This window comes from Mustelus asterias, chromosome 7 (assembly GCF_964213995.1).
Source record: "Mustelus asterias chromosome 7, sMusAst1.hap1.1, whole genome shotgun sequence".
Classification (NCBI taxonomy): Eukaryota; Metazoa; Chordata; class Chondrichthyes; order Carcharhiniformes; family Triakidae; genus Mustelus; species Mustelus asterias.
In genome coordinates this window covers 135,298,218-135,366,132 of record NC_135807.1, presented here as the reverse complement: position 1 = coordinate 135,366,132, position 67,915 = coordinate 135,298,218, and the positions used below count along the sequence as shown (strand labels likewise).

The 67,915-nt window shown below is 44.0% G+C and overlaps 2 protein-coding genes across 5 annotated transcripts in view; both read left to right on the top strand.

Annotated features, from left to right (window-relative positions):
• The first annotated feature begins 8,503 nt into the window (after window positions 1–8,503).
• LOC144496170 (cytosolic non-specific dipeptidase-like) lies at window positions 8,504–36,359 on the top strand. 3 transcript variants are annotated; one of them, XM_078217157.1, is made up of 12 exons: window positions 8,504–8,634; window positions 11,061–11,168; window positions 13,831–13,974; window positions 16,591–16,753; window positions 18,411–18,499; window positions 19,968–20,165; window positions 22,720–22,804; window positions 25,350–25,510; window positions 26,984–27,148; window positions 28,993–29,134; window positions 31,497–31,644; window positions 33,101–36,359. In XM_078217157.1, the coding sequence occupies exons 1-12, from the start codon at window positions 8,632–8,634 to the stop codon at window positions 33,162–33,164; spliced, it is 1,470 nt and encodes a 489-aa protein (XP_078073283.1). In that variant the 5' UTR covers window positions 8,504–8,631; the 3' UTR covers window positions 33,165–36,359. The 3 variants fall into 3 exon arrangements, with proteins under 3 accessions (XP_078073283.1, XP_078073284.1, XP_078073285.1); XM_078217158.1 differs by lacking the exon at window positions 13,831–13,974 and having other exon boundaries at window positions 33,101–33,267; XM_078217159.1 differs by lacking the exon at window positions 26,984–27,148 and having other exon boundaries at window positions 33,101–33,267.
• Window positions 36,360–44,960: 8,601 nt separating this feature from the next.
• znf407 (zinc finger protein 407) overlaps window positions 44,961–67,915 on the top strand; it is a 470,846-nt gene continuing 447,891 nt past the window's right edge. For both annotated transcript variants that reach the window (XM_078216863.1, XM_078216862.1), the window contains exons 1-2: window positions 44,961–45,046; window positions 67,621–67,915. The exon at window positions 67,621–67,915 is cut by the window's right edge. In XM_078216863.1, the coding sequence (XP_078072989.1) occupies window positions 67,678–67,915 (238 nt within the window). In that variant the 5' untranslated portion in view covers window positions 44,961–45,046; window positions 67,621–67,677. The remainder of the gene's footprint in view (window positions 45,047–67,620) is intronic.

Here is a 67,915-nt window from a genome sequence, read left to right as displayed (position 1 = left end):
ATTGTGGGCGTTGTAGACTCGATGGACTGCCTCCTGTCGGGATTCTATCATTCTACCCTATCCAGTCCCTTCAGGATATTGTGTGTTTCAATAAGATCACCTCTTATTCTTCTAAATTCCAATGGGTATAGGCTCTAACTTGCTCAACATTTTTCATAAAACAAGCCCTTAATCCCAGGAATGAGCCTTGTTAACCTTATGTGCACTGTTTCTAACAATACAAGCTTGCATATTCCAAAAACCGATTAACAATCTATAATCTTTGCCGATACAAATAGAAGGGGAAAATGTATTAGTTTATCCCTGCATATATTTGAGTTCTTTTTCTCTACCCTAATTTCCTGATGGTTGGTGGCAAAATACAGATGTGAGACTGGGCCTACCATCAGCAATGCTGAGCTAGGTTGTGAGTGAGAATCAACACATAGGGAAGTCCTGACCTAAGGGGTTACCCTCATCCTACTAACCATATCCCTCTGTATGAATAGCCTTATGAGAGGCATCCGGAACCTCCAACTGAGAGGTTGAGACCCAGCGTATTGGGGTCCCATGGAATTTGTGAACATCCTAGTGGCCTCTTTACAAAACTACAGCAGGAGGCCTGTGGAATGGATAAAGAATTTTAACCCCAAGTGTCTTCTGTGCTATTCGTAGGATTGGGAGGAGGCCACTTAGCCCTTCTGGCCTGTTCCACCAGTCATTGTTGATCTGTAACCTAACTCCATATGCCCTCCCTTTTCCCCATATCCCTAATACCTTTGGTTAACAAACATCTATCGATCTCTGATTTAAAATTAACAATGCATCTGGTGTCAACTGCCTTTTGGAAAAGAGTTCTAAACTTCTACCACACTTTGCATGAATAAGTGTTTCCTAATTTCACCCTTAAAGGCTGACTCTAACTTTTAGACTGATGTCCCTGTAGACTTGCAACCAGCAGAAATTATTTCTCTCTCTCTACCCTCTTTGCACCCATTAATATTTCAAACTTCAATCAAATCATCCCTCGACTGTGTCTAAATGTATCTCTCCTTGCAGTTTATGAATTCCATAAAATAAAACAGTTTGACCATTTCATTTGATCATGGGGCAGCACGGTGGCACAGTGGTTAGCACTGCTGTCTCACAGCTCCGAAGACCCGGGTTCAATTCCCAGCTTGGGTCACTGTCTGTGTGGAGTTTGCACATTCTCCCCGTGTCTGCGTGGGTTTCCTCCGGGTGCTCTGGTTTCCTCCCACAGTCCAAAGATGTGCAGATTAAGTTGATTGGCCATGCTAAAATTGACAGAATTGTGGTTAGTACAAACTCGATGGGCCGAATGGCCTCCTTCTGTACTGTAGAGATTCTATGATTTCCATCTGGTGTTTTCATTGGAGTTTTCAGTTCGAAAGAACACGATGTTTACAATATCACCTGAGTTGAACACTTCACAAGGTGTAAAAATACTCATTCACCAGTTAAAGAAAACATATCTTGTTTATTTCCAGGTTAAAACTATACAGAGGCTTGCAGCCTTGTGGCTGCAATCAGCTCCGGAGAGGACTCTGGGGCCTGTGCTCACCGGGGTAATCCCCCACCCTGCTCCCCAATTGGTCCCCTGGGTCATGCGCCCCTGGGTCTGCCACTTGATCCTCAAAGGGACAATCACCATACAAGGTTAAGTCAGACTGGCCCCAAAGTGAATGAGGAACGCAGCAGGAGTCAAGATAACTTTGTTACAGAAACAAACAGTAAGGCCACTGTTTGGATCAAGTTGAAACGATTGTCATTTAGGTTGTATCGAAGTGGGAAATGGGGCAGGATTCCATTTCACCAGATCTTTGCCTATTGTCCAACTAATTTCTGTCAGATAACTAAAGCACTGACCCTACTATGGCACACATTTAAATTGCATTATAATGATCTGATGATGCCCTTGTATCCATTGTTACCAACAACAAAGACTTGCATTTCAGTAGCGCCTTTTAACATCTAATGGCACTTCACAGGAACATTTTGCTTCAAGCAATACGACACCAAGTCACCTAAAGAGAGATTGGGACAGATGGCCAAAATGTTGGTTGGAGAGATGGGTTTTAAGAAATGTCTTAAGGGAGGGGAGGTTTAGGCAGGGAATGCCAGAGCTTGGGGTCTATGCAACAGAGGGTGTGGGGTTGCCAGTGGTGGAGAGGTGAAAATTGGGGATGCATAAGAGGTCAGAACCGGACAAGAGGGTGTTACAAAGATCTGAAAGGAGGTTACACTTATTGGCAGTAATGCCCATGTGAAATAGGCAGTTACACTCTGATCATTTCTATAAGCTGTAGTGTATTTGAAGGGCCCTGCAACGACTTTCCAAATATCCATAGGAAGTTTATTTCCCAGCTCATTTGAGTTTCTCTTTTATCTTTATACTGCTAATACCTTTGCCAGCTACCTTTGTGTCTTTAGCTGTAGGTTTCCACCTGCCCTTCTGCTCCCAGTTGGACTCCATCATAGAATGGTCACAGCACAGGAGGGGACTATTTGGACCATTAAGCTCATGCCAACTCACCGCAAGGGCAATTTAGCTGGTCCTACTTCCACATCTTGTCCCTGTGGTCCTGCATTTATCTTCCCCTTCAGCTGCCATCCAAATCCGTCTTGGAGGCTACAATTGAATCTGCCTCCCCCAGACTCTCAGCTCGTGCATTCTAGATCCTAGCCACCAGATGATGAGCATGAGAATTATCAGTTAGCACACAATTAGATTGTTCCAAAAGTGTGCCTTACAATATAATCCAGCTAAAGTCCCAAGGGTTGTGGGTTCCTCCTGCTGGACAACTTTACAGAGAGGTCTCGTAGAATCACTGCAGTGCAGAAGGAGGCCATTTGACCCATCGAGTCTGCACTGACCGTCTAACAGAGTATCTTACCCAGCCCCTTTCCCTCACCCTATCCCTGTGACCCCAAGCATTTACCATGTCTAATCCATCTAATCTATACAATTTGAGGCACTAAGAGGCAATTTAGCATAGCCAATTGACTTAACCTACACATCTTTGGACTGTGGGAGGAAATCCACACAGACACTGGGAGAGCGTGCAGACTCCATACTGACAGTGACCCAAGGCTGGAATTTAATGCGGGTTCCTGGCGCTGTGAGGTAGCAATGCCAAACACTGTGCTACTGTGAATTCTGGGGAAGATGGTACGCCAAGGGCAGGAGGGGGATTAGTTCCCCTCCAAGCCACTCACCATCTTGACTTGGAAATATATCACTGTTCTTTTGAAATCTTGGGATCAAAATCCTGGAACTCCCTCCCTAACAGCATGTGGGTGCACCTACACCACATGGAGTGCAGCGTTTCAAAAAAGGCAGCTCACCACCACCTTCTCAAGGGCAACTAGGGATGGGCAATAAATGCTGGCCAGTCAGTGGCGCCCATGTTCCACGAATGAATAAAAAAAAGTTGAGGGGCATCTTGGAGGCTCTTTTCAAGAAACATTGATGCTACTTTCATACAGGAAATCAATTTAACCTCTGGCCATTAGACTACTAATGGCACATCCTTCTCATGCATTGATCAAGTTCCCATTCAAAACACCCAATGAAAGCCACTTCCATAGTATCTGCATGTGTCTCCTGCCTCCTAGCTGTAGGCTTCCCCTTTGGGCCAGATGTGCAAACCCATTCTCTTTCTTGGTGCTACTCGGGTTCCAGGAGGTCATGTGATGTCTGCCTGCTGTGAGCAGCTTGGGACAGAGGTGGCCGTCCTGAGATGGACTCACTGTAGTCTGCAGCGCCTCCACTGCAGCGCAGGCATCCAAACAGTGGCACAGTGGTTAGCACTGCTGCCTCATAGTGCCAGGGACCCGGGTTTGATTCCTGGCTTGGGTCACTGTCTGTGTGGAGTCTGCATGTTCTCCCCGTGTCTGCGTGGGTTTCCTCCGGGTGCTCCGGCTTCCTCCCACAGTCTAAAAGACGTGCTGGTTAGGCGCATTGGCCGTGCTAAATTCTCCCTCAGTGTACCGGAGTGTGGCGACTAGGGGATTTTCACAGTAACTTCATTGCAGTGTTAATATAAGCCTACTTGTGACACTAATAAATAAACTTTAAAAAAAACCATACTGAAGCTTGGGTCATGGGATGTGAATGTTACTGCACATGTTGAATACTACTCCATTAAATACCGAATGTATGGCCAACACAAGGCAAACAGCTCGGGATCCATTAAAGTTTAACTGCAGATCAGGATGGAGAAGGTATTTCCAATCACGACATCTGAATCTCCAAATTCCTCTCTTGTACTTTTTACCATTCACTTTTCCAGTAATTCTTTCCTTCACTCAGTTGTCCCTCTCCTCAGTGCATATCTCAATATCTCCACCGAACTGGAGAATGCTGGGAAACCCCAAAAAACCCTGAGGCAACGTAAGAGAGAGACTAAGACTGGACAAAATGTATCTCTGACCTTGCTTTGCTGACCTGCTGGCCCCAAATTCCCCAGAGGGAAAGGTCAGGAAAAAAATCCTAAAATAGGGTGGTACTGTGGCACAAGGACCGGCATTGTGGCACAGTGGTTAGCACTGCTGCCTCACAGCACCAGAGACCCGGGTTCAATTCCCGGCTTGGGTCACTGTCTGTGCACAGTCTGCACGTTCTCCCCGTGACTGTGTCGGTTTCCTCCGGGTGCTCCGGTTTCCTCCCACACTTCAAAGATGCGCAGGTTAAGTGGATTAGCCATGATAAATTGACCCTAGTGTCAGGGGGACTAGCTCGGGTAAATGCATGGGGTTATGGGGATAGGGTCTGGGTGGGACTGTGGTCAGTGCAGACTTGAAGGGCCGAATGGCCTCCTTCTGCACTGTAGGATTCTATGATTCTAGATGCACAACTTAAGAATTATAAACTTAAATTTCCGCTGTCACCTTTTATCTCAAATAATGGACTGGTCAGGTTGGTGCTTATTATTAGTTATCCCATCCTTGGAGATGCAAAACCGATAATATAATAATTTCAGTAGTATGCAAACTTATATCCAGTTTAAAATTTCAATAATGTACAATCCCATTCCTTGGTAATACAGAACTTGAGTATTTCTCAAAAAAGAGGCATGTTGTTGGAGTTTGTTGACTAGCACTCATCAGAATAGAACATAGAACAGTACAGCACAGAACAGGCCCTTCGGCCCACAATGTTGTGCCGAGCTTTATCTGAAACCAAGATCAAGCTATCCCACTCCCTATCATCCTGGTGTGCTCCATGTGCCTATCCAATAACCGCTTAAATGTTCCTAAAGTGTCTGACTCCAAAATGCTAAATTTAAAAGGGAGCAACAATTTATGCTGCATCAGAAAAGGGTGCTGATTGGCTGGCTAGTCAACTATGATTTGTTGAGGTATTGCCGTTGCCATGGTATTGTTCCCCATTCTTTTGTCTTTTCTGTGGCCAAATTCCCCTCCAACTCAATTTTCAAGTTTGCTGACGACACCACCGTAGTGAGTCAGACCTCAAACAATGATGCGACAGAGTACAGGAATGAGATAGAGAATCTGGTGAACTGTTGCGGCAACAATAATCTCTCCCTCCATGTCAACAAAACAAAGGAGATTGTCATCGACTTCAGGAAGCGTAAAGGAGAACATGCCCCTGTCTACATAAATGGGGACAAAGTAGAAATGGTCGAGAGCTTCAAGTTTTTAGGTGTCCAGATCACCAACAACCTGCCCTGGTCCCCCCATGCCGACACTATAGTTAAGAAAGCCCACCAATGTCTCTACTTTCTCAGAAGACTAAGGAAATTTGGCATGTCAGCTACGACTCTCACCAACCTTAACAGATGCACCATAGAAAGCATTCTTTCTGGTTGTATCACAGCTTGGTATGGCTCCTGCTCTGCCCAAGACTGCAAGAATCTACAAAAGTTCGTGAATGTAGCCCAATCCATCACGCAAGCCAGCCTCTCATCCATTGACTCTGTCTACACTTCCCACTGCCTCGGAAAAGCAGCCAGCATAATCAAGGACCATAAGCACCCCAGACATTCTCTCTTCCACCTTCTTCCATCGGGAAAAAGATACAAACATCTGAGGTCACGTACCAACCGACTCAAGAACAGCTTCTTCCCTGCTGCCATCAGACTTTTGAATGGACCTATCTCACATGAAGTTGATCTTTCTCTACACCCTAGCTATGACTGTAACACTACAATCTGCACTCTCTCCTTTCCTTTTCTATGACCGGTATGCTTTGTCTGTATAGCGCACAAGAAACCACACTTTTCACTGTATGTTAATACATGTGACAATAATAAATCAAATCAAAATAAAAAAAGATGCAATACTTGTGTACATGTTTACAGCAATCCTATTCCCCTTCCTGTCAAGAGTTATTAAGAATTTAATATGTTGTGAGGAAAACATTGGAACAGGAAAAGGAGCTGCAAAAATAATTGTATCCGTAATTAGCTACACAGCAAACTGTTGCAGTTTGAAAGGGAGGAGTAGCCAAGAGAGCTGGATGTAAGATGTCTCCCAGATTCCTAACACGAGTACCTAACTTGCTGGAAGTGACTGTTTGAGCACATCTCTATAATGCGGGGCATCCCAGACACACTGTCCTGAGAAGGATAAAGAATGTGCCCTGATTAAAACAGAATGTGCAAATCATTCCACAACATGACAAGAAGGTCGGAACCTATTGGGACAACATCAGCTCTGCTTAACTGGGAGATAGCATCAGCAAATTAGAATCATAAAATCTCTACAGTGCAGAAGAGGCCATTCGGCCCATTAAGTCTGCACCGCCTCTCTGACAGAGTATCTTACCCAGGCCCACCCACCACCCTATTCCCGCAGCCCCACACATTTACCAAACCTAATCCATCTTTGGACACTAAGGGGGAATTTAGCAGCATAGCCAATTCAACTAATCTGCACATCTTTGGACCAAGGGAGGAAACCAGAGAAAACCCACGCAGACACAGGGAGAATGTGCAAACTCCACACAGACAGTGACTCGAGGCCGGAATTGAACCCGGGTCCTGGTGCTGCAAGGCAGCAGTGCTAACCACTGTGCCACCGTGCTGTGGGAAATGACAACTTGTATTAATGTGATGCCTTTAACATAAATTGTCTCAAAGTTTGTTACAGGAGCTTTACAAAAAGCAAAAATGGATACCAAATGACTTCAAGTGATATTAGGGCAGATAGCAAAAGTTTGGTCAAGAATTTGAGGATTCTTGAAGCAAGAGCAGTGGGGAAATTTAGGGAGGGAATTGCTTAGGACTGGAGCAGCTGAAAGCATCTATCCAATGGTGGGACAATTAAAATCGGGCATGTACAAGGCTGTTAGATCTCAGAGGGCCCTGACGATGGCTCTGTTCTCTCTCCGTAGACATTGTCAGACCTGCTGAGATTTTCCAGCATTTTGTCTGGGAGGGTTGCTGCGCTGGAGGTGATTACATAGATAGGGAGAGGTGAGGCTGTGGAGGGATTTGAAAACAAGGGTGCGAATTTTAGAATCTAGACGTGGCTTGATCGGGAGATGATGTAGGTCGGCCAGCACAGGAAAATAAAATTAGAAAATATATTGTTGAATAATAGTTGAATATAATGTAAGTTAACAGCACAAAGTAGTTTGACAATTTTCAGTCACACTGTTGTGTTTTAATCCTTGTTTTATTAAAAAGAAACCTGTGGTTCTTTACAAACAAAGAACAAAGAGCAGTACAGCACAGGAACAGGCCCTTCGGCCCTCCAGGCCGGTGCCGATCATGATGCCTGCCTAAACTAAAACCCTATGCACTTATGGAGTCTGTATCCTTCCATTCCCATCCTATTCATGTATTCATCTAGTTGCCCCTTAAACGCCGCTATCGTACCTGCTCCCACCACCTCCCCGGGCAGCGCGTTCCAGAGATTCACCACCCTCTGTGAAAAAAACTTGTCTCTCACATCTCCTCTAAACTTTTCCCCACACACCTTAAACCTATGTCCCCTAGTACTTGACTTTTCTACCCTAGGAAAGAGTATTGGACTATCCACTCTGTCCTTGCCGCTCACCATCTTGTAGATAGATCTCTATCACTCCTCAACCTTTGTGAAAACTATTTTCCACGCAACTCTGGTGACACCAGCTGGAAATCATTTGTAACTTCACGCTATGTGAAATAACATTAATTGGTGGATAGAGGGGCAGGAACAAAATGAATTTGGCAAACCGGTTCACCAGCAGCATGTGATGCTTTAAATCACATTAAAGCATGAGAACTCCATCACTCTCACTCGAGAAAATAGGACAGAATGACTGCCCCCACCCCCCCCGCTTTCTCTCATTCTCCCTCTCTCTTTACAAATAAAATTGCTTTTTTTTTGCAAAACCCTCCTCCAGGCCACTTTGAATGCACAAAGCTTCCTTTCTCTGTGTTTTTTTTTAACTTGGCAATGTCCTCCTGACTGTTTAGTATGAGCTCCCCTCGGGAGGGAAAAAAAGCAGTTGAAACAAATTGGCAGCAAAAGTTTGTACACTCATTATCCAGGAAGTCTGTCCTCACTGGCTTCAAGTGTTGGATACATAGAGCAAAAGAGGGTTCCAAATGTGTCTGAGAGGCAGATTGTGTTAAAGACGGTTAAGTTCGATTGACTCTGGTAACAAAACAGCCTCTGATCATGGTAAGTCTGTTTCCAATATTCCACCTTTAGTACATTTAAAAAAACATCAGTCAACATTCATAGAACTTGCTTTTCAATTGCATTCAGTTTTCATGGAACATTCTGTGTACCTTTGAGCAGCAAGAGAAATGTGAACCCAATATGTAACAAAGTAACTTGTGCTATTTCGCTAAGAAATGTTAAAGCTTTTCATGAATTGTGCAGTTATTGAACTGGGGAGCCAGTGCAGATACGACGGGCCAAATGGCCTGCTTCTGTGCTATCACAGTTCTGTGAGAACTTACCGAACGACAGACTAATGTAAGATCAGCTCCTTGGCTGTTATGTCTGTAAGTCTGCAAGTTGCCAGAATAATGTTTAGTCGACTGTGTTAAATCAGTCTGGCAAATATTTTGCATCCTTCTTGCTTTCTGGCTGATTATCAGCAGAATAAAGTTTAACCGATTGCATTTTGAATGCAAGATATGTCTTCATCGCTGTCTTTACTGGAAGATTACATCAAATTTTATTTACATCACAATAGTTTCTTTTATTTTTGAAGGAATTGCATTTTTTTAATGGGGTTGCATTTCGTAAAATCTTCCAGCAAATTAGTTAAGAATTGTTCTTAAATTAAATTCTATTAACAGTGCAAAATAAGCCAAAGGTAATAAACAGTTGTTGACTTGCGTTGATTTGGCAGTGTAACCTTTTCCAAGGAGCCTCATCCTAGATAAAGTAGTTTGTAAATGATTAGAAAAAGCATTGACAATGAGAGATTGGGCAGTAACAAATCTGCAATACGCAAGGGATTTATTGTATAGAATTTTACAGCACAGAAACAAGGCCATTCAGCCCCACTAGGTGGCACTGCTGATATAAAAGCAAAATAGTGCGGATGCTGAAAACCTGAAATGAAGACAGAAAGTGCTGGAGAAACTCAGCAGGTCTGTCAGCGTCTGTGGAGAAACAGGGTTAACGGGCAGGATTTTACGGTCTTTTCGTGGGTTGGTGGGGGATGGTCAGGGGGGGCAGGAAAAGCCGCCAGCTGTTCAAACATTTATCGATGAAAGCAAATTACTGCGGATGCCGGAATCTGAAACCAAAAGAGAAAATGCTGGAAGATCTCAGCAGGTCGGGCAGCATCTGTAAGGAGAGAAAAGAGCGGATGTTTTGAGTCCAGATGAACAGCTTTGACAAAGGGTCACCCCTGGCCTCGAAACGTCAGCTCTTTTCTCTCCTTACAGATGCTGCCAGACCTGCTGAGATCTTCCAGCATTTTCTCTTTTGGTCTCAAACATCTATCAACTTTGGCAGGACTAAAAAATCCAGCCAGCTGGAGGGGCCGCAAGATCCCACCCAATGTTTCCAGTCTGTATCCTCTCTCTAGAGCTCTAGAGCAGAACCATACGGACGTGAAACCTTAACTCTGTTCCTCTCTCCACAGATGCTGCCAGACCTGCTGAGTTTCTCCAGCACTTTCTCTTTTTTGGCCCATGCTGGTGTTTATGCTCCACACGGGCCTCCTCCAACTCCTTCATTTCATCTTAGCAGCAGATCCTTCTATTCCTTTCTCCGTTACCTATTTATCCAGTCTCACCTCATTGAATGCCATTTCTGGCGCTACTAAAGCCCAATGTTGTTGGATCTGCTAGGGGATTTTCACAGTAACTTCATTGCAGTGTTAATGTAAGCCTGCTTGTGACACCAATAAATCAACAAATGCAGTTCCAGCACTTTCTGTCTTCATTTCAGGTTGTCAGCATCCGCAGTATTTTGCTTTTGTATCAGTAATGCCACCTGGTGGGGCTGAATGGCCTTGTTTCTGTGCTGTAAAATTCTATACAATAAATCCCTTGCGTATTGCAGATTTGTTACTGCCCAATCTCTCATTGTCAATGCTTTTTCTCATCATCTGAAAACTACTTTGCCTAGGATGAGACTCCTTGGAAAATATTATAAAACAATTATTTCACAGGATATTTTTAATTCCTTTCATTCACACCCCCTTCTAATTGATATTATTAACCATGTTGAAATCTGTATTAATTCTGAAAATGGAGGCAAGAAAAGTATTGTGCATAGTAGTCATTGCAGTCCCACCCAAGCATCCTGGGTGGCACAGTGGTTAGCACTGCTGCCTCACCGTGCCAGGGACCTGGGTTCGATTCCCAGCTTGGGTCACTGTCTGTGCGGAATCTGCACATTCTCCCCGTGTCTGTGTGGGTTTCCTCCGGGTGCTCCGGTTTCCTCCCACAGTCTGAAAGACGTGCTGGTTATGTGCATTGGGCGTGCTAAATTCTCTCTCAGTGTACCCGAACAGATGCCGGAGTGTGGTGACTCGGGGATTTTCACAGTAACTTCATTGCAGTGTTAATGTAAGCCTGCTTGTGACAATAATAATAAATAAATAATAAAATAATTCACCAGTGCAATCTCCTTTACAGCTTACACTTGCTGTTTTCAGTTTGCTTTTGCACTTTGCAATACAAGCGTCATCTCCTCTGGACCAGGTGTTCCACTATATTGATGAACATCAGGATGACTATGTCCAGGTAAGATCTGCACATATAAATAGTTGTCAGAATTGGAATAGTATAGGTTACATTACTGATCTTTCGGTGCTTGGTACTTGGTAAGGTTCCCTTCTGTAGTCTTCTGCTGGGGAATTTTAACAGGAGGTGCACATTGAGTGTGGCTAATGGACGCATTGATTGAAAAAGTTTCACACATTCTCCTTAACTGAGTCCTTAGAGGGAATTTGAAAAAAAATGCATACAAAATGGCAAAGATTAGTGGGAAACTAGAGGATTGGGAAATCTTTAAAGGTCAACAGAAGGCTGTGGAGGCCAGGTCATTGAGTGCCTTTAAGGCAGAAATAGATCGGTTCTTGATTTATAAGGGGATCAGGGGTTATGGGGAAAAGGCAGGAGAATGGGGATGAGAAAAATATCAGCCATGATTGAATGGCAGAGCAGACTCGATGGGCCGAGTGGCCTAATTCTGCTCCTATGTCTTATGGTCCTTCATCATGTGAGATGAAGGAACAGTGCTCCGAAAGCTTGTGATTCCAAATAAACCTGTTGGACTTTAGCCTGGTGTTGTGCGACTTCTTACTGTGCCCACTCCAGTCCAATGCCGGCATCTCCACATCATAAGAACATAAGAACTAGGAGTAGGAGTAGACCATCTCGCCCCTCGAGCCTGCACTGCCATTCAATAAGATCATGGCTGATCTTTTCGTGGACTCAGTTCCACTTACCCGCCCACTCACCATAGCCCTTAATTCTTTTACAATTCAAAAATTTATCTATCCTTGCCTTAAAAACATTCAATGAGGTAGCCTCAACTGCTTCACTGGGCAGGGAATTCCACAGATTCACAACCCTTTGTGTGAAGAAGTTCCTCTTCAACTCAGTCCTAAATCTGCTCCCCCTTACTTTGAGGTCATGCACCCTAGTTCTAGTTTCACCTGCCAGTGGAAACAACCTCCCTGCTTCTATCTTATCTATTCCCTTCATAATCATATATGTTTCTACAAGATCTCCCCTCATTCTTCTGAATTCCAATGAGTATAGCCCCAGTCTACTCAGTCTCTCCTCATAAGCCAACCCTCTCAACTCCAAAGGAAGAAGGTAGAAGAGAGAATGTCCGGAATGCATGGAGTCCTTAATTATGCTGGCTGTTTTGCTGAGGCAGCGGGAAGTGTAGACTGAGTCAATGGATGGGAAGCTGGTTTGCAGGATGGATTGGGCTACATTCACAACCTTTTGTAGTTCCTTGCGGGTCTTGGGCAGAGCAGGAGCCATACCAAGCTGTGAAAGAATGCTTTCTATGGTGCATCTGTAAAAGTTGGTGAGAGTCGTAGCTGACATGCCAAATTTCCTTACTCTTCTGGGAAAGTAGAGGCGTTGGTGGGCTTTCGTAACTATAGTGTTGGTATGGGGGGACCAGGACAGGTTGTTGGTGATCTGGACACTTAAAAATTTGAAGCTCTCAACCCTTTGTGATAATGTGATAATGACTTTGGCTGAGGAATACATATTGACCAGGACACCAGGGAGACCGGGTCCTTGCCCCTCTTCAAAACAGTGCCATGGGATCTTTAACATCCACCACAGAGGATAGACAGGGGCACGGTTTAATGTCGCATCTGAGATACAGTGTAGCACTCCATGGTCAGTTGTGCTCAAGTGTCTGGAGTGAGGCCTTGCTCAGATTCCATGTGGAGTGACTGCCTTCAGTCATGGGCACCGGATCTCAGACAGGATACATTGGTCTCAGTGTGCATGCAGCACCGACTCTGCAAAAGACATTGGGCTGAAGGAGCTAAATTACCAGGACAGTTTGCATCGATTGGGCTTGTACTCTCTCAAATGTAGAAGATTGAAGGGGGATCTGATCGAGGTGTTTAAAATATCAAAGGATCGATACAGAAATACTATTTCTCTCCGATGGGGGAAATCAAGAATGAGGGACTTGGTCTTTAAAGACTGATATTGATGGGTTTTTATTGGAAAAGGGTATCAAGGATATGAAGTGAAGGCAGGTAAAGTGGGGGTTGTGGTAATGGTCAGTCATGATCTAACTAAATAGCAGAGAAGGCTTGCGAGGCTGAATCATCTACAATTTAAGCAATGTTTAAAAGGCATCTTGACAGAGACATGAATAGGCATGGAACAGAGGGATACGGACCACGTAGAGGCAAAAGGTCTTTAGTTTCGAATGGCATCATGTGTTTGCGCAGGCTTGGTGGGCCGAAGGGCCTGTTCCTGTGCTGTACTGTTCTTTGTTAGTTGTGCCTATTGATCTAGACTTGTAAAGGAAAAATAATTGCAGGTTTATGGGAAAAGAGCGAGAGAATGGGATCAATCAAATAGCTCTTTCAAAGACCTGGCACAGGCATGATGGGCTGAATAGCCTCCCTCTTTGCTTTATCACACTATGATTTTATGAATATGTGTAAAGACAAAAAAAGCCACCCTTTTCCCATTAATTCTTTGTCATTGTTTACCAATTTTGGCTTAGGGGAAGTATCCCCTAAGCCAAGTTAATACTCTATGTCCACAAGACCCTTAACTGGGAGCATAGCACAATCCAGGCAATATCTACGTTCAGGAACATAGTAATTAACTGCTCATTTTACCTCTGGTCAAAGAGACACTTGTAAAGATTTAGTTGCGTTAAGTACATAACTGCAGCAATTTCAATTTACAGCGTCTGAAAGAATGGATAGCGATTCAGAGTGAATCAGGAAACCCGACAAAGAGGGAAGATGTGATTCGAATGATGCAGGTTGTGGGTGAAATGATCAAACACCTTGGAGGAACTGTCGAGCTTACAGATGTGGGCAATGAGGAGGTACAGTATAACTCAACCTGATGAATGGGAGGAGGTGATGGCCTAATGGTGTTATCGCTAGACTATGGGGTGGCATGGTGCATAGTGGTTAGCATTGCTGCCTCACAGCGCCAGGAACCTGGGTTCAATTCTGGTCTTGGGTCACTGTCTGTGTGGAGTTTGCACGTTCTCCCCATGTCTGCGTGAGTTTCCTCCGGGTGCTCTGGTTTCCTCCCACACTCCAAAGATGTGCAGGTTAATAGAAACATAGAAGATAGGAGCAGGAGGAGGCCATTTGGCCCTTCAAGTCTGCTCCGCCATTCATTGTGATCATGGCTGATCATCCAACTCAATAGCCTAATCCTGGATTAGGTGGATTAGCCATGCTAAATTGCCCCCTAGTGTCAGGGCGACTAGCTAGGGTAAATGCATGGGGTTATGGGATAGGGCCTGGGTGGGATTGTGGTCAGTGCAGACTCGATGGGCCAAATGGCCTCCTTCTGCACTGTAGGATTCTATAATTCCATTAATCCAGACGCTCAGCCAATGTTCTGGGGACCTGGGTTCAAATCCCTCCACGGCAGATGGTGGAATTTGAATTCAATAAAAAAAATTTGGAATTAAGAATCTACTGATGACCATGAAACCATTGTCGATTGTCGGAAAAACCCATCTGGTTCACTTATGTCCTTTAGAGAAGGAAATCTGCCGTCCTTACCAGGTCTGGCCTACATGTGACTCCAGAATTATGGAATTATGACAAACATGAAACAATTACACAAAAGATGAAAATTCCTAGAATAAGGAATTCTTTGGAACAGCATATAATCAGTAACATGTGCAATAGACATTTTAAAAAGAAATTCATATTACATCATTTTCTATTAATAAACAAATGCATAGTATTTACATGTGGTTGACTCTCAACTGCCCTTCCAGGGCAACTAGGGATGGGCAATAAATGCTGGCCCAGCCAGCGACACCCATGTCCCACAAATTAATTTCTAAAAAATCCTTTGCACTTAAACGTAATTCAAGGAAATGATTCCTGAGCTGTTTGGATATACTCCACATTTATAAAGATATGAAGCCACTACTTTCTCTTGTATCTCTCTGATCCCAATCATGAGTTTGGTGCTACTGTGGTTTTGTTACTGGACTAGTACAGAGGCTTGGAGTAATAATCCAGTGAGTTCAAATCCCACCACTGGAATTTGAGAATTTGGAAATTGTAAAACCGGTGTCGGGAAAAATTATCAACTTTGTTATAATGTGGTTGACCCTTGAGGTGGAGACATGGTGGCGTTATGGTAATGTCATTGGGCAGGCTAATGCTCTGGAGACATGGGTTCAAATCCCACCATGGCAGCTGGTAGAAGTTAAATTCAATGAATGCATCTGGAATTAGTCTCAGTAACTACTCAGTAACAGGGGTGGCACGGTGGCACAGTGGTTAGCACTGCTGCCTCATGGCGCCAGGGACCCGGATTCAATTCTGGCCTTGGTTGACTGTCTGTGTGGAGTTTGCACGTTCTTCCTGTGTCTGCGTGGGTTTCCTCCGGGTGCTCCGGTTTCCTCCAAAGATGTTCAGGTTAGGTGGATTGGTAATGGTAAATTGTCCTTTAGTGTCCCAGGGTGTGTGGGTTAGGGGGATGAGCAGGATAAATACATGAGGTTATGGGGAGAGGGCCTGGGTACAATGTTCTGTCGGAGAGTCAGTGCAGGCTCGATGGGATGAATGGCCTCCTTCACTTGAGGGATTCTATGATTCTAACAGTGACCATGAAGCCATTTGCGGTAATTCTACCATCTCATCCACCATGGAATCGGAGGGGGTGAGAGGCGGACAATGGAAAAGTCCATTGACCTCGGGTAGTCTGTGTGGAGTATCTTGTGGAGCATTTGTGTGGAGCATTTTCTGGTCTCAGGTGTACTGTAACAACAATACCAAACTTTTGCTACCAAATAAACTTGTTGGACTTTAACCTGATGTTGTGAGACTTCTTACACTAATACAGCACAGGGAACAATACCTTCGGCCCACCTAGAAGTAAGCAAAACTTTATTTATTAGTGTCACAAGTAGGTTTACATTAACACTGCAATGAAGTTACCGTCAAAATCGACTAGCTGCCACACTCCAGCGCCTGCTCGGGTACACTGAGGGAGAATTTAGCATGGCCAATGCACCTAACCAGCACGTCTTTCAGACTGTGGGAGGAAACCGGAGCACCCGGAGGAAACCCACGCAGACACGGGGAGAGCGTGCAAACTCCACACAGTGACCCAAGCTGGGAATTGAACCCGGGTCCCTGGCGCTGTGAGGCAGCAGTGCTAACCACTGTGCCACCGTGCCGCCCTATTACTCAGCGAGTGGTAATGACCTGGACCTAGCTGCCTAGGAGGGTGCTGGAAGCACAGATGGTCAATGATTTCAAAAGGGAATTTGACGGACCCTCGAGGATCTAAACTTGCAGGATGAGGGAATAGAGTGGGGGAGTGGAACTGATTGGATTGCCCTGCAGAGGGCCAGCACGGATTTGATGGGTTGAATGACCTCCCTCTGGCCCTTAATGACTCCATGACTAATGTATTGGTTACTGCTTTGCCTGATGTGATATACGCTTGCTCTCCATAGTTCGCTGATGGAAAAATCATTCCATTACCTCCAGTGGTTCTGGGTGAATTGGGAAAAGATCCGAATAAAACTACGGTTGGCATTTATGGACATGTCGATGTTCAACCTGCAAAAATCGAGGATGGATGGTCTACAGACCCATACCTGCTCACAGAAAAGGATGGTCAGTATTAAGACTGGGTGCTACATTTTTTATTACCTCAACTCACATTGGTTGTTGGGCCACCATGACTATTTTCATTTTCTTCCGGAGCAATATTCAATGCCTATTTCATTACCTTCTTGCTGTTCTCGGCTGAATTACCACTGTATTAGAATCATAGAATCCCTACAGTACAGACAGAGGCCATTCAACCCATCGAATCTGCACCAACTCTCTGACAGAACATCTTTACTCAGGACTATTCTCCGCCCTATCCCTGTAACCCTACATATTTACCCTGCAAATCCCTCTAACCTACACATCTTTGGACACTAAGGGACAATTTATCAAATCTCCTAGTTACCACACTCCAGCACCTGTTCGGGTATACTGAGGGAGAATTTAGCACGGCCAATGCACCTAACCAGCACGTCTTTGGACTGTGGGAGGAAACCGGAGCACCCAGAGGAGACGCATGCAGACACGGGGAGAACGTGCACAGTGACCCAAGCCGGGAATTGAACGCGGGTCCCTGGTGCCGTGAGGCAGCAGTGCTAACCACTGTGCCATCGTGCCGCCCTTTGTTCCTGTAGTAACACTAGAATCATAGAATTCTACAGTGCAGAAGGAGGCCATTTGGCCCATTGAGTCCGCACTGACCACAATCCCACCCAGACCTTATCCCCATAACCCCATGCATTTACCCTAGCTAGTCCCCCTGACACTAAGGGCAATTTAGCATGGCCAATCCATCTAACCAGCACATCTTTGGACTGTGGGAAGAAACTGGAGCATCCGGAGGAAACTCACGCAGACACGGGGAGAATGTGCAGACTCCACACAGACAGTGACCTAAGCCGGGAATCGAACCTGGGTCCCTGGAGGTGAGAGGCAACAGTGCTAACCACTGTGCCAGCGTGCCGCTCTTTATTCCTGTGGTAACACTAATTTGAACAGATGCTAGAAAACCATCATCAGTTATCTTATACAAGACTTTATTTATCCTGTAACAAGAACCCCCTTTAGGTGATGCAATCTTTAGCTTCTGTCTGCCAACACCTGATTATAAAATTCTCAACTGTGTTTACAATTCCCTCCATGGCCTCATGTCTCCCTATCACTGTAATCTCCTCCAAACCTACATTCCTCTTAGATCTCGGTGCTCTTCTAAATTTTGTCCTCTTCAGCCCCCTCAGTTTCCATCATTGGCGGCTGTGCCTTCAGCTACCTGTGTCTTAAGCTCTAGAACTCCCTCCCTAATACCTCTCCCATCTCTCCTTTTCCCTTTCAGATGCTCCTTAAAACCTACCTCTTTGACCAAGCTTTTGGCCACCAGTACTAATATCTCCTTCAACCATTTGGGATTGATTGGATAACTCTACCAAAGAGCAGGCAGAGAAGGGATGGGCCGAATGGCTCTCCTGCTGTGATTTTGTAATTCATTCCATCATGCTGTGGGGCTCGGTGTCAGATGTTTTGTTTTTGATAACACTCCTGTGAAGATCCTTGTGATCATTCATCGTATTGAAGTTGCTTTATAAATGTACATTGTTGTTGTTGGTTTATTGTATTCCGCTGGTGGTCCATATATTGGGTCACCAAGGGGAATTAATTCTCCTTGGTGACCCAATTAATTCTCCTGCCTTTAGTAACAATACTCCTCTTGATTCTCCTGAAGGTAATCTTTATGGCCGTGGATCCTCAGATGACAAAGGACCTGTTTTAGCTTGGCTCCACGCCATTGAAGCATTTCAAGCACTGAACCAAGTAGGTACCACTTACAACAACATCTTGCATTTATCTAGCACCTTTTAGTGGAGCACTTGCAGACAAAATTTGACATTGAACCTCGCAAGGTGCTGTTAGGACAGATAGTCAAAAGCTCAGTCAAAAGCTTATAGGTTTTAAGAAGAGTCCTGTTGTCACTGAATTAGTAATCCAGAGGCCCAGGCTAATGCTCTGGGGACACGGGTTCAAATCCCACCACGGCAGCTGGTGGAATTTATAAAACCTGGAATTGAAATTCTAGCGGCACGGTGGCACAGTGGTTAGCACTGCTGCTTCACAGCCCCAGGGACCCGGGTTCGATTCCCGGCTTTGGTCACTGTCTGTGTGGAGTTTGCGCGTTCTCCTCGTGTCTGCGTGGGTTTCCTCCGGGTGCTCCGGTTTCCTCCCACAGTCTGAAAGACGTGCTGGTTAGGGGCATTGACCCAAACAGGCGCCACAGTGTGGCGACTAGGGGAATTTCACAGTAACTTCATTGCAGTGTTAATGTAAGCCTTACTTGTGACTAATAAATTAACTTAAACTTAAATCTAGTCTCAGTAATGGTGACCATGAAACTATCACCAGTAATCATTAAACCCCATCTCATGTCCTTCAGGGGAGGATCATTACCTGGTCTGGCCTACATGTGACTCCACACCTACAGCAATGTGGTTGACTTTTAATTGCTCCACTGAAATATTTAAATTGAGTTTAGATTGTCAAATTGACAAAAGCGATATCTGCAGGCAGCCCTTGTGGTGTGTGTTCATGGGTTTTGGCCAAATTGTCACGTGTTAAATGTTGAGATCTACGCTTTCCCACTAATACATCCAGCTAAACCCCAGGAGAACTGTCCAAGGTGCTGTACCTGACTGTAAAGGGATAATAGGGAAGGATTTATTCTGATTCTTTCACAGGATGTGGGTGTCGCTGGCTGGACCAGCATTTTTGCCCATCCCTAATGCCCCTTGAGAAGGTGGGGATGAGCCGCCTTCTTGAACTGTTGAAGCCCATGTGGTGTAGGTACACCCACAGTGCTGTTAGGGAGGGAGCTTCAGGATTTTGACCCAGCGACGGTGAAGGAATGGCTGATATATTTCCAAGTCAGGATGCCACGTGGCTTAGAGGGGAACTTGCAGGTGGTGGTACTTCCATGCAACTGCGAAGCTTTTCCTACTAGGTGCCAGGGTTCATGGGTTTGGAAGGTGCTGTCTAAGGAGCCTTGGCGAGTTGTTGCAGTGCATTCTGTGGATGGTGTACACTGCTGCCACAGTGTGTCAGTGGTGGAGGGAGTGAATGTTTAGGGTGCTAGATGGGGTGTCAATCAAGTGGGCTGCTTTGTCCTGGGCAGTGTCAATGTTCTTGAAAGTTGTCGGAATTGTACTTGATCCATTGTTGAAGTAAATAAAAGTGCTGGGAAGCCTTGGAGTATTTACTATTCAACCATTTAATTCTGCTTTCATTTCAGGAGCTGCCAGTGAATCTAAAGTTTATTTTTGAAGGTATGGAGGAATCTGGATCTAAGGGACTGGATGAACTCTTAAAAGAGAAAAATGAGACCTTTTTATCCAACATTGACTACATTGTAATATCAGACAGCGCATGGCTAAGCAAGAAGCCGGCTCTGACTTACGGAACGCGGGGACTGTGCTATTTCCTTGTTGAGGTACGAAGATAAATCAATAATCATAGCCAGATCAGCTCGATAGTCAATATCTTTTCCCAAAGGTAGGGGAGTCTAAAACTAGAGGACATCGGTTTAAGGTGAGAGGGGAGAGGTACAAAAGGGTCCAGAGGGGCAATTTTTTCATTCAGAGGGTGGTGAGTATCTGGAATGAGCTACCAGAGGTAGTAGTAGAAGCAGCTACAATTTTGTCTTTTAAAAAACATGGGTAAGATGGGTAGAGGGATATGGACCAGATGTGGGCAATTGGGATTAGCTTAGTGGTAAAAACTGGGCAGCATGGACAAGCTGGGCCGAAGGGCCTGTTTCCCTACTGTAAACCTCTATGACTCGATGATGAATGAGTTGAGCAGTGACTAAAATCAATGGAACTTTGTTTGGGAAAATAAAAGAAAGCATTCTCATTTGATGCACAGAAAAACTCTGCTTCCATGACCCATAAAGACACCCAGAATGATGTATTTCATGATCTTACACGTACTAAAACCCACATCTCCATCACTGCTGTCCATGCCAAACTTCACTGATGCCCTGCCTTAAAGAATCAATTTCAAGATTCTCTTCATCACCTTCAACTGCCTTGCCAGCCTCACCCTCTCCACCTCCCTAATCTTCTCCCTCCTATATCCCTCCACTCTGTCTACACTTCCCGCTACCTTGGGAGAAGCAGCCAGATTATCAAGGACCCCACGCACCCCAGACACACACACCTTCTTCTGTCGGGAAAAAGATACAAAAGTCTGAGGTCATGTATCAACTGACTCAAGAACAGCTTCTTCCCTGCTGACATCAGACTTTTGAATGGACCTACCTCGCATTAAGTTGCTCTTTCTCTAGCAATGGCTGTAACATTACATTCTGCACCCTCTTCTTTCCTTTTCTATGATCGGTATGCTTTGTCTGTATAGCGCGCAAGAAACAATACTTTTCACTGTATACTAATACATGTGACAATAATAAATCAAATCAAATCAAAACTAATCTTTGTACCACCAGCTTGCTCCTCATTTCCACTCCACCTGCTCTACTGTCACCCATGTTCGTTTAGCTAAATTGTCCCCTCTCTCTCTCTCCCTCCGCCTTCATCTCTCCAAGTTGTTGCTGTCTATTATGTTGAGGTTTTACTGATCAGAAGAGGGCAAACAGGCTTGAGCTCTTTTCTCTTGAAGAGAGAAGGCTGAGACCTTGTAGAAGTCTTTAAGATTATGCAGTTTTTGATAAGGAGAGAAGGGCTGAAAATTTCCCGTCTTGTCTGCCGCCGGAATCGTAGCGAGCGAGACAGAAAATTCGACTGATTATGTAAGGGTCCGTTGAGCTCGGGTGGGAATTTCCGGTCTTGGGGAGAGCGCGGCCAGAGAATCCCGCCCAATATTTCCACTTCGTTGGGAATAGCAAAACCAGAGACCATCAATACAAGATAGTCACTTAAAAATCCAATAGGGAATTCAAAATAAACTTCTTTATCCAGAGAATGATGAGAATGTGGAACTCACTAACACAGGGAGAAGTTGAGGACAATAGTTCAGATGCATTTAGCAGAAGCCTGGAAAAGCACATGAGGGAGAAGGCAATAATGGGCTATGCTGATGGAGTCAGACAGAGAAAGATGGCAGGAGATTCGAGTGCAGCATAAATGGTTGGGCTGAATGGCCTGTTTCTGTGCTATGGACTCTGTATAATTCTATGTTCCCTTGGCAAAGAAACTGCTGTTTCTAACACAACAAAAACAAAAAAATGCTGGAAAATCTCAGCAGGTCTGACAGCATCAGTGGGGAGAGAATAGAGTCAACGTTTCGAGTCTGGATGACCCTTCGTCAGAGCTGAGAGCAAAGAGAATCAGCAGAGATTTATACTATAAGAGTAGGGAGCGGTGGTGGAATTGGACAAAGGGAATGTAAATGAGGATACAGAAGGCTGACAAGGTGTTGAAAGTATCCATGAAATGATCAGAATGCGTGAATGCCTGCTGAGATTTTCCAATATTTTTCTGCTTTTGTTTCAGATTCCAGCGTCCACAGTATTTTGCGTTCATCAAACTGCTGTTTCTGTTCTGGATGGTTGGTTTATAAGGAGAGAATGAGTAGACTGGGACTATACTCATTGGAATTCAGAAGAATAAGGGGGGATCTGAAAGAAACATATATAAAATTATGAAGGGAATAGATAAGATAGAAGTAGGGAGGTTGTTTCCACTGGCGGGTGAAACTAGAACTAGGGGGCATGGCCTCAAAATATGGGGGAAGTAGATTTAGGTCTGAGTTGAGGAGGAACTTCTTCACCCAAAGGATTGTGAATCTGTGGAATTCCCTGCCCAGTGAAGCAGTAGAGGCTACCTCATTGAATGTTTTTAAGGCAAAGATAGATAGATTTTGAACAGTAAAGGAATTAAGGATTATGGTGAGCGGGCGGGTAAGTGGAGCTGAGTCCACGAAAAGATCAGCCATGATCTTATTGAATGGCTCGGGGGACCAGATGGCCCACTCCTGATCCTAGTTCTTATGTTCTTATATGTAATCTGTGCATTTTCTGTCCCCAGGTCCAATGTGCCAATCAGGATTTGCACTCCGGTCTGTATGGGGGAACAGTACATGAAGCAATGACTGACCTGATAGCTCTCCTCGGTAGGAATTCATCTACACACGATGAAAATGAGGGTGTATTACTTTCAGAGACAGACACCCTGTCACCAGGTGGAACAGTAGCATAGCAATGTATTGGCCTTTAACTCAGGGTCATTGGATTACAAAGGGGTACAAAAATTATGCTAACGTTATATAAAAGTTAGACCCCCATCTGAATCATGTCCAGTTCTGAGCACTGCACCTCAGGAAATTTATATTGGCCTTCGATGTCCACAGAACGACACTTGCCTAGAAGAATTAAATTATGAGGGCGGGTTGCATAGACACAGCTTGTATTCTCTTAGGTATAGGAAGTTAAGAGATCTTTATATTTTAATTTATTTACTCTATCATGGGATGTGGGTGTTGCTGGCAAGGCTTTGAACTGAGTGTCTTGCTCAGTCATTTCAGAGGGCAGTTAAGAGTCAACCACATTGCTGTGGCTCTGGAGTCACATATAGACCAGGTCGGGCGAGGACGGCAGATTTCTTTCCCGAAAGGACATTCATGAAACCAGATGGGTTTTTGAACAATCGTTTCATAGTTACTGAGACTAACTTTGTATTCCAGATTTATTAATTGAATTTAAATTCCATCAGCTGCTGTGGTGGGAATTGAACCCCATGTCTCGAGATCATTAACCTGGAGCATTTAGGCCCAGGGACCGGGATGCTAGTCATTGGGTCACTAGACTTCCTTGTGCTCTGGCTAAGGAGGTGGAAAACAATCAACTCTGGTTCCTGCTGACCTTGTTGGCTGTCCATGTTGGAGTTGGAGCAGGGGGAATGGGATGAATTGTTTAGGTTACCAAAGATAGGCACAATGGGCTGAATGGCTTTCATCTGTGGTTTATCATTCTGTGGCTCCAGGTTGCCAGAACTGGCAAAGATGTTATTAATTTTGCACTCTACTTTTAATGCGCGTGCTTTCATGGTTGTTGAAGAGCAGTAAAAGGAAAATTGTATCTCTTTGCTGTACCTTAGTGAATCCTGCACGCTAAGTAACTGGTGGTTTTCCCACACTGCAACGACTCAAGAAGGCAGTGGCTCACCACCGCTTTCTCAAGGACAATTAGGGATGGACAATAAATGCCGGCCTAGCCAGCGATGCTCACGTCCCATGAATGAATAATAAAAATAACAAATACCTCACAAAAAGTATGAGTGTCGAGACTGTAGGGTAAGGAGTGGGTAAAATACTTCATAGGTGGGTTAAGAAGGTGGGAGGTGCAATTTATCTTGAAGAGAGATACAATTTGGGAGATTGAGCTTTGCGCTTAATGAGCAGAGGAATGAGGTTTGAAATGGGTAATTCTCTGAAAGTCAGCGTGCTGGTGGACAAAAGCATTCAAAAAAACATACCATTTTAGGATTTAAAAATACAAGAGATAACAGTGAATGATGATGAGACATTGTCCTGCTCACTGTTGGATCCTCTGTGTAGCTTTGGGAGCTGCAATGTAGGAAGCACATAAACAACAATAGAAAGTTGTTGTTTCTCTTCCCGTGCCTAGTGGCGCACAAGGCTGACTTTCATCTGTTTCCATAGCAACATTTTCCCTGGAACCGGTCGATAGTCTTGGAGGCAAAAGTCCCTTCACCAAAACCCCTTTATTTACAATTCCAACAGCAGTACACAGAGTGCGATCAGTCAGCGGTCTACCTTCGGGAGTGCCAGAGGAACCGACACTCCCGGTTAAATACAAGGAAAAGACTCCCTGATTGGCCCATCAATTGACTCCTTACTCAGGGAGGTCATACTCCAATAGGACAACCTCAATGGCCTGATTCAAGTGATTACAGTCAGCCTGTCATTGGAGGCCCATAGCTTGAGGGACGCCACTCCACATCAAGTGTGGCTGACCAGGAGTCTCTCTCCCACTCTTATTGCCAGTCATTGGCCTGTTTGGAAGGATTTGCAGGTTGACACTTAACCTGTTTGGCCATGTTATGAACGCATCTTCCTTGACCATCAAGTCTTGGGGTGGGAGCTTCTGGCTCAGAGGCAGGGACGCTACCCACTGCGCCACAAGACCTCCTAGCCATAGAGAGTGCTTAACCTCAATTCACCAGAGAGACACAAGAGATGGAAAAGTACCGACAGGAGAGACTTGAGACCCTGGAGCTATTTCCACAGTGATGTTTTAAATGATGAAGGATACGATGAGAAGGGAATGAATATTTCTTTATGGTCTTTGAGTTGGCGACAAGTTGTTGATTTATTCACAGCGATCGGTCATGGAGGAATTTGAGTCTTCTGAAGGAAAGTTGGATAAATATTTGAAGCAGTAGGAGCTGGAGAAGACCATTCGACCCCTCATGTTTCTCTGTCATTCGATAAAATCATAGCTGATCTTCACTTTCCCTCTATCCCCTTACCCTTCATTCCCATGCTGTCTGGAGGGTTCTGAGCTTGTGAGTAGGGAACAGGGCAGTGGGATTATTTTCAGATAGCTGAAGGTAAGATTCTTCACGGTCCTATGAGTTGAACAGAGTTTTTCTGAACTGTAAACTATTATAATTCGAATTCAATAATCCAATTTCAGACAGCCTCGTGAATTCAACTGGTTATATACTGATCCCCGGCATTGATTCAGATGTCATGCCCCTCACAGATGAGGAGCGTGTTTTGTACGAAGGAATTGAATTTAATCTCGAAGCCTTCAAGCGTACCCTCGATATAACAGAACTCCTTCATAAAACCAAGGTATAGTAATGTTAAAAGTAGCAGCTGTCAACCCAAAAAAGCCTTCAAAGAAAAACTTAAATGGCATGATTATTTACCGGGCTCCTCTCTCTGCTCATCATACTGTGGGTAACTGTGTCACTTCTTCCGATTTGGCCATCTGTGTCTCAATGGGTAGCATTCATTCACTGGTGAATCACATGTCCCATTCCAACCACTTAATCAAAATAGCCTGGGCTATCACTCCACTCAGTACCTAGGGAGTGCTGCACTGCTGGAAGTGCTATCTTCTTAATGAGGGCATGTCTGCCCTCTTGAGGTGGATGTAAAAGATCCTAAGGTGCTATTTTGAAGAGATCGGGGGAGTTCTCTGTTGTCCTGGCCAGTATTTATCCCTCCGCCAGAAGGGCTGAAACACATTATCCAGTAGTCACATTCGTGGGAGCTTGCTGTGCGCTATTTGGCTGCCACGATTCTTATATTACAACAGTGCCTGCACTTCAGAAGTGGTTCATTTTCAGTAAAGCGCTTTGGAGTGTCATGAAAGGCGCTACAAAAATGCAAGGTTTTCTTTTCAAATCGTGGTCACATTCTCAAGTTGAGTACAGCACAGCCAGTTAAAGATACCCAAACAATGAACTCCCCAAGTGACTCCAGTGTCTGTGCAGGTTATTCACAGGTCAGCTGACTGCCAAATTGCTGAGACCTTGCCATTTATCCACATTGGTTGTGGATCCAGCAATCCCTCCATTTTAAAACTTTCATCCTGGTGTTCAAATCCCTCCATCGACTCATTTGCCACCTCTGTAACATCCTCCAACACTATAACCCTCTGAGATTTCTGCCCTCACCAATTCTGGCCTCTTGGGCATTCCCGATTTTAATCACTCCACCATCGACAGGTGTGCTTTCAGATGCCTGAGCCCTAAGCTCTGGAATTCTCTCCCTAAACTTCTCCACTTCTCGAACTCCATCTCTTCCTCTCTCTCTATCTCATTCTCTCACCCGCATCCCCCCGTCCTCTCAAAAAGCTACTTCCTTCTCTCTTAACATGACCTTATGTGGTTCAGTTTCAAATTCAATCTGATAATCGCTCCTGTGAAGCTCCTTGGGATGTTTCACTGTGTTAAAGCCGCTATATAAATACAAGGTGTTGTGATTATGAGTAAGTTGTGCCAATGGATCTCTAATGACTTTAATCAGGCAATTGAGGCGGGCCTGTTAGAATATGAACTCCCTGATTAAGGGCCAAATTGATGGGCCAAAGAGGGAGCCTCTTGCTTTGTATTTAACCAGGAGTGCCAGTTCCTCTGGGACTCCTAGTGTAGACTGCTCATTGAAAGCACTCTGTATGCTGTTGTCAGACTTGTAAATAAAGGGATTTTGGTGAAAGGACTTCTGCCCTGGAGGACTTATTACAGATCCAAGGAGCATGCTTTTTTAGGTTTCAACACTAACATTTTAAATGACTTATGTCTATGTTACGTAATTCAGGAGGATGTCCTCCTTCACCGGTGGAGATTTCCATCACTGTCCATTCATGGAATTGAAGGAGCTTTCTCAGGACCTGGAGCTAAGACTGTTATCCCAGCCAAAGTGACAGGAAAATTCTCCATACGCTTAGTGCCCAATATGGATCCTGACAAGCTGAGCAGTCAGGTAAGCATCTGAGTCACACGGGAATGCTGATTTATCTTAGAATCGTAGAATCCCAACAGTGCAGAAGAGGCCATTCGGCCCATCGGGTCTACACCAACTCCCTGACAGAGTATCTATCCAGCCTCTCCTTATAACTCAAAGGTGGAGAAGGTAGTGAATAAGGCATGTGGCATGTTTGCCTTTATAGGACGGGGCATAGAGTATAAAAGTTGGGGTCTGATGTTGCAGTTGTATAGAATGTTGGTTCGGCCGCATTTGGAATACTGCGCCCAGTTCTGGTCGCCACACTACCAGAAGGACGTGGAGGCTTTAGAGAGAGTGCAGAGGAGGTTTACCAGGATGTTGCCTGGTATGGAAGGGCTTTGTTATGAGGAGAGATTGGGTAAACTGGGGTTGTTCTCACTGGAAAGACGGAGGATGAGGGGTGACCTAATAGAGGTGTATAAAATTATGAAAGGCATAGATAGGGTGAACGGTGGGAAGCTTTTTCCCAGGTCGGTGGTGACGTTCACGAGGGGTCATAGGTTCAAGGTGAGGGGGGGGGGAGGTTTAACACGGATATCAGAAGGACGTATTTTACGCAGAGGGTGGTGGGGGCCTGGAATGCGCTGCCGGGCAAGGTGGTGGAGGCGGACACACTGGGAACGTTTAAGACTTATCTAGATAGCCACATGAACGGAGTGGGAATGGAGGGATACAAAAGAATGATCTAGTTTGGACCAGGGAGCAGCGCGGGCTTGGAGGGCCGAAGGGCCTGTTCCTGTGCTGTATTGTTCTTTGTTCTTTGAATGCAGTGTACTGATTTTTAAGATGTGACTTTATTTAACCAAACGATTGAATGGGAGAATGATATGAGGAAGCCCTGCACTCAAGGTGAAGATTGTGGGTAGCCCAATGTCACTCTGATGAACAATGCACCTGTGAAGGCAATTATACATTCCCAAAATCATACTGCCCACCTTTCCGGTAAACATTAATACAAATCAGTCAATAACCATCCTGTCATTAACTCCAGCCAATAACAATACATCCTGACCTCATGGGATTTCATTTGTCATTAATTACAGATGTTACCTCCCTTCTGTTGCCCAGCAACACGGGACACTGGACAGTGAAATGAGGGAATGATTCCCACCAAATTGAACCCATGTGACTCTTGTCCGACCCTGAGCACTAATTATGTCTACTCACCACCTGTGTTATCAACTCGAAGTTGTATGGCTCTATTCATAAAGCTGGCATTGGCAGCCATCTTGTTCCCGACCACTGCTGATAACATAACAGCTCTACAGTGGACCTATTTATTCTTACTTCTCCCACCAGGGCCTGCTGTATCTTGTCATTGACTGAAGTTTCACAAAATGTCACTAAAAGCAAGACACATCCATCTTATAAATTCAAAATACATGTTTTAAATTAGGAATATTTGTTAATCATGCAGAGCTATCTTCCATGTCAACAGCCCTGGCTGGCTTACGCTCCCATAGTCCAGGATCATTCATTCTAAAGTTAGTATTGTGATTGTGTTGTTAAACCCATGATTATGTGTTTTTATTAGCCTAATTAGCCCCCCTACGTCAGGAGACCAGAACAGAACAGTACTCCAAGTGTGGTCTAACTAAAGTTCGATGCAACTTTAATGTAATTTCTCCACTTTTTAATTCTGTTCCTCTGGTAATGAACTCCAGGTGCTTGGTTTGCTGTTTTATTTTTGTGCCCTAATCTACCTGTGTCGCTAATTTTATTCACCTGTGAATCTAGCTACTCCAATTGCAAATGAAATAATTAATTTGGATAGATTATTGTATCTTCATTATGCTAATTTATTCAGATGTTCCTTATAGGTGACCACATATCTCCATGGAGTCTTTGCAGCCCGGGGAAGTCCCAACCGACTGCGAGTGGCCTTGGAATATGGATCAAAAGCGTGGGTTACTAATTTCACCGACAAGCAATACGATGCCGGGAGGAGAGCCATCAGAAAGGGTTAGTGAATGTCAGGGTTCATTGTAGGTAGCAAGAGGCTAGAACTTACAGGGATCTCTTGCTGCTTCCTCGAGCAGTGTCTGAGAGCAGATGTCTCTCCTCTCAAGTGGAGGTAAAAGATCCCACGCCCACTATTTCAAGGAAGAGCAGGCAAACGTTCCCTTGCCGGTACTGAACTCGAATACTGCTGAAAGGAGAGAGGTTGCTGAAGCTTTGTGTCTTGCATTCAGCAGGACAAATGCAAGAACGCCAAATTTCTAATAATCGCAACAATTTATACCACTGGAGTGCTGATTGGTCGGCATGTTGACTCTGATTAGTTGTGGCGTTGTCATGGAGAAAGGAACTGGGAACTATAGGCTCCTCAATCCCCTGGGTAATTTAGGGGGAAAAAAAGCAAAGTTTGATCATATTCCTTTCGTTTGCAGAGAATGGGTCCCTGTGTATGAATATGTGTCTATTCCGGTAAACATAAATGAACCATCTTCCAAGCTCAACTGAATATCTTAGATTGGTTGTTAGCGTAACTATAGACACGCTCAGGATTGTTCAGAAAGTGCTGCCCCGTCATGGTATTACAAGTAACTACAGGCGTGTTGTGTTTTGCAAGTGCGGACTGGTTGAGAACGGTCTGTGTTCTCCCTATTGTGAACAACAGAAGGAACATGCTGTTTGATTTGTCCAGCCAATCATTGGGATGTTAGGCATGAGAACCCTAACATCACACTGGCACAGAAATTCATACATGACTTTGCTCAGTTATGTTGTCCCTTTGCACTGACAGCAGTAATGCCACCCATATAGCCACTGCATAGCAGCAGCATGAATCAGCTTCAAATTGTTCAAATTTTTTAGATATTTTGCCTTTCCAGGGTAAATTGTGGGCGGCACGGTGGCACTGCTGCCTCACAGCGCCAGGGACCCGGATTCGATTCCCGGCTTGGGTCACTGTCTGGGTGGAGTTTGCACTTCCTCTCCGTTTCTGCGTGGGTTTCCTCCCACAGTCTGAAAGACGTGCTGGTTAGGTGCATTGACCCGAACAGGCGCCAGAGTATGGCAAATAGGGGAATTTTGCAGTAACTTCATTGCAGTGTTAATGTAAGCCTTACTTGCGACTAGTAAATAAACTTTAACTTTAAATTGAGATAGACCAGGCACCCTTCAGGTCCAAAAGTGGCTGCCTTAGGCCCATTTGTGAGTTTGCGAGATACACAGCAATGTTCTGACCAGGATAACCATTAGCCCACAAGACAGCTTTGATAAGCTCTATTCCTGCATCAAGCTTGCACAGTGAGCAAATGGTGAGGGCCCTATTTCATAGAATAGAATCCCTACAGTACAAAAGGAGGCCATTCGATCCACCAAATCTGCACTGACCACAATCCCACCCAGGCCCTATTCCCATAACCCCACATATTTACCCCGCTAGTCACCCTGACACTAGGGTCAATCTAACATGGCCAATCAACCTAATCCGCACATCTTTGGACTGTGGGAGGAAACCAGAGCACCCTGAGGAAACCCACGCAGATACGGGGAGAACGTGCAGACTCCACACATATAGTCACCCAAGACCGGAATTGAACCCGGGTCCCTGGCACTGTGAGGCAGCAGTGCTAACCACTGTGCCACCGTGCCACCCTATTTGCGAGATTGTTGATAAAGCCAATCTTACAGTGCATGGAGTTATAGGAATCTCAATGTATATATTAACTGGTGAAGGTAGGTTTGCCATCCCAAACTCCTTGTAGCCAATGAAATGTAGCCACTGTTGCAATGTGGGAAAGATAGCAGCTAATTTGGACATGACATGCTCGCACATAATATGTAACATGGCAATGTAATAATCATTGGCAAATCTGTTCATGGTGACCTTGCTTGAGGGACAAATATTGGCCAAAAGAATCCCTCTGCTCTTCTTTGAAGGGATCTTTTACATCACCTTGAGAGGCAAAGGGTTAAAGGGACATGGGTTCAATGGCTCGTCTGAAAGACGGTACCTTCAAACATGTAGCACTCCCTCGGTACGACATTGGGAGTGACAACCTGATACAGTGCGAAAGGTCCCAGGGCAGGACTTGAACCTCCAACATTCGTGACTCAGTGATGAGAATGTGACTGACTGAGCCGCTCTCAATAAAATTACAGTGATGGGTGCAATCCTCCCACTGTGTCATGACAGCTAGACTGTACTTGGCAGAGCGATACTTAGCAAATTAGCATCCCTGCCAAACTTACCTGTTTAATTCACGCTTGTGAAAGCTATTGATACTGAGTGAAGTGAAGTATGTCTCAGGACGGAATCCTGGGGGCAGTTAACTGTTGCTCACCTTGTGTCTTCTTTATTTTTGCTCCTGCTCAGTGTTTGGAACAGAAGCTGATCTGATCCGAGAAGGGGGAACGATTCCTGTCGCCAGGACCCTCCAGCATACCACGCAGAAAAGTGTGATGATGTTGCCAATTGGCGGTGCTGATGACGGCATACATTCCCAGAATGAAAAACTCAGCAGGTAACAGACATAGAATTGCACAAAAACAGTCCATTTGGCCCTACCAGTGTTTACACTCCAAGAAAGTGTCCTCTAATTCCCTCTGCCTCACCTTGACCTTTCAGCATATCTTTTCATTCCCTTTTCTCTCAAGTCCTCACCTAGTTTCATTTTAAGAAGTCTCACAACACCAGGTTAAAGTCCAACAGGTTTATTTGGAATCACGAGTTTTCAGAGCGCTGCTCCTTCATCAGGTGAGTCCTTCTCAGTTAACTGAGTCCTTCTCACCTGATGAAGGAACAGCGCTCCGAAAACTCGTGATTCCAAATAAACCTGTTGGACTTTAACCTGGTGTTGTGAGACTTCTTATTGTGCCCACCCCAGTCCAACGCCGGCATCTCCACATCATAGTTTCATTTTGGAAGCTTCTCAGCCTGGAGCACTTTCTGTGGTGTTGCGTTCCACATTTTAATAATTCCCTGATTAAAGATATTTTCCCTCATTTCTGTATCAGATTAATTTGTAATTATTGCACATTTATGGGCCCAAAGTTTGGATTCTCCCACAAGCTGAAACACCATCACAGACCATGCTGGCCGGGTCCGGAAGGATTAGGTCTGCGGCAGGTGGTGAGGGGACCAACTCTAGGGAAAAACATACATGACCTTATCTTCACCAACCTCCCTGCCGCAGGTGCATCTGCCCATAACAGTATGGGTAGAAGTGACCACCGCACAATCCTTGTGGAGACAAAATCCCCTCTTCACATTAAGGACACTCTCAGTTGTGTTGTGTGGCACTACCGCTATGCTAAATGGGATAGACTTTGAACAGATCTAGCCACTCAAGACTGGGCAACCATGAATTTAATTTGATTTGATTTATTATTGCCACATATATGAGTATATAGTGAAAAATATTGTTTCTTCAGCGCTATACAGATAAAGTATGCTACTCACAGAGAAAGAAACGAGAGAGTGCAGAATGTAGTATTACAATCATAGCTAGGGTGTAGAGAAAGATCAACTTAATGCAAGGTAGGTCCATTCAAATGTCTGATGGCAGCAGGGAAGAAGCTGTTCTTGAGTCGGTTGGTACGTGACCTCAGACTTTTGACCTCAGACTTTTGACCTCAGACTTTTGACCTCAGACTTTTGACACATGAAGTGCTGTGGGTCATCAGCAGCGGAAGAATTGTACTCAACCACATCTGTAACCTCATGGCCAGGCATAGCTCCCACTCTATCATTACCAACAAGCCAGGTGATCAGGCTGGAGAATACAGAAGTCAGGAGGGGCGATACCATAGAGAGATTTGAAAATGAGGATGGTCATTTTAAATTCCCAATGAAGTTAGACCGGGAGCCAGTATAGGTCAACAAGCGCAGCGATGGTGAATGAATGGGAGTTAGGATATTCATTTAGTCACTTAAATTACAACATGTGTAATTAAACATTATTTTGTCTTTCTTCTTAGGAATAGCTACATAAATGGTACAAAGCTGTTAGCGGCATATATAGCTGAGATTTCACAGTTTTAAGAAGAATGGTCTACGCTACGATATATCAAAACAGCTTTTTTTGCTTTCATTAGTCAAGCATATTGTGTGTATTGTAACAAAGTGGCATGAGATTGCATGAGACAAAAAAAATAGAATTAGTTCTGAATAAGTTTTTAAAAATACAAAGGCAATCAGAAATTGAAATGATGCAAAATGAATTCTGCAATATTAATCAGGCAAATATTTTCTGTTGCATCTTTTCAATTCTAGTAGTCAAAAAATCATATCGATATGTATTTTGATCCGCAGTGATTTTAGCATTTCAGAGGTCTACAATTTATAAGCTTTGCAATTACGCTGGGGAATCTCCACGATAAACACAACATCTGAAATTCTTTTCTCTGTATTAACATTCAGCAATTTATTTTCAACATAACACTGGATTAGTAGAGAAAAAGTGTTTGCTGGAGTCCTGCTGTTTCATTTCAAATCTGTTGCATATTATTTGTCCCCAGAATCCAGAGTCAAAAATACAAATATTACTTACATGGTCAACTGATTTAGAATCCCTACAGTACAGAAGGAGGCCGTTTGGCTCATTAAGTCTGCGCCGACTCTCTGACAGAGCATCTTACCCAGGTCCTCTCCCCCGCCCTATCCCCGTAACCCCACACATTTACCATGGCTAGTCCTCCTAACCTGCACATCTTGGGACACTAAGGGACAATTTAACATGTCCAATTCACCTAACCTGCACATTTTTGGACTATGGGAGGAAACCGGAGCACCCGGAGGAAACCCATGCAGACACGGACAGGGAGAATGTGCAAACTCCACACAGTCACCCAAGGCCGTAATTGAACCCAGGTCCCTGGCGCAGTGCTAACCGCCGTGCCACTCTTCATCCTTGCTATGTGAAGATAATCACTATATGAACAAATCTATCCAGTGTTGACATTGTAAAGCATCCTGAACAGATCACGCATCCAATAATACTCAATCAGGTAGATGCTGTTACATTTACAAAATCTGGTAAAAGTAGCCGTGATGCTGTTGTTTTGTTGTAAAAACCCAACTGGTTCACTAATGTCCTTTAGGGAAGGACATCGGCTTCCTGGGCTTATATGTGGAGAGACTGGAGGGGTTGGGATTGTTCCTCTGGGAGCAAAGAAGGTTAAGAGGAGATTTAATGGAGGCATTCAAAATTATGAAGGGTTTTGTTGGGGGAAGTAAGGAGAACTAATTTCCACTGGCAGGAGGGTCAGTAACCAGAGGACACAAATAATTGGCAGAGAGGGGCAAATGAGAACTTTTTTATGCAGCAGATGGACGTAGAGAGGGTGTTTCCACATGTAGGAAAAACTAGAACCAGAGGGCACAACCTCAGGCTAAAGGGACGATCCTTTAAAACAGAGATGAGGAGGAATTTCTTCAGCTAGAGAGTGGTGAAGCTGTGGAACTCTTTGCCGCAAAAGGCTGTGGAGACCAGGTCATTGAGTGTCTTTAAGACAGAGATAGACAGGTTCTTGATTAATAAGGGAATTAGGGGTTATGGGGAACCCCTGGTTTTGGGAATGAGATTGGGATGAGAAAAATATCAGCCATGATTGAATGGTCTTATGGTCTTACGATAGCTGGGATTCTGCGGTCTCGTACACCCACCATCATTACCAGCGCGAATGGAGAATTTGGTGCTCAGCCAAAACTCCATTACTCCAGCGAGACCGGAGAATCCCAGTCATCGGCGAAGTCGGAGACTTCTGGCCCATGTCAGTCTAATGGTGCTTGAGGGTTCCCACATGAAGAAAACTACTGCAAATGTTGAGGATCCAACACAGGAACAGCAAGTGCAGGATATACACAAACCATTCTTTTCTGGCTTTCTGTGGAATAAGGTTTTCCATTAAAAATTAACAGCAATGGTATATCATGCAGCTAAAGGTTGCCTAAACCCTGGTTACTTATTGCCTACTTGATGAGTGCCCCGCAATGAGACATCGTATCCTATAGCGTCAACAGTGCGTACAGCTCTTGCCTGAGTCAGAAGGCAGTGGGTTAAGTCGCAATCCAAGGCCTGTGAATAAAAATCAAGGCTGACACTCTAGTGTATCACTGAGGGAATGCTGCGTTGACAAAGTCTTTTGGCTGAGATGTCAAACTCATAATCATTTAGTGCTGGTGTTTGCTCTGTTCTGAAATGTGCAGTGGTCAGCAGATGAGAGGGAGGACTCAAGGGTCCTCAAGGGATAATATTGTGATTACTTAGGTTGTAACTTCTGATAAGTCTCTACTCTTTGGAACAAAGCAATCTCTAGTATCCTTGTGCAAGGGGCCAAAACCTATCTAAGAGCTAATGGGGGATTGCTTTGGCCTGGGTTTTGTGGTAGGGATGCCAATGAAATTCTCATTATTCTACACAAACTGATAGCAACTTAGGTTGCTGTCTCCGGGTTAGATGGATTGGCCATGCTAAATTGCCCTTAGTGTCAGGGGGACTAGCTAGGGTAAATGCATAGGGTTATGGGGATAGGGCCTGGGTGGGATTGTAGTCGGTGCAGACTCAATGGGCCGAATGGCCTCCTTCTGCACTATAGGGGTTCTATGATTCTATAACTTGGATGCAAATCATTGTGGAATATTGCGGAAATCCAGATGTTGAGAGGGTGTGCTTTTGAGGTCCCTCAATCCAGATGCAAAGAGTGAGCTGGCAAAAAAGTCCACTTTAACATTGCCGGTCTAAAACTGTTAGAATTTTATAAGTTTCTATGAGATCCCCTCAAGGGACTTTAACTTCCCAGTTTGCTGTCAGTAATTTGTTGCTTACCTGTTTGATGACATCATTGCTGCACACCTGGAGAATCCCCTTGACTTGGTGCCAGATTCAGGTTAACTTTGGGAAAGGGGAAATCCATACCACAGAGGTCGCTAACTTTTGTGGAAGCTTTCTTTGAGGTCAGTGGCGAGCGCCGTTGATTTGTCAGTGTCTTCAGAACCTAGGCCAATAGACGGATCAGTCAGGATGTGAAGCATTGCTGCTAGAATATTCTTGGAGCATGATTAGAACAATCAAGAGTTATCAAAATGCCGTTTGAGCTTGCACCTCAGAACTCTGTTTGTGTTAAGCATTGCCATGTTGGATCTCAATTTCTGGGTTAGTCTGTTATCAATGTACCCTTACATTTAACATTTTTGTTACTTATGCTGTAACTTCTTAATAAAACTTTTATACTTTGGAACAAAGCACCCTCACATCTCTTTGTTCGATGGACCAAGCTTTACATAGATAACCCACTCAACTAAAGCAAAAAGTATATCCTTTCAGATAATCCTTCCATACACCTGTGATATTAATCTGTTGTTTCTCTGACGGTCAACAAACAGATTTGTGGTTGACTCTTAAATGTCCTCTGAAATGGACTAGCAAGCCACTCAGTTGTATTCAACCATTATGATGAAAACACAAAGGAATGAAACCAGATGGACCACCCGGCATTGACCTAGGCACCAGAAATGACAACAGGAAACCCAGCCCTGTCGAGTCTAAAAGGTCCTTCTTACTAACACTTGGGGCTTGTTCCAAAATTGGGAGAGCTGTCTCACAGACTAATCATGCAACAGCCTGACATAGTCATACTCACCGAATCATATCGTACAGATCATGTCCCAAACGCCACCATCACCATTCCTGGGTGTGTCCTGTGTCGCCAGCAGGACAGATGCAGCAGAAGTGATGGCACAGTGGTATCCAGTCAGGAGGGAGTTTCCCTGGGAGTCCTCAACATCGACTGAACCCCATAAAATCTCAAGGGACCAAGTCAAACATGGACAATTCAATTACTCCACATGATATCAAGAAACAGCTGAAGACGCTGGGTACTGCAAAGGTTATGCTCCCTACAAATATTCCCACAATAGTACTGAAGACTTGTGCTCCAGAACTAGCTCCACCTCTAGCTAAGCTGTTCCAGTACAGCTACAACACTTGAATCCATCCAGCAATGTGGAAAATTGCCCAAGTATGTCCTTTATGCAAGAAACAAAAATCCAATCTGCCAATTACCACCCCATTAGTCTAGTCTCGATCATTAGCAAAGTGATGGAAAGGATCAACAGTGCTATCAAGCGACCCTTACTCAGCAATAACCTGCTCAGTAACACCCAGTTTGGGTTCCGCCAGGGTTACTCAGTTCTTGACCTCATTACAGCCTTGGTTCAAACAGAGCTGAATTCCAGAGGTGAGGTGTGGGTGACGGCCCTTGACATCAGGCAGCATTTGACCAAGTGTGGCATCAAGGAGCCCAAGCAAAACTGGAGTCAATGGGAATCAGGGGACAAACTCTCTGCTGATTGGAATCATAAAAGGCACAAAGGAATTGTTGTAATTGTTGGAGGTCAAGCATTTCAGTTCCAGCACATCATTACAGGAGTTCCTCGGGGTCGTGTCCTAGGCCCCATCATCAATGACATTTCTTCCATTATAAAGTCAGAAGTGGGAATGTTCGCTGATGATTGCACAACGTTCAGCACCATTCGCGACTCCTCAGATACTGAAGCAGTCCATGTCCAAATGCAGCAAGACCTGGACAATATCCAGGCTTGAGCTGAGAAGTGGCAAGTAACATTCGTGCCACACAAGTGCCAGGCAAAGACCATCTCCAACAAGAGAGGATCTGAACATTGCCCCTTGACATTCAATGACATTACCATCACTGAATCTCCCACTATCAACATCCTGGGAGTTACCATTGACCAGAAACTGAACTGGACTAACCATATAAATAGTCAGAGCATATCAAAGGCTAGGAATCCTGCAGTGACTAACTCACCTCCTGACTCTCAAAGCTTGTCCACTATACATGGTATGATTCAGGGGTGGAATGGAATACTCTCCCACTTGCCTGGATGAGTGCAGCTCCATCAACACTCAAGAAGCTAGACACCATCCAGAAAAAAACAGCCTGCTTGATTGCTACCAGAGCTTCTTACCCAGGCCCTATCCCCATAACCTCACGTATTAACCCTGCTAATTCCCCTAACCTACACATTTTGGGACATGAAGGGGCAATTTAGCATAGCCAATCAACCTAACCTGCGCATCTTTGGAATTGAAGGGGAAAGGCTTTCATGGCCATGGGGAATGGGCAAGAGAGTTGGGCTAGTTTATAGCTCCTTCAAAGAGCTGGCATGAGTATGATGGGCTGAATGGTGTCCTTCTGTGATATATCATTTTACGGTTGTATGACTGTATGCTCTACTGTTCTCCAACTGCCCAACAGTGGAGCTGGTACTGCTGTCAATAACGACATTGTAGCCTTTGAAACAGTACGAGAAGGCAGAGGCAGAGAACGCAGTGCTTCACGTAAGCTTTTGATTAATGTTTAACTGTAATGAAGATCTGAGAAATATAAATTCAATTGGATAGGGCCCAAAGACTTAAATGAGCCAAAATTGTTGCTGTGCACTGAAGTCCTGGGACTAGGTGTGCCAATTCTGGTTGGACTTGTTCCTGGAGGTTTCATCATATGAGCCACCCCCACTCCCCTCTAACTTCCCTGCCTGGTCAAACATCGTTTTTAGACTGAGGGAAATGTCTGCCCTCTCGGATTGACATAGGCCTAGGTGCTTTGCCCAGCTCCGTTCAGTTGCAGTGCAGCTCAATTTTCGGTGGCATGGTGGCACAGTGGTTATCACTGCTGTCTCACAGGGACCCGGGTTCAATTCCGGCCTCGGGTCACTGTCTGTATGGAGTTTGCACATTCTCCCCGTGTCTGCGTGGGTTTCCTCCGGGTGCTCTGGTTTCCTCTCACAGTCCAAAGATGAGCGGGTTAGATGGATTGGTCATGATAAATTAACCCTTAGTGGCCCTTAGTGTCTAGGGGGATTAACAAGGTAAATTTGTGGGGTTGCAGGGAGAGGGCCTGGGTGGGATTGTTGTTGGTGCAGGCTCGATGGGCTGAATGGCCTCCTTCTCCACTGTAGGGATTCTATTTCTTCTAATTTCTCCTCATAAGTCAATTGGTTTCTTTCAAACATCCACATAGACTATCCCAGCAGTGTAATGGATTGTAATACACCATGGGAATATAATTATACCAGCAGTGCAATGGATTGTAATAGACTATGGGAAGATAATTATCCAAATTGTGTAATGGATTGTAATATACCATGGGAATATAACTACCCCTGCATGTAATGGATTGTAATAGACTGTGGGAATATAATTACCCCAGCAGATTGCAGTAGATTATTGGAATACAATTATCTCAGCAATGGAATGGATTGTAATATACCATGGGAATATAATTATCCCAGCAGTGTAATGGATTGTAATAGACTATGGGAATACAATTATCCCAACAGTGTAATGAAGAGTAATATACCATGGGAATATAATTATCCCAGTAGTGTAATGGACTGTAATGTACCATGAGAATATAATTATTCCATCAGTGTAATGGATTGTAAGACTGAGAGTGAGGAAGGTAGCTTGCAAACAGAGAAGGGTTATAGGCAGTGCAAGAGGGCGGATGGACAGGGAATAGAGAAGGGGAGAGCTCACACCAAAGGATTGAGATGTGTTTACTTTAATGCCAGGAGTATAGTGAATAAAGGGGATGAGCTCAGAGCATGGATCGATGCCTGGAAGTATGATGTGGTGGCCATTACGGAGACTTGGATGTCTCAGGGACAGGACTGGATACTCCAGGTGCCGGGATTCAGATGTTTCAGGAAGGACAGGGAGGGAGGCAAGAGAGGGGGTGGAATGGCACTGCTGATCGGGGATAGTGTCACAGCTGTAGAGAAGGTGTATGCTGTGGAGGGATTGTCCACCGAGTCTCTGTGGGTGGAAGTTCAGAGTGGGAAGGGGCCGGTCACTTTGCTGGGAGTTTTCTATAGGCCGCCCAATAGTAACAGGGAGGTGGAGGAGCAGATAGGGAAACAGGTCCTGGAGAGATGCAGTAATAGCAGAGTTGTTGTGATGGGAGACTTTAATTTCCCAAACATAGATTGGAATATCCCTAGGGTAAGGGGATTGGATGGGGAAGAGCTCGTTAGGTGTGTTCAGGAGGGTTTCCTGACACAGCATGTGGACAAGCCTACAAGAGGAGAGGCTGTTCTTGATCTGATACTGACCAATGAACCTGGACAGGTGCGTGATCTCTCAGTGGGAGAGCATCTTGGGGCTAGCGATCATAACTCTATCTCCTTTAGGCTTGCATTGGAAAAAGAGAGGATCAGGCGGGGAAATATGAAGACATTAGACAGCAAATTAGAGGAGTAAATTGGAAGGAGTGGGAATGGAGGGATACAAAAGAGTGGTCTAGTTTGGACTAGGGAGCGTCGCGGGCTAATTGTTCTTTGTTTCTCGTTTCAAGGCTTCATTCTATGATCATCTTGCTGGTGCCAGTACAGAGCGAGACTGCGGATAGTTGGGAACCTGTCTCGGGGGCAGGGAATTCAGATGGTGTTCGTAAAGCAGAAGTGGACATGAATAGGGTTGGGAAGCATTTTCTGTTCATGGCCAGTGTGATCTCCTGGACTCGTTTCGATCGCCTCAGGGGGTCGGAGAGGAATTTCCCAGATTTTTTTTTCCCCATATTGGCCCTGGGGTTTTCACTCTGGGTTTTCGCCTCTCCCTGGAGATCACATGGTCTGAAATGGGGGGGTGGGGGTGAGTTAATAGGTTGTGATGAACAAAGCATCGTAGCTGTGAGGGACAGCTCGGTGGATAGGATATTAGGATGTAGATAGGCTGGAAAATTGGGCGGGGATCCTGGATTCAGGATTCAATCCTGGACCGGGGAGCGGCGCGGGCTTGGAGGGCCGAAGGGCCTGTTCCTGTGCTGTATTGTTCTTTGTTCTTTGTTGGAGGTATTTTCGAGGAAATGTACTGAAGAGAGGTGGCAGTTTTTCAAGGAATGTCTGTCTAGAGTTCTACAGGACAACGTTCCGAGCAGACAGGGAGGTGTTGGTCGGTTAAAGGAACCGTGGTGCACGAAAGCTGTGCGGGACCTAGTCGAGAAGAAAAGGAAAGCGTACAAAAGGCTCAGAGAGCATGGCGAAGATAGGGATTTAGAAGAGTATACGGTTTGTAGGAAGGGACTAAAGAAGGAAATTAGGAGAGCCAGAAGGGGTCACGAGAAGGCCCTGGCAGGTAGGATTAAGGAGAACCGTAAGGCGTTCTATAAATATGTGAAGAGTAAAAGGATGAGACGTGAAGGAATAGGACCTATAAAAGGTGAAGGCGGCAAAGTCTGTATGGAACCAGTAGAAATGGCAGAGGTGCTCAATGGGTATTTTGCCTCGGTTTTCACAGAGAAGGACCTGGGTTGATGTACTGTGGGCGTGCGGTGGACTGAAAGGATTGAGTATGTGGACTTTAAGAAAGAGGTTGTGCTGGAATCTTTGAATGGCATCAAGATAGATAAGTCGCCGGGTCCGGATGGGATGTACCCCAGGTTGCTGTGGGAGGCGAGGGAAGAGATTGCAGAGCCCCTGGTGATGATCTTTGCATCGTTGATGGAGACGGGAGAGGTGCCGGAGGATTGCGGATCTGGTTCCTATTTTCAAGAAGGGGAATAGAGATAGCCCAGGTAATTACCGACCGGTGAGTCTAACCTCAGTGGTTGGTAAACTGATGGAGAAGATCCTGAGGGACAGGATATATGAGCATTTAGAGAGGTTTAGTATGCTCAAGAATACTCAGCATGGCTTTGTCAAGGGCAGATCGTGCCTCACGAGCCTGGTGGAGTTCTTCGAAAATGTGACTAAACACATTGACGAAGGGAAGGCGGTAGATGTGGTTTATATGGATTTTAGCAAGGCGTTCGATAAGATCCCCCATGCAAGGCTTCTAGAAAAAGTGAGAGGGCATGGGATCCAAGGGGCTGCTGCCCGGTGGATCCAGAACTGGCTTGCCCAAAGGAGGCAGAGAGTGGGTATCGATGGGTCTTTTTCTAAATGGAGGTCGGTCACCAGTGGTGTGCCCCAGGGATCTGTTCTGGGACCCTTGCTGTTTGTCATTTTCATAAATGACCTGGATGAGGAAGCGGAGGGATGGGTTGGTAGGTTTGCCGACGACATGAAGGTTGGTGGGGTTGTGGATAGTCTGGAGGGATGTCAGAAGTTACAGAGGGACATAGATAGGATGCAAGACTGGGCGGAGAAGTGGCAGATGGACTTCAACCCAGATAAATGCGTCGTGGTCCATTTTGGTAGGTCAAATGGGATGAAGGAGTACAATATAAAGGGAAAGATTCTTAGTACTGTAGAGGGTCAGAAGGACCTTGGGGTCCGGGTCCATAGGACTCTGAAATCGGCCCCGCAGGTGGAGGAGGTGGTTAAGAAGGCATATGGTGTGCTGGCCTTTATCAATCGAGGGATTGAGTTTAGGCGTCCGGGGATAATGATGCAGCTATATAAGACCCTCGTCAGACCCCACTTGGAGTACTGTGCTCAGTTCTGGTCACCTCACTATAGGAAGGATGTGGAAAAGATTGAAAGGGTGCAGAGGAGATTTACAAGGATGTTGCCTGGATTGAGTGGCATGCCTTATGAGGATAGGCTGAGGGAGCTTGGTCTTTTCTCCTTGGAGAGACGAAGGATGAGAGGAGACCTAATAGAGGTGTATAAGATGTTGAGAGGCATAGATCGGGTGGACTCTCAGAGGCTTTTTCCCAGGGTGGAAATGTCTGCTACGAGAGGACACAGGTTTAGGGTGCTGGGGGGTAGATACAGGGGAGATGTTAGGGGTAAGTGTTTCACACAGAGGGTGGTGGGCGAGTGGAATCGGCTGCCGTCAGTGGTGGTGGAGGCGAACTCAATAGGGTCTTTTAAGAGACTCCTGGATGAGTACATGGGACTTAATAGGATGGAGGGTTATAGGTAGGTCTAGAAGGTAGGGATGTGTTCGGCACAACTTGTGGGCCGAAGGGCCTGTTTGTGCTGTAGTTCTTCTATGTTTCTACACCATGGGAATATAATTATCCCAGCACTGAAATGGATTGTACTAGATTATGGGAATACAATTATCTCAGCAATGAAATAGATTGCAATATACCATTGGAATATAATTATCCCAGCAGTGTAATGGATTGTAATATATCATGGGAGCATTATCCCAGCAGTGTAATGGATTATAATAGACTATGGGAATATAATTATCCCAGCAGACACCAGTAAATCATTCCAATACAATTATCCCAGCAGTATAATGGATTGTAATATAATTATCCCCTCAGTGTAATGGGCTGTAATATAAGTATCCCCGCAGTGTAATGGGCTGTAATATAATTATCACCGCAGTGTAATGGGCTGTAATATAATTATCCCCTCAGTGTAATGGGCTGTAATATAAGTATCCATGCAGTGTAATGGGCTGTAATTATAATTATCCCCGCAGTGTAATGGGCTGTAATATAAGTATCCCCGCAGTGTAATGGGCTGTAATATAAGTATCCCCGCAGGGTAATGGGCTGTAATATAAGTATCCCCGCAGTGTAATGGGCTGTAATATAATTATCCCTGCAGTGTAATGGGCTGTAATATAAGTATCCCCGCAGTGTAATGGGCTGTAATATAAGTATCCCCGCAGGGTAATGGGCTGTAATATAAGTATCCCCGCAGGGTAATGGGCTGTAATATAAGTATCCCCGCAGTGTAATGGGCTGTAATATAATTATCCCCGCAGTGTAATGGGCTGTAATATAAGTATCCCTGCAGTGTAATGGGCTGTAATATAAGTATCCCTGCAGTGTAATGGGCTGTAATATAATTATCCCCGCAGTGTAATGGGCTGTAATATAATTATCCCCTCAGTGTAATGGGCTGTAATATAAGTATCCCCGCAGTGTAATGGGCTGTAATATAATTATCCCCGCAGTGTAATGGGCTGTAATATAAGTATCCCTGCAGTGTAATGGGCTGTAATATAAGTATCCCTGCAGTGTAATGGGCTGTAATATAATTATCCCCGCAGTGTAATGGGCTGTAATATAATTATCCCCACAGTGTAATGGGCTGTAATATAAGTATCCCTGTAGTGTAATGGGCTGTAATATAATTATCCCCGCAGTGTAATGGGCTGTAATATAATTATCCCCTCAGTGTAATGGGCTGTAATATAATTATCCCCGCAGTGTAATGGGCTGTAATATAATTATCCCCGCAGTGTAATGGGCTGTAATATAATTATCCCCTCAGTGTAATGGGCTGTAATATAAGTATCCCTGTAGTGTAATGGGCTGTAATATAATTATCCCCGCAGTGTAATGGGCTGTAATATAATTATCCCCTCAGTGTAATGGGCTGTAATATAAGTATCCCTGCAGTGTAATGGGCTGTAATATAATTATCCCCGCAGTGTAATGGGCTGTAATATAATTATCCCCTCAGTGTAATGGGCTGTAATATAAGTATCCCCGCAGTGTAATGGGCTGTAATATAATTATCCCCGCAGTGTAATGGGCTGTAATATAAGTATCCCTGCAGTGTAATGGGCTGTAATATAAGTATCCCTGCAGTGTAATGGGCTGTAATATAATTATCCCCGCAGTGTAATGGGCTGTAATATAATTATCCCCACAGTGTAATGGGCTGTAATATAAGTATCCCTGTAGTGTAATGGGCTGTAATATAATTATCCCCGCAGTGTAATGGGCTGTAATATAATTATCCCCGCAGTGTAATGGGCTGTAACAGGCCCTGTAGCTGGGTGCAGCTGCCCACTGCCCTTTCCCATTGACCATGCGGCTCTCCGGCAGTCAATGCCCCAGTAGCGCGTGCTGCGGGTCACGTGCTACGGGCGGGGTGGGTCAGCTGACCCGCAGCCTCCGCCTCCTCTCGGCGCCGCCGGGGCGCAGCTACGGCAGGCCGCTTGTGACTAAGTACATGTCGGGCGCCCGCTACCTTTCCGCGCACAGGTACGTCTAACCACGGCTCCGAGCCGTCCCCCGCCGCCGCCCGGCTGGGTTCCGGAGGCGGCGGTGCTCCGGGCGTGCGGGACCGCGGGCACGGGGCAGGCGGCGGGCGCCACTCGGCCGAGGCTTTTTGGGCCTCCGCGCTGCCGTCGCTCCAACCGCCCAAGCGAGCGGCAGTTGCTGGGGCTGGTGGGCGGAGCCAGCAGGACGTCCCCGCCCCTTCCCCGGCCTCCGATTGGCTACGTCCCCTCCCGCCGCTCGGGCTGCCCCACAATCTGATTGACCGGCCTCCTTGTCACTCTGCAGAGGCGTCACAATGCCCTCCAGCCAATGGGAGAGCGAAACTGACAGGAGACCCGGAACGAGGAAGTAGGGGCGACTTGCTGTAACTACTTGATAATATGCAGCCTTGTATTCACAACAACTACTTATGTTCACATGAAATGACTTATATTTATGTGAAATTATCGATCTTTATATGAAATTACCTGTGTGTATATTAATTACTTGGTTCATATGAAATTCCTTATGTTGATACTTTTATATTTGTGCAATTTATGTAAATTTGCTTACACAAACTTTCCTTTTGCCATGAACCACAGAAAATACTGTGAGTCAGTAAGAATATAAATTTCCTATAAAGATAAGTGGCAGTAGGTGTACAGGGGACACCAGGAAGAACTTTTTTTATGCAGAGGATGGCTGGAATTTGCTGCTTGACTTGGTAGAGGCAGAGACCCTAAACTCTTCAAAAAGTACCTGGATCTGCACCTTCACCACCTTCTCAATGGCAAGTAGGGATGGGCAATAAATGCTGGCCAGCCAGCAACACCCATGTCCTATGAATGAATAAAAAAAATGCTGTAAACTACAGGGCTAGTGGTGGTGCAGGAAGCTGGGAATAAAAAGAGCACCTTGGGTGTCCTCGGAGCTGGCATAGGCAAGATGGGCCGAATGGCCCACTTCTGTGCTGTAACTTTTCCATGGTTCTAAAAGCATATTTATGACATCTCTTATTCAAACTTTTTAAAAATGCAGACCAGTTTTGGTTCTGGAAATTTCTGGATGCAATTAAAAGTTTTTTTTCAGATTTTAAAGTTTTTAATCTAAAAGTTGATTTAAAGTATATTGGTAGTTTATGTTGCATTGTTGAAAGTTTTGGCAGACACTTTTTCAGAAGCTTGGCAGCTTGCTCAGTAAGTACACTTCCGAGAAGTCTTCTGAATGTTGGGAGGTGCCTTTGTTTTTACGGAAAGTTAATTCCCTCCAGATGCTTTGAAATTAAGTGTGGGGGTGGTGATGCAGGGAAATTACTTTTCGGTGGGTGAAAAAAACAAAATTCCACAACTTGGAATTTGAATGCATGAGAGCCTTTTGCAACCAACGATATGGAATTATAATTATTTTATGAATAGGTCCAGTATTTTGAAATCTGCTTGGCAAGGATAAATGGAAGTGTTGGCTGTGTGGGCTTGAAGTTATGTCGAGAGAGTGGAGGAGATGGTAGTGTTTTCTTTTTGAAGTAGATAATGTGAAAAGAAGTTTGTTCAAAATGATAAGGGCTTAGATGAATAAATATAGTAACTTTCCACTAGTAGGAGATTTAGCAACAAGAGCAAATTGATTTTAAGGTACTTGGCAAAAGGGCTAGGAGCACAGAACAAGGGAGTGGCACTAATTAGATAGCTCTATCAAAGGGCTGGCAGTGGCATGATGGGCCAGAAGGCCCCCTCCCTGTGTTGTGTCATTAGAATGTATCATTTGATGATTTTTTTGTAATGAAGTCTGCAACTTTGGCACAGTAAAGTTTGGGGGGAAAGATACAGAATTCACTTGTAAGGTTTGCAAAATGTGTTGTCTTCCAATTTTATTTTTATGAAAGCTTGACTCCCAACGTGCTGATATGCATGTTATCTTTTGTCAGACTTTTTAAGTTCAAGTATTCAAATTTTATCCCAATATTTAAGAGACACATCAGAATCTTACCAAATAAAGCTATCAATTTCAGTTTCTTTCTAGTTGAATATCGTGTTTGCAGAAATGTTTAATGTTCTGAATGTTGGTTACACCAAAATTAACGTTGAACCATAACACCTGCAGAATTTGCAAATGCTTTCAGATGGTTATGTCATAGAACATTACTTTGGAGGAGAATTGGAACAAAAGTGGAGTAGCTTGTGAATTGTGAGATTGCGCCACAGCCTTTAATTTTTCAATTCTTTAATACCTTTTTGACATGCAGCTATTAATATTAAAATAGCCAGTTTTATTAACCAATGTTGAATGCTTATGTTGAACCTGTCTGCATATCCAATCCTGCAGTTTGTGGGAAATGAATTGAATAAATCAGAACATGATTTTTGAAATATTAATTTAGTTTTGTTTAAATATCGCATTAACATTTTTGCAGCAAATATTCAGGTCCTTTATAGTGAGTTTAGGGTGTGGATATTTTCAGTTTTGCTACTTTCCCCTCATATGTTTACTACCTCCTCTTTAACCAACCACCCTATTTGCCTCAGCTACTTGCCTGGATGGGTACAGCTCCAACAGCACACAAGAAGCTTGACACCATCCAGGACACTTGATTGGTACCCCATCCACCACCTTCAACATGTACTCCCTCCACCACTGTGGGAGCAGTGTGTCCCATTTAGAAGATGCAGTGCTACAACTTGCTAAGGCTTCTGCAACAGCACCTTCCAAACCCTCTACCTCCACCACCTAGAAAGGCAACGGCTCATGCACATGAGAACACCACCACCTGCAAGTTCCCCTTCAAAGAACACAATCTGCTGACTTAGAAATACATTGCTGTTCCTTCACTGTGTTATGATCCCATCTGATGCTACTACTGGACAAGTCAGATCCCAGAATGGAACCTGGCTTGAGAGGTCACATTTTTTAAACAGTGAGGGGTATTTCCAGAACCGATTCACAGGAACCTGCTGTTGACATTTTAACAAAAATAACATTTATTAAACAAGGAACATTAACTATATTACACTAGAGATCAAAAGTTGGAAAGATTTCAACACAGACACCAAGAAAAAATGATTCAAACTCATGCTAGCTCTTTTGTCCCAGCAATACCATAAATGACCCAACACTCTCGTGAAGAGGTGTCATTATTTCAACACCAAGGATAGAAGGTTCTTTTCCAGTGGACTTCTGAACATTCACTACAACACCTTCCATAACTGTTATTTGCCTGGAGATCCAGAAAAGGCATTCCAAATTCACTATTACTTTAATTTTAGAGCAATATATATGTGTGCCTTAAACTAATTTCTTCAGAAGTTTGGCATCAACTTCAGCTAGAGAGAGTCTTAGACCTTTCTATCTTCACTCAATGGTATATCCAGACCAACTGAAACTAAAACTGCTTTTCTCGTCTCTGTGTGGGTATTTTGTCTGATTCCCTGTTGCTAGGAAAGTTTTTCCTACTTTGTTTTTTAACTTCCCTAAACTATTAACCCCTTGGTAACCCATCTCTTCACTTCAGAAATTGTAAAAGCTTGCTAAAAATGCAAGTATACAAACAGAAAAAAAACTAAACCAAACTCGGGTTTCACCTTAACACAAAACAATATAAATTAAATCTAAAGCTATACCTTGTTTCTAACACCCACAAATACAAATATATCTTACTTAAAACTATATCTAATTCCTAACAACTGGATCAAAATCCCGAAACTCCCTTCCTAACAGTACCATGTGGGCTGTAGTGGTTCAAGGGATGGTTTACCTTATCAAGTGCAATTAGGATGGGCAATTAACACTGGCATTGCCAGCGATGTTCTCATCCTGTGAACAAATGAAAAGAAACCTACTTATTGATTTGATTTATTATGTCACATGTATTAGTATACAGTGAAAAGTATCGTTTCTTGCGTGTTATACAGACGAAGCATACCGTATATTGGGAAGGAAAGGAGAGAGTACAGAATGTAGTGTTACAGTCACAGCTAGGGTGTAGAGAAAGATCAACTTAATGCAAGGTAGGTCCATTCAAAAGTCTGACGGCAGCAGGGAAGAAGCTGTTTTTGAGTTGGTTGGTACGTGATCTCAGACTTTTGTATCTCTCCCCTGACGGAAGAAGGTGGAAGAGAGAATGTCAGGGGTGCATGGGGTCCTCGATTATGCTGGCTGCTTATGGTTAGTGGGGCCCACATTCTCACCTCTTGGTAAAGAGATTTCTCTGAAATTACGTAATGGATTTATCAGTCACTATTTCCTGTCTAAGACCTTTTAGTTTTAGACTCCTCACACATCATCTCCACATCTACCCTAATGAACTCCTTCATAATTATCAAGTCAACCTCTCGACTTCCTCATTTTCAGAGAAAACAGCTCCAGCCAGTTCAGGTTTTCCTGATACAGTTCGCGTGATTAAGCTAAGAACTAGGTAGGGGGTTAATTTTGGCACTACAACAGAATAATTGACCTTAAATCAATGCCATGCAGCGTCACAGAGAGATGCAATGAGAAGATGTATCTTTAATATTGTCACATTTAATGAATGTTGCATATCTACAGAATATTTCCTGCGATATTATGGATCAAGCTGTTTATATATTTGTGCAACTATCTGTTTCTAGCTTAGGGAGGAAAGAAAAAGAGACAACATGTATCAGACTAGCTTCCTCCCTGTAGGTGTCTAAAGTTAAGGCTACAGTTGCATAATGCCCAGCCACAGGACACTTTCTGAAACAGCTTTGGTTGCCAATATGACCTTTGGCATTAAACTGTTAAACAACAACAATGTTTTCTTAATATAGCACCCTTTGTATGCAGTAAAAATGTTTCAAAGTGCTTCACAGGATCATATATCAGCTGATGAACCAGGTATAGACTTGTGAGGACAGGTGACCAATAGCATATTCAAAGATGTAGATTTTGATTAAGATAGGTATATAATAGTTTGAAGGAAAGGTTTCACAAGGGAGGTTAGTCTTGTATCAATGCGGTAATTCTATTTATATTTAGTGTATTACAGATCTCGGGGCATTCCTAAGTGCTACATAACCCAAGGAGTACTTTGGAAGTGTAGTCATTGTTGCAACACAAGAAAGAGCCAGTTCCCAAAAGCAGCAATCTGATAACCAGATTTTGATTGAGGGATAATTATTGGCCAGGATGCCAGAACGACACCATGCTGTTCTTTGAGTTAGTGCCACGTGATTCTTATACAACCACCTGAGAAGGCAGAGAGGGCCTCGGTTTAACATCTCATCTGAAGGTTGACAACTTTGACAGTGCAGCAACCTGTCAGTACTGCTGGAAATGTCAGCCTTGGTATTGTGCTCGAATCACTGGAATGATTTTAAACGTTATTTTATGGGATGTGGGCATCACTTGCAAAGCCAGCATTGATTGCCCATCCCTAATTGCCCCTGAACTGAGAGTCTTGCTAGGCCAATTCAGAGGACAGCTAAGAGTCAACTACATTGTTGTGGATCTAAAGTTTTATGTTTACTTATTAGTGTCACAAGTAGGCTTACATTAACACTGCAATGAAGTTACTGTGGAAATCCATGAGTCGCCACACTCTGGCACCTATTCGGGAACGCCGAGGGAGAATTTAGCACGGCCAATGCACCTAACCAGCGTGTCTTTCAGACTGTGGGAGGAAACCGGAGCACCCGGAGAAAACCCACGCAGACACAGGGAGAACATGCAGACTCTGCGCAGACAGTGACCCAAGCCGGGAATCGAACCCGGTTCTCTGGCGCTGTGAGGCAGCAGTGCTAACCACTGTGCCACCGTGCAGCCCACAGTGGATGTGGATCTATACCTGCCAGACCAGGTATAGATGGCGGATTTCCTTCCCTGAAGGACATTAGTGAATAACAATCAGTGCTAGTTTCGTAGTCGCTGTTACCAAGATTCAATTCCATATTTAATTAAATTTTTAAATTCCAACAGCTGCCATGGTGGGATTTGAACCCATGTCCCCAGACTATTGGCCTGAGCCTCTGGGTTACTAGTCCAGACATTACCACTACTGTCTCCCCTCACAAAGACTTCCTAATTCCAAGGTGAGAGTGCTACCTGTTGAGCCAGGGCTGCCAAATAATTCATACTTCGGCAGAAAGTTAATTCTCTCATTATTAATGTCCATGTCCACAACTGTTTCAGGATTAATTAAATCTTTCTCAAGGTCAAGTGCTAGCTAGATGAAAAGAAAGGCAACAACCTGGTGCAATATTGCTAAGTGCCAATATTGACACACCTGTTTCTGCACATAGCATGGCTCGGAGATTACAGAAAGCTTGCTGGTCTCCCCATAATAAGGTTATAATTTATTTTACAGCAGAGTCCATTTATTTAGTGAACAGCAAAACATGCAAAGCCTATTTAGAGTTTATTTGAAAAGAATCTCAATGAACTGCAGCAAATAGAATTCCTGGTCGAAACTACTCCCGACAAAAGCTGGGTGATTTCTCCAGCTAAAAGGAGTGAGTGGAGGATTGTTACAACATTTTATTTATTTATTCATTAGTCACAAGTAGGCTTACATTAACAATGCAATGAAGTCACTGAAAATCCTCTAGTCTCTACACTCTGGTGCCTGTTCGGGTACCCTGAGGGAGAATTTAGCATGGCCAATCCACCTAACCTGCACATCTTTGGAGTGTGGGAGGAAACTGGAGGAAACCCACGCAGACACAGGGAGAACGTGCAGATTCCACACAGACAGTGACCCATGCCAGGAATCTAACCCGGGTCTCTAGAGCTGTGAGGCAGCAGTGCTAACCACTGTGCCACCATATCACCCAAATGCAAACTGATGTGTGTAAAATCAATCTCAGTGCTTTATGGCATTGCAGGCTCCAGGTGATTGATGGGATTATCCAATCATCTCCATCCTGGTTGCATGTCACTGTATACAGTGCTTTCCTTGAGAAATGTTAAATAAGTTCATACTCTTGCTCCAATGCAAATTCTCCACTATTTGCAATGACTGCAGAGTGGCTTGGAACTGTCGATGGGAGGTTTGGAAGACTTTTGAAACAATTGATTCTTCAAGCTGCAACACCAGCCAGTGTTGCAAGTTTAGTTTCTTCTGCAGTTCACTGATTAAAGCTAAGGAAGTAACTGGCAGGAAGCAAGTGGTAAACATTGTGCGGACATAAAAAGCACGTTCTTAAAACTGACAGTGGCTTCAAAATCCGGAATAGCTTGGTAACGGATGGTGCTGGAAAGAAAAAATGAGCAGAGTTTCAGCTCTTGCCTAACTGATTTATCACTTACATGTCAGCATGTCAAAGAAACTTGCTGTTTTAAATGATGGCCTAAAAGTCAGGCAAGAGATATTTAAAAGAGACCGTGATATAAGGAAGACTTTTCAGATGTCCTGAAGTGTTTTGCAGCCAGTGAAGTTCTTTTTGAAGTATGGCCACTATTGTAACATAGGATGAGGCACAGTAAGCTCCCATAAACAGCAATATGATAAATAAGCAGATAATCTATTTTATTGGTGTCGATCGATGGTCCGAATATTGGCCAGAATTCCAGGGAGAACTCCCCTGCTTTTCTTCGGAATATTGCCAAGATGTCTTTTACGTCCATTTAGGAGGACAGATGGTTGGACAACTCTGGGCAGTGCAGCAGCCCATCAGTTCTCATAGAATCCCTACAATGTAGAAGAGGCCATTCGGCCCATTGAGTCTGCACTGACTCTCTGACAAAGTAACTTACCCGGGCACTCTCCCTTGCCCTATCCCCATAACAAACACATTTACCATGGCCAATCCCCCTAAATACAGATTTTTGGACACTAAGGGGCAATTTAACATAGTCAATCCACCCAACCTGCACATCTTTAGACTGTGGGAGGAAACCCACGCAGACACTGGGAGAGCGTGCAAACTCCAGCAGACAGTCATCCAAGGCTGGAATTGAACCCGGGTTTCGGGAACTGTGAGGCAGCAGTGCTAACCACTGTGCTGCCTGGCATTGGGTGGATCAGCTGAGATGATATATTTAAGGTGCTGGTGCAGAACTTGAATTCAGGATATTCTGACCCAGAGGCGCGAATGCCACCCACTGAGCAACCTTGTCATGGTTTATAAATTTCTGAATCCTTGATATGTCTTTCAGACAGGGGCTTGTATGAAAAGGAATTTTAGGGATTGGTTAATGCAGACAGTATTTTTTACTCACTCTGTATCTGTTTGTCAAGACAAATCCTTTTTAAAATGCGTTGAAGTACAAATACCATATGGTTTGTATCTTCCAGAGTAAGTTTACTAAATGGTCCCATGGCACTATTCAAAGAACAGTAAGAGACTTCTCCGAGCATGTTGGATTAACATTTTTCCTTAACCAACACCACTGGAATAGATCATCCTGTTTAGTTGTCCCATTGATTCTAGGAAATTGCTGTGCACAAGCTGGTGGCTGAATTTTCTCATGTTGGAACAGGGATTATATATCAGTAATACTCACTTGGCTGTGAAACAACTAGGGACATCTTTGAGGCCACAAAAGGAATGGCACGGTAGCACAGTGGTCAGCACTACTGCCTCACAGTGCCAGGGACCCGGGTTCAATTCCGGGCTTGGGTCACTGTCTGTGTGGAGTTTGAATGTTCTCCTCGTGTCTGTGTGGGTTCCCTCCGGGTGCTCCGGTTTCCTCCCACAGTCCGAAAGATGTGCTGGTTAGGTGCATTGGCCACGCTAAATTCTCCCTCAGTGTACCCAAACAGACACCGGAATGTGGCGACTAGGGGATTTTCACAGTAACTTCATTGCAGTGTTAATGTAAGGTGACTTGTGACTAATAAATTAACTTTATATATATACAAGGTCTTTTAACTCAGGCTTCAAGTGACCCGTACAGACACACATAGTGATAAAATATCACCCCTGCTCTTTGAATTGTCTATATCACTGCATTCAAACCTAATATAAAGATTGTGTCTACATTTGTTTTGTCTACATTGTTTTGTCAAAGTATTTCTCCTCAAGTCAGTTTTGATTAATTAATATTGATGTACTGAGGTCAACAACTTGAGTTTATATAAAAGCAAAGATATTGTGAATGCTGGAGATCTGAGATAAAAACTCAAAATGCTGGGAAAACTCAGCAAGCCTGGCGGTATTTGTTCTGTAACTCCATTCCAAAGAAGGGACTCAAAACGTTTACGTTTGATTTGATTTAATTTGCTTTATTATTGTCACATGTATTAACATACAGTGAAAAGTACTGTTTCTTGCACACTATTCAGACAAAGCATCCCGTTCATAGAGAAGGAAACGAGAGAGTGCAGAATGTAGTGTGACAGTCATAGCTAGGGTGTAGAGAAAGATCAACTTAATGCAAGGTAGGTCCATTCAAAAGTCTGACAGCAGCAGGGAAGAAGCTGTTCTTGAGTTGGTTGGTACGTGATCTCAGACTTTTGTACCTTTTTCCCAACGGAAGGTGGAAGAAAGAATGTCCGGGGTGCGTGGGGTCCTTAATTTGCTGGCTACAGGGAAGTGTAGACAGAGTCAATGGATGGGAGGCTGGTTTACGTGACGGATTGGGCTTCATTCATGACCCTTTGTAGTTCCATGCGGTCTTGAGCAGAGCAGGAGCCATACCAAGCTGTGATACAACCAGAAGGAATGCTTTCTATGGTGCATCTGTAAAAGTTGGTGAGAGTCGTAGCTGACATGCCAAATTTTGCTCCTCTCTTCCCAAATGCTGTCAGACCTGCTGAGTTTTCCCAGCACTTTCTGTTTTCACTTATATTTATGTGGCATTTTTAACAATTTAATGTCCCGCGGTGCTTCACAGGAGTGTTAGAAACTAAAATATGACACAGAGCTGCATGAGGAGATATTAGGTAAGGTGATAAAAAGCTTGGTCAATGAGATAGGTCTTAAAAAGAGTCTGAAGTAGGAAAGTGAGGTGGCGAGGTGTAGGGAGGGAATGCTAGAGCTTGGGGTTTAGGCCTTGTTCAACTCACTTTCTCCACTCCTAACTCCAGAGGTAAGATCCACCGATGCTCCCACCTGAGAATTGGGAGGGGAAGAAAATAACGTGATTAAAGCAAGTGTATTTGATTGTGATTCAAAGTCCAAACTTCTGGCTTGGAGTTGAGTGCTCTCAGCACTTTTACCTGTTCCGAGGCATGACTTATACTTAATGAGAACTTTGCAAAGTGGGTAAGAATGCTTTAATTCCCAGCCTCAGGACCTGAGTTTGATCTTAAGCTGGATTGATGAGATTAAAAAGAGATGGTCGCCAGTGGCATTTTAAGAATGAATCAAATTGCTACTTAAAAATTGCAGTAAACTTCGCTTCTCGGCCTTTTGGCTAAGATCAAGTGTGGTCTGGTGATGCTGCACTTGGTCGTGGCCATTGGGTTGCATTTGGGCTTCATTTTCATATGAAGCAATTTTTAAAAGCGGCATCTCGGCCTTTTGGCTAAGATGCAAATGAGATCAAGCCTTGGGGCGGAGACATCCGCCTACTCCAATCAGCTTGGCTCATGTAGATCAGGCCCAAGACAGGGTAAAGGGCCGCATACCCTGTCTTGTCAGCTTGGATCGGAAATGTCTCAACTTGTTGAGACTCTGAATTGGACTTGATTTGATTGAATTGGAAAAGTATTAGAAAAATCTTGGAACAGTGTCAACAAGGTAAGCTGGCAAGCAATTAATGCTTCAAATACTGTGGATGCTGGAAATCTGAAATAAAAACAGGAAGTGCTCGGAATATTCAGGTCAGGCAGCATCTGTGGAGAGAGAAACAGTTAACATTTCAGGTCAATTACCTTTTATCAAAACTCTCCTGTGCATGCCTGATATTTATTGCTCCACCATTGCTGAATGTGCCATTCAGCTGCCTAAGCCCCAAGCTCTGGAATGCCTTCCCTACATCTTTCTGCCTCTCTCCTCCTCTTAACACGTAGTTGTAATAGAATCATAGAAACCCTACAGTACAGAAAGAGGCCATTCAGCCCATCGAGTCTGCACCGACCACAATCCCACCCAGGCCCTACCCCCATATCCCTACATATTTACCCACTAATCCCTCTAACCTACGCATCTCAGGACACTAAGGGCAATTTTTAGCATGGCCAATCAACCTAACCCGCACATCTTTGGACTGTGGGAGGAAACCGGAGCACCCGGAGGAAACCCACACAGACACGAGGAGAATGTGCAAACTCCACACAGACAGTGACCCAAGCCGGGAATCGAATGCAGGTCCCTGGACCTGTGAAGCATCAGTGCTAACCACTGTGCTACCGTGCCGCCCCCACTAATGTCACTGTAGTAGTTATCCCAGAGATCCACGTTAATGTTCTGGGGACAAGGGTTCAAATATCACCATGATAAGTGGTGGAATTAAAATTCAGTTAATAAAATATGGAATCGAAAAGTTAGCCTCAGTAATGATAACCAATAAACTAATGGGTGGCACGGTGGTTAGCACTACTGCTGTACAGTGCCAGGGACCTGGGTTCAATTCCCGGCTTGGGTCACTGTCTGTGTGGAGTTTGCACATTCTCCCTGTATCTGTTTGGGTTTCTTCCGGGTGCTCCGGTTTCCTCCCACATTTCAAAGATGCGCGGGTTAGGTGATTGGCCATGCTAAATTGCCCCTTAGTGTCCGTAGGGTAAATAAGTAGGGTTATGGGGATAATGCTTGGGTGGGATTGTGGTCAGTGCTGACTCGATGGGCCGAATGATGCTGCCTGGTTTGGAGGGTAGGTCTTACCAGGATGCTGCCTGGTTTGGAGGGTAGGTCTTATGAGGAAAGGTTGCGGGAGCTAGGGCTGTTCTCTCTGGAGCGGAGGAGGCTGAGGGGAGACTTAATAGAGGTTTATAAAATGATGAAGGGGATAGATAGAGTGAACGTTCAAAGACTATTTCCTCGGGTGGATGGAGCTATTACAAGGGGGCATAACTATAGGGTTCGTGGTGGGAGATACAGGAAGGATATCAGAGGTAGGTTCTTTACGCAGAGAGTGGTTGGGGTGTGGAATGGACTGCCTGCAGTGATAGTGGAGTCAGACACTTTAGGAACATTTAAGCGGTTATTGGATAGGCACATGGAGCACACCAGGATGATAGGGAGTGGGATAGCTTGATCTTGGTTTCAGATAAAGCTCGGCACAACATGGTGGGCCGAAGGGCCTGTTCTGTGCTGTACTGTTCTATGTTCTATGAATGGCCTCATTCTGCACTGTAGGATTCTATTATATGGATTCTATGAATTCTTTAAAATCCACCTCTTTGACCAAGCTTTTGTTCACCTGCCTGAATATCCCCTTATGTGACTCAGTGTCTGATTTTGTTTGGTAACATTCCTGTGAAGCTCTTTGGGGCATTTTACTACGTTAAAGGTACTATACAAATGCAAGTTGTTGTTGTAATGACTTTCCTTGTGGGGAAAGCCAGAGTTAGTGGACAAGTAGTTACGAAACGTAACAAGTTCTAGTGTTCACTTTGCTGAAGCTTTGTTTGGAAATGGGGTGTCTGAATACGCCTTCTTTTGCAAAAAAATCTCATGAGGTACATTGGAATTCTATTCCGCTATATTCAGCCTGTACATCACAGATGTTTCCAACAGATTGGGAGTCAGGCTTCATTGTTTAAGTGGAGTTGGGGTTAGGGCCTGTGAGAGTATTACCTTTTGGTAACAATGCCCAAAATTGAAATAATCGAACTGATTTCAATTTGATTCACCTGATGGCGTGGTCTCCTCGCTTATTGTATACTCCTTGGCTCAGAGTAATTGTCTTGGCATCTTTTTTGATTGTATGGAGACGATTATTATTGGAGATTATTAGAGACCTATAGGAGAAAATTCATATTCCAGACTTTATTTATAATCATACTAGAAATATGCATTTGTTAGCTTCGTAGAGTTGGCTCATTATTAGAAGTGTTGATTTGTGAAAATTTTCGGATTGAAAATCCATCTAGTCTTGTGCAATTTTTTATAGATTCATATAATCTCTACAGTGCAGAAGGAGGCCATTGGGCCCATCGAGTCTGGACCGACAACAATCCCACCCAGGCCGTATCCCCATCACCCCACATATTTATCCCGCTAATCCCTCTAACCTACCCATCCCGGGATACTAAGGCTCAATTTAGCATGGCCAATCAACCCAACCCACACATCTTTGGACTGTGGGAGGAAACGGGAGCACCCGGAGGAAAACCACGCAGACACGGGGAGAACGTGCAAACTCCACACAGACAGTGACCCAAGTCGGGAGTTGAACCCAGACGCCTGGAGCTGTGAGGTAGCAGTGCTAACCACTGTGCCACCGTGCACCCAATTGTAAGATTTAAAACAAAAATGTAGATCGGGTGATTTCATGGCAGGATATTTTGTGGGGGTCCCATCGTATTAGAGCTTTTTGAGTTTGTAACTAGCAGAATAGATAAGGGGAATCAGTGGATGTAGTAGTGTATTTTGACTTTCAAAAGCTTTTGATAAGCTGGCTCATTAGAGGTTGTTATATCACAGGGTTAGGGTGGGGAAATATACAAGCAGGATTGTGACATAAAAACAGCGAGTAGGAATAAATGGGTCATTTTCTGGTTGGCATGTTGTAATGAATGGCATACTGCCAGGATTGGTATTTGGCCCTCTGCTATTTACAAACTATATCAATGACTTAGATGAGGGGTCAGGGTGTAATATATATCCAAGTTTGCTGATGTGGTAGGACTGGTGGGAAAGTAAGCTGGGAGGAGGACACAAATGTTCTCAGTGGGATATAGACTAGTTAGGTGATTGGGCAAGAAGGTGGCAGATGGAATATAATGTGGGGAAATGTAAATTATTACAACCTGACATTATCACTGTGGGTGCCTGTTAAGTGAGCAGTTTGATTTACAGCTCCAAGTGGTTATAGAATGTTTTCATAAGAGATTGAAGAGAGTGAAATGTTTGTTTTCACAGGAGATTACTTGAAGGAACTGCAAGGTATTTTTAAATCTGTTTTTTTAAATAGTCAGCATGCCTCCTGAGGTTTGCCACTGATGAATACTGGGTGAGTTGGCATGGAGGGAATAAGGGTAAAGGGTAGTAGGCATCGGTGGGCGTAGGGTCTGCAAAGGGCAATGGGAATAATTGAGGAGCTTGGGTTGGCATTGGGTATGAGGGGACTGAGGATTGGGTGGAGGCGCAAAGGGTGGCATAAAGGGTATGAGGGACCATAGAGTGGGTAGATGGCAGAGGTGTGGCATGGGGCCATGGGGGTGGATAGAGTGGCAAAATATATGATAGAGGGTATTTGTGGCCTGGGGACTGGATAAAAGATATAAGAGGCTATGAGGGACCATAAGAGTAGGTGGAGTGGCATAGGATAGCATAGTAGGATTGGGCATGAGATGATATAGATTAGCATGGTGGGTGCCTGGGAATAAGGACTGGTGGGTTGTTTTATGTGTTTCTTCAATAACCTCAACCCCCTCCCCCCTGGAATGAAATGCTGATCTTCTGCCAGGTTGGGTTCCATCTGGGAGCGAAAATCTGGGCACGCATGTCCAAGATAATAAAGGATAGCAGCTGATTCATAATTTATTGGAAGCATTGACTACTACTTGTGTGCAAATAGTATTTTGTAAAAAGTTTTCAGTGGAAATAATAGTCAAGCTGGTGGAGTGGGGATGTGGGGTCATGAGGTGACATGGCAAAAGTTGAAGTGGGCCCAAGTCAAGGAATTGAAGGAACATACTCTCATCTGCCTCATTAAGATCAGCTTTGCTTTGTTTGCTACTAATTGCGTCTTGGCTCTCACCAACTTCTGGAAGTGTTCTAACAAAGGAGAAGTGAATTTGAGCCTGTAGGAACTCACTTTCTACTATTGAGGCTAACGCATTTCCAGGGTGGAGTGAATAGACAGAGGGAAATAAATCCCGCTTCCAGGTCCTTCTGTAAAAATCACAAAGGTTCCTGAAGAATACTCAGCTAAGGTTTTATGTTCTATTTATTTTGAAATGTGGTTTGGCTGTCAGCCATGTCAAATCTAATTATCAGCCACAAGGGGTCAGGCATGCACCATGTTTGTAAATATGCAGAGTGTTCAGTGAATTACTCCACTGTAGTGTTTGATTCTGCTGGTTTTTACATTTCTGTATAAGCTGGCAAATGTACTGTTGTTTGGGATTTTAAAATTGCTTCAAGTTAAGTGTGGTTTATTTTGTGGCATTGGCATGTTCATTGCACGCAAGCATGTACACATGTATGCAGATACATGCACACACGGACACCACACATGGATGTACATGCACACTACACATGCATGTACACGTGCACTCATACATGCACGTACTTGCACACGCACACACACACACATGCAAACACATGACCAACACACAGATGCATATGCACACGCAAGCATGCACACATCCATATACACACACACTGCACTCCTGTTTCCACCCGGGGAGATTTGCTTTTGCTGTTAGATAGTTGGATTGCTTCTCCAGTTTTCATGTTTCCACTTAACCTTTTTGTCAGAATTATGACAATGCCCCTGGAGTTTGTCAACTCCGTGGGTTGCAAAACTCACCCAGAATGGATTCAGAGGGGTTTTTATTGACACTTTTTCTGCATTTCTTTGTTCTATTTCAAAATTGAAATTGAATTTCAGCCATGCCTTTCACAACCCGAGGACATCCCATAACAATTTGCAGCCAATTAGATACTGTATGTATGTGTAGTCACTGTTAAAAAGGACAGAAACTGCTGAATGAATGACATGGAGAAATAGAAACTGCCTGTGTTCAAAATTCATCTGTCCATCAATGCATATTTTAAACTCATCTTCGGAAATTATTTCATCTGATTCAGAAGGATGGTTCTAGGGGATGAGGAACTTATGTAGGTAGATTGGAGAAACTGGGGCTGTTCTCCTCGGGGAAGAAGAAGATTGATAGAGGTGTTTAAAATCATGAGAGGTCTGGACAGAGTAGCTAGGGAGAAACTGTTCCCATTGATCAGAGGGTCAAGAACTAGAGGACCCAGGTTTAAGGGAATTGGCAAAAGAAGCAATGGCGACACGAGGATAAACCTCTTTCACACAGAGAGTGGTTCGGATTGGGAATATGTTGCCTGAGAGTATAGTGGAGGCAGATTCAATCGTGGCTTTCAAAAGGAAATTGATTTGATTTATTATTGTCACATGTATTAGCATACAGTGAAAAGTATTGTTTCTTGCGCGCTATACAGACCAAGCATATCGTACATAGAGAAGGAAAAGAGAGGGTGCAGAATGTAGTGTTACAGTCATAGCTAGGGTCCAGAGAAAGATCAACTTAATATGAGGTAGGTCCATTCAAAAGTCTGATGGCAGCAGGGAAGAAGCTGTTCTTGAGGTGCTTGGTACGTAACCTCAGACTTTTGTATCTTTTTCCTGACAGGAGAAGGAGGAAGAAATTATGTCTAGGGTGCATGGGATCCTAGATTATGCTGGCTGCTTTTCCGAGGTAGTGGGAAGTGTAGGCAGAGTCAATGGATGGGAGGCTGGTTTGCGTGATGGACTGGGCTTTGTTCACAACTCTTTGTAGTTTCTTCCGGTCTTGAGCAGAGCAGGAGCCATACCAAGTTGTGATACAACCAGAAAGAATGCTTTCTGTGGTGCATCTGTAAAAGTTGATAGAGTCGTAGCGGACATGCTGAATTTCCTTCACCTTGTGAGAAAGTAGAGACGGTGGTGGGCTTTCTTAACTATAGTGTCGGCATGGAGGGACCAGGCCAGGTTGTTGGTGATCTGGACACCTTGAAACTTGAAGTTCTTGACCATTTCCACTTCATCCCTGTTGATGCAGAAAGGGGCATGTCCTTCACTACACTTCCTGAAAGATAAACACTGGAAGAGAAAGATTTGCTGGTTTATGGGGAAAGTGTGGGGGAAGTGGAAGCAGGTGAATTGCTGTTGTAGGGAACTAGAACAAACAAAACGGGCTGAATGGCCTCCTTCTATGTTGAAATATCCTTTGATTGAAATCAGAATTTTTTTAAAGATGGATCAGCACTGGGATCATAGCTGCTTACATACAAACTGTGGTATTTGTCAGTAAATCTGATTAGTTGCATCCCCTCACTTTCCACCTCTTCGTCTCTTTGTCATCCCCTTTCATATATCCTGGGTTGTCACTGATATGGGGGATATACAGTTTCATAGCAATAGGAATGTTATCATCAGTGTGCGTCAGGAAACAAAAATGACTCAGGGAGCAAATAAGTGTGTGATTCTTACGCAAAGCTGTTGTGCTATCATGCTAGACTTTCAAATTGCCCATGGAGCTGCCCTTTATCAATAGATGAACATAAGAAGTTGAGGTGTATAAATATGACGTTGAAAGACTTCAGAAATTTGCTGCGCAGCTCCACCAAGTGGCGGAGCCTCTAAATTGTAACAGGAAAAAAATCGAACAAGAAACGCTGACAAAAAAGCAATACCAAGAATCGTGACAAAATAAAGGGAAATGTAAATTGTTTTGCAGATGAAATATGTTGTGTTATATGCAATTTTGAAAACAAAATGTGTATATATAAATATTCAAATATAATCCTACTGAAGCTGAGCCCTGCTAAATTCAACTGCTCCCCCCGCGTGCATGTTTTTGCGCTGGGAGGGCAATGGGTCATCTGGGATCTCTGTGAATAACAGGACAATCAGTCTTAATGAGATTAAAGACTGAGAAAGAAACAGGAACAACAGAGAAGGAGATCTGGTGAATAGGAGTCATTATCACATTGCTGCGTGTGGGAGCTTGCTGTGTGCAAATCGGCTGCCGTGTTTCCTGCATTACAACAAAGGCTATACTTTGAAAAGTAGGCTATTTTGGCCTTTTGGCTAAGATCAAGTGTAGTTTTGGCATCCTGCACGTGGTTGAAGTCATGAGGTTACACTGAGGCTTCATTTGAAGCAATTTTTTAAAGTGGCATCTAGGCCTTTTGGCTAAGATGCAAATGAGATCAAGCCTTGGAGAAGATGCAATGCCTGCTCCAATCAGCTTGGATCATGTATATCAAGCCCAAGACAGGAAGTGGTGAGCCTGTCTTGTCAGCTTGGATCGGGAATGTCTCACTTGCTGAGACTTTGAATTGGACTTTGATTGGATTGAATTGGACACAAATGTAAAATGCTTTGAGACAGCAGTTATACGTGCTATACAAATGCACGTATTTTGATTGCTTGGAGATTTGTAACTGTACACATAGTAACAGAACCAGAAAATGCTGGAAAAGCTCAGCAGGTCTGACAGCATCTGTGGAGAGAGAATAGAGCCAACTTTTCGAGCCTGGATGACCCTTTGTGATGAAGAGTCATCCTGACTCGAGACGTTGGCTCTGTTCTCTCTCCACAGATGCTGTCCGACCTACTGAAATTTTCCAGCATTTTCTGTTCATGTTTCAGATTCCAGCATCCCCAGTAAATTGTTTTTATGTACACATATTAATATAGTCTTCCACAGTTTTGGTCATTTGTCCCATATTTTTGAATTTTATTGGTAGGGACATATTGATAAGGCCACCAGAAAAAATCAAAGGTGCTTGTCATTTATTTTCATTCAGGAGCATGTATACTTGACCGTACAAGTTTCAGTCTCTAAATCTCATTCTATCGTCACAATGATATGGAAGGAATTAATATCACAAACGGCTGCATGTGTTTTATTTTTAAAAATGTCCTCTGACGGTTTTATGCTATTTGAAAAGTCAAAGTCTTTCTCTTCCCCAAGAAGTCTGATATACAGACTATCCAGCAATATGTTCTTACTTGTCAAAAGATTTAATAGAATCAAACAAGAAAGAACTTGCATTTGTATGGCACCTTTCAAGACCTCTGGATGTCTCAAAGTGCCTTACAACCAATCAAGTTCATTTCGAAGTTTGGTCACTTCTTTAAAAAAAAAATTATTTGATGGGCTGTGGGTGTTGCTGCAAGGTCAGAATTTGTTACCCATCCCAGATTGTCCTTGAACTGAGTGGCTTGCTAGGCCATTGCAGAGGGCAGTGAAGAGTCAACTGATGTGGGTTGATGTGGGTATTATAAAACCCCACTGACATTATGTATGAGAGTATTTATTAAAGTAAAAGAAAGATAATAAAACACTGCCAAGAACAATCTTATACTTTGGGAATTTAACAGTAAGCACTTCGTCCCTCAAAGACTGAAATCCCAAAAGCATCTGTTCCCCCCCCCCCCCCCCCCCCCCCACCTCCCACCATAATCTTAAACTCTGCTGAGACCCCCATTTCCCAAACAACTATAAACCAATTGGTCAAATCTGCCAGTAATTACCACATTGTACAGTTGAAGTGACCAGGACTTGGCAATGGTCTTCAGTTCAGCAAAGAAAACAAACTGTTGCACAAACGGGCTTTTGTATTCAGCACTTCATCTCCTAACTGTGCTGTTTCCTGAGGATGGTGGCCCCTCTCCTTTCCTCTTCTGCCTTCAGTCCCTAATCTCTGGCTGAACTGGTTCCTGGGGATTGCTGCTCGCTCTCTCTCTCTCTCTCTATCTCTCTTGCTGCTGCTTCTTCAATACCTCATCTGTGTCTAAACTGCTTCCTGGCTCTGACTACTAATTGTATCAATTGCAAACAACATTCTGTTCCCTATTCTTTCTTTTTCCTTCCTTTCTCTTATTGCTGCCCATACATGGTTTACAAAATACATGGCAGTTTGATTTAACTTGTACAAAAAAAACCACTCATTTCAATAGCTCCCTACCATTTTTGTGACGTTGGGTCTAGAGTCACATGTAGGTCAGACCAGAGAAGGATGGCAGATTTCCTTCTCTGAAGAACATTCGTGGGCCAGATGAATTTTTACAACAATTGACGAGGGTTTCATGGCCACCATTACTGAGATTTGCTTTCAATTCCAGATTTTATTAATGTAATTCCAAATTCTTGCTGCTGCCGTGATGGGATTTGATCCCACGTGCTGGGAGCGTTATCCTGCGCCTCTGTGCAATGACATTAGCACTACACCACCATCTCCCCGCTTGTAATATAGGAAATACAGCAGCCAATCTGTGCATGGCAAGCTCTCTCAAACAGCAGAATGGATTATCGGTTTTAGTTATGATGGTTGAGAGATAAATATTGGTTTAGAACTCTATGGAAACTACCCTTCCTTGTGCGTGCAGCCACAATGTTTCTGTGGATGTGATCAACTACTTTCTGGTTGTATGCACGTCCTGAATTTTTCTACTCTAGAAAATGTGGTCACCAATCCAATGTTGTGGTTATGTCAGTCAGGCAGCAAATTTGGAATGGTAGGAAGTCCCTACTTGCTGTTTAATTTCACTATAAAATGGTACCCCGGGTGTCCTTTTCTATTAGGTGCTTCTGAGACGGCACCACGTGAAATCAGGCAGTGGTGCCCTGCACCGCTCTCTTTATTCATGCAAATATAAGCTTTTATACTGATTGATGTCTGCTTTCTCTGTCCATCCAACTTGCTTTATTTGATTAATCCATTTATTAAATAAAGTATTTTTCCATAAAATATTGTAAACTGCCGCTAATAATTTTAAATTGTTAAAAGCTTGTCAAAGTGAGTGATGAACAGCAATCATAGCATCCATTCGTTTTTAAGCTTTTTGCGTAGCGTTCTGCTGTGTGAAAATTGATGTTGATTTGTTGCAACTTAATCATAGCAACATTGTAGATTATATCTCCCCCCCCCCCCCCCCCCCCGCTACTGAGCTCACCAATCCAACTGTAACATTCGAGAGGGTTCCAGTCCCTTTAAGAGATTGCAGATGGGATACCAAAGACTCATAATGTATTATATAAGGTCGCTTTGTGCTGCTTTCTTGTTGCTGTGTTCTATAGGGAGTCTTTGTAAGCAGCGGTTTACGTGTGGTTAGCATTGCTGCCTCACAGCGCCAGGGACCCAGGTTCAATTCCGGCTTCGGGTGACTGCCTGTGTAGTGTTTGCACATTCTCCCCGTGTCTGCGTGGGTTTCCTCCAGGTGCTCCAGTTTCCTCCCACTGTACAAAGATGTGCAGGTTAGGTTGATTGGCCATGTTAAATTGTCCGTTAGTGTCAGGGGGATCAGCAGGGTAAATACGTGGGGTCACGGGGATAGTGCTTGGGTGGGATTGTTGCTGGTGCAGGCTCGATGGGCTGAATGGCCTCCTTCTGCACTGTAGGGATTCTATGATTTGATGCCATATTTAAAAATAAGAGTATATGCCACATCAACAACAAGGAACCCTTTTTCATCTATCAGTACTTGTTGCTTTTGGTGCTTGTCTCTTAATTCTGGCCATATCCTTATGTGGGTTTGGGATTGCTATCAGATAACAGTAAAATGGAGGTGCTGATATTTGCCTGGTATTGTCAGGCAGGAGCGGCCAGTGGAAAAATCCAAGGTCGTCAAAAACAACATGGGACTCCTTGCTTTTATTTTCCATCTTTTTCTGCAGGGGGAATGAAAACTTATTTGCGCAAATTTTGTCCTTTGGTTTGAATTATCAAAGCTTCTTCAGGTGCTTAGTCATTAAACCAATACCAAAAGCAACAATTAGTATTTATCTAGTGCCTTTAGAGTAATAAAACTCCCCAAGGTTCTTCACAGAGCTTATTAAACAAAACATAACATTGAGCAATGTAAGGAGACAATAGGACAGGTGACTAAAGTCTTAGTTAAAGATGTACGTTTTAAGGAGCGTCCTAAAAGAGGAGCGCGAGTTGGAGTGGTTTAGAGGAGAAATTCTGGAGCTTAGAGTTGAGGTATCTGAAGGTGTGGCCGCCAATGGTGGAACAGTTAAAATCGGGGCTGCTGAAGAGGCCAGAATTAGAAGAGCGCAGTTATCTAGGAGGGTTTTGGATCTGGAGAAAATTATCGCAATAGGGAAGGAAGAGGCCTTGGAGGGAGGCTATGTGAGGTTTGCACAAACACTTTGCAGTCCTCTGACTGGCCACGGATAATATGCGGTGCCCTTGCACATGCTGGTTATAGGGCAGTCTTTTGCCTCTCTTTTTGTGATAGTACAGACTAGCTCAATATGATAATTGTAAGGGTGCATTATACTGGACATCCTTGCAGTTATGCAGTTGGGCTCACTTGTATAAATATTGTATTATATAGGTAGCCAGGGAGTAACCAGCTCCCTTCTCCTCTGTTGCTGGATTCTTTTTTTTGAATCTTTTGACAACCTATAATTTTTTACTTCAGAATTTAACAATTATATACTTTGCAATAATTACATACTATTGCACTATATGTGAAGACACTCATGAGCAAAAGGATACACACTGGAGCCCATTTATTGTCATTTTCCACTAAAATGCATTAATATTTTTCTTTTGAGTACATGTCCAATATTATATGGTATAATAATGATTTAAAGCATTTTTTCCTGTGTATTTGATGTAGAGCAGCAGAATGATGGTAAAAGATTGCTGAACTAAATGGTAATGTTTCTGTACTTTAAAATGCCTCCAGCCCATCTTTTAAAAGAGATATTTCTCTGAAATTTACTGTTTAAATTATTATATCTTTGTTAGGGTGGCCTATATGTTGTGTTTTTTTTTCCATTGAATACCTTTGAATTGTAACAGATTTTTCTTTGTTATATTTAGGGTCTACTGATGGTCCCCTGTCAACAACATGAAATACCTTGATTATAAAATGCAACCATGGATTTAAACGAAAAACCTGACTTGGTTGAGTTGCCGGCCGATGAAGAGCAAAGCGGGAGAAACGGGGTGGCGCCTTCCCTCGGACAAGATCCCCAGCCGGGGTCGATCAGACGTTTCAGGCGAAAAGCAAGTGCAGAGCCAGAGAACGGCAAGGATTCGGGTGCGAGCGCCGCCTTGGAAGGAAAGGCGACCCACGGTGGAGCAGAGGGTGGCAAGGGTGCGTATGGGAGGGCCC

Bases quoted from the DNA above. Each gene is read 5' to 3' on its own strand.
- LOC144496170 (XM_078217157.1), top strand. The intron at 27,149-28,992 runs GTAAGCATCTGA...TGTTCCTTATAG, and splicing joins CTGACAAGCTGAGCAGTCAG to GTGACCACATATCTCCATGG. The intron at 31,645-33,100 runs GTAACAGACATA...CTTTCTTCTTAG, and splicing joins CAGAATGAAAAACTCAGCAG to GAATAGCTACATAAATGGTA.